A 72089-nucleotide genomic window follows, 5' to 3' on the forward strand; every position below is an offset into this window, starting at 1 on the left:
CTCGCCGGGTATTACCGAAGATTCATACCAAACTTTTCAAAGATTGCCAAGCCACTTACCACCCTAACCTAGAAAAATGCGACCTTCGACTGGGGAGAAAAACAAGACAGCGCATTTCAGACACTAAAGCGAGCCTTATGTAGTGCGCCCATCCTAACCTTGCTAGAGGGAACGGAGGACTTCGTGGTCTATTGTGATGCATCAAACCAAGGACTTGGGTGTGTCTTAATGCAAAGAGGGAAGGTCATCGCCTACGCCTCAAGGCAACTAAAGACGCACGAAGCGAACTACACAACGCATGATCTTGAGCTAGGAGCAGTCGTCTTCGCTCTGAAGATATGGAGACACTATCTCTACGGCACAAAATCTAACATCTTCACTGATCATAAAAGCCTCCAACATATCCTCAAGCAGAAGGAACTCAACATGAGACAGAGACGATGGGTAGAACTACTAAGTGATTACGAGTGCGAAATTCGATATCACCCTGGAAAAGCTAATGTAGTGGCTGATGCACTCAGTCGGAAGGAGTACTCAGGTCGCCGAGTAAAATCCCTAACTATGACGATCAAATCACACCTGTTCACGCAAATCAAGGAAGCCCAAATAGAAGCCTTGAAATCCGAAAATGTGATAGGAGAAGCCCTAAGGGGAATGGACAAAAACCTTGAGACTAAGAGCAACGGGATTTGTTATTTCATGGATCGAATTTGGATACCGAAGTTTGGTGGATTCAGAGAAATCGTTATGGACGAAGCCCATAAAACACGATACTCCATACATCCCGGCTCCAATAAGATGTATCTCGACCTCAAGAAGTTGTACTGGTGGCAAAACATGAAAGCCGAAATTGCTACCTACGTGAGCAAATGCCTGACATGTGCCAAAGTCAAGGTAGAATACCAGAAGCCCTCGGGTTTATTACAACAACCAGAAATACCCGAATGGAAGTGGGAGCGGATAACCATGGATTTCATAACAAAATTACCCAAGACAACAAGCGGACTCGACACCATTTGGGTAATTGTCGACAGGTTAACTAAGTCAGCGCATTTCCTACCAATCAAAGAGACAGATAAATTGGAGAAGTTAACAAGGACATACCTCAGAGAAATTGTACGACTGCATGGTGTGCCCATATCCATTATCTCGGACCGAGATAGTAGATTCACCTCAAGGTTCTGGCAGTCGCTACAAAAAACTTTGGGGACAAGACTAGACATGAGTACCGCTTATCACCCACAAACCGACGGTCAGAGCGAGAGAACTATACAAACCCTAGAAGACATGCTGAGAGCTTGTGTAATCGATTTTGGCAAAGCATGGGACACACATCTACCATTGGTCGAGTTCTCGTACAACAATAGCTACCACACCAGTATCAAGGCTGCCCCGTTCGAAGCCCTCTATGGCCGCAAATGCAGGTCACCTTTGTGCTGGGCCGAAGTGGGGGACACGCAACTAGCAAAAGGACAAGCAACTGACAACACGCTCACTGGACCAGAAATCATAAGGGAGACTACGGAGAAGATTGTTCAAATCCGAGAACGTCTAAAAGCATCAAGAGATAGACAAAAGAGTTACGCAGATAAGAGACGCAAACCCTTGGAATTCCAAGTTGGAGACCGTGTCCTACTCAAAGTCTCGCCTTGGAAAGGTTTAATACGCTTCGGAAAACGTGGAAAACTGAACCCTAGATACATCGGACCATTCGAGATCCTTGCCAGAATCGGTCCAGTGGCCTACAAACTTAGACTACCTCAGGAACTCCACAACGTACACCCTACCTTTCACGTATCAAATCTAAAGAAGTGCTTATCCGACGAGACCCTTGTCGTCCCTCTAGACGAAATTGCAATAAATGAAAACCTCCAATTTGTGGAGGAACCAGTAGAGATCATGGATCGGGAAATCAAAAGGACTAAACAAAGCCGCATACCCATTGTAAAGGTCCGCTGGAACGCCAAGCGAGGACCTGAATACACCTGGGAACGCGAGGATCAGATGAAACAAAAGTACCCGCATCTTTTTCCTAAAATTGTAAACTCTATCTTAGATTAAATTTCGGGACGAAATTCTCTTAACAGGGGGATGATGTGACAACCCTATTTTTCCCAAAAAGCATTGTAAACACTCGAAAGCTAAAAAGCAACGAAATTAACCTCAAAAATAAAAGTGTTCAAGTATCTAAGTTGGGATACATCAAATATTAGATATCATGCCAAGGTTTCCAAGAACATAAAGAACGCTCAAAACCGGGTTATATTGAAGAAATTATAACCACTCGTATATTTACGACACGACGTTAAAACATTATTTGACATAAAAAGTAGAATCTCAATAAAATACATTTTAGCCTTAAGTATCTAAACCAAAGTCGTAGATCTCGTTGAAAGGTGAGCGTACATAAAAAGATCGCCCAAATTGGACCTCGTATGGAGAAGTTACGAATTTTCAAAATTTCGTAACAGTAGTAGAGGGCTAAAAACTCAGATTGAAGATCGAGTGTTATTTAGCTATCGCCACCTAAACGGAAGTTGAAGATCTCCTCAGTGGTAATAAAACAATAAAAAGACAAACGAAAACCGGCGTCGAATAAAGAACCTAAGAATTTTTAACGAACTTTAGGAGGCCCGGCCTATTAAAAATATATCATTAAAAATAAAGTCAATACTAGCCGACGGAGTCTAAATGAAAGTTGTAGAGCATAATCTCACCTACGCGTGGATATAAAGAACGCGAAAAACGGAGCTCGTACGTGAAAGTTACGGAATTTAGAAGTCGGAAGCAGGGATTACGCCCCGCGTACTCTGGGAGTACGCCCCGCGTACTAGACCCAGAGTCGAGTCTCATCGGCCCGCCCAAGCTACGCTCGGCTAGACCCAGGAGTCCCATCGACCCGCCCAAGCTACGCTAGCTAGACCCGAGTCGTAAGCCAAGACGCCATTTTACGCCCCGCGTACTCCGGAAGTACGCGCCGCGTACGAGGTTTTCCAGCCCTATAAATAGAAGGCATGAGCTCGAGTCTTGGCACACCTTCACCATTTCTCAGCCATTCTCCCAGCTCCAGAGACCATTTTCTCACCTCGGTTTCCGCACTCGAGCCCCCGACGAAAGATTTACGCTGCAGAGACCCCCGAAGAGCCCGACGACGCAACCATCCGCGGTCGAAGTTCTGCTCAACTCTAGCCTCTCTCTTCAAACTTAACGAGTGAGTTCATACCCCTACTTTTCAATTCTTTTCATGTTTTAGGGGGGGAATACAAGTACATTACAAATCAAAGTATCATTTTTATAATATCGTTCTTATAAAGTTTTGATACAAAAATAACCTTATGTTTAAAGTGCTATTATATCACCAAGTGGTTATTACCAAATGGGAAATACTTTTGAGAAACTATAATGAGTGTAGTATTCAAGTGATTCATACGTTTTACATATACATCTCGACAAATGAAATGCTTTCAAAAGAAGTAAAGTCTTTATTATCGTAAATCTGTTTATACCTAGTAATGTGAGACAGCTTCACGTACGTTCGAGTATGCATTATTAAGTCCTGTATTATATACCATAATCCCTTGTAGGGGGAGCGTGATACTTGTGTATAGATCTATACGGGATTGACAATCCCACACCTAAGCTGTTAGCTACAGCTAGGCCGGCAGGCCTGGGGTGACAAATGTCATAACAGTTCCAACGCCTGAAGAACGTTGTTACAGGCCATCAATGTCAATAGCATGGTTATAAAACTCACATAAAAGTATAAAAACAAGTTTGATTTACGAGATTCATATATGCATTTCAGTTTTCCATTTTATCGTTAACACAAATTTTATCACTATTATTCAAGTATGGAATACACAAACGCACTCCAACACGGGAAACTTTTCAAATCATTTATAGAAAATATTGGATTTTCTGAAAACCCTCATTCGTTGAGTTACTATCAAAAAGGACATACTTTTCAATGCAAAACACTTATGAATTCACCAACTTAATTGTTGACACTTTTTCGAAACAACTTGTATTTCTCAGGGAATTAGTAATACAGGTAACCATCAGCTTTTGAAGAAGGGAACACTAAGGATGTTTTATTATTGAACATTTATCATCTTATTATAATATTCTTTTGTTAATATGTATAATGCAACAACATACGTTTTCATTATATATGTGATGGTTGTGTTACTTTCTTTACAATACTCAATGGTTGTGATACTACGTGAAGTCATCCACCCCCGAATGTTTCCGCCATTCTTGTTTGGGGGTGTGACAACTTCTATTGTGGAACTCATAACGATGCTCATCAAAGCATTGCTTAAATTGCATAGACTTCTATTGAGGAACTCAAGAATTAAACAATGTTCATCAAAGCTTTGCTAAATTGCTAAGACTACTATTCTGGAACTCAACAATTAAACAACGCTCGTCAAAGCTTTGCTAAATTACATAGACTTCTAATTTGGAACTCAAGAATGAAACAATGCTCATCAAAGCTTTGCTTAAATTGTATATACTTCTACTGCGGAACTCAAGAATTAAACAATGCTCTTCAAAGCTTTGCTAAATTGCAAAGACGAATTTTATTGAGGTACTCAAGAATTAAACAATGCTTATTGAACTAAATTGCATAGACTTCCATTGTGGGACTCAAGAATTAGACAGTGCTCATCAAAGCTTTGCTAAATTGCGAAGACAACTTCTATTGTGGAACTAAATAAACAATGCGTATCAAAGCTTTGCTAAATTGCATAGACTTCTAATGTGGAACTCAAGAATGAGACAATGCTCATCAAAGCTTTGCATAAATTGCATACACTTCTATTTTGGAACTCAAGACTAAAATAATTGTCATCAAAGCTTTGCTAAATTGCGAAGACTACTTCTATTGTGGAACTTAAGAATTAAACAATGCTCAGCAAAGCTTTGCTAAATTGCATAGACTTCTATTGAGGAACTAAAGAATTAAACAATGCTCATCAAAACTTTGCTAAATTGCGAAGACTACTTCTATTGTGGAACTCAAGAATTAAACAATGCTCATCAAATCTTTGCTAAATTGCAAAGACTTCTAATGTGGAACTCAAGAATGAAACAATGCTCATCAGAGCTTTGCTTAAATTGTATAGACTTCTATTGTGGGACACAAGAATTAAACAATGCTCTTCAAAGCGTTGCTAAATTGCAAAGACTACTTCTATTGTTGAACTCAAGAACTAAACAATGCTCATCAATGCTTTGCTAAATAGCATAGACATCTAATGTGGAACCCAAGAATGATACAATGTTCATGAAAGCTTTGCTAAATTGCATAGAATTCTATTGTGGAACTCAAGAATCAAACAATGTTTATCAAAGCTTTGCTTTAATTGCATAGACTTCTATTGTGGAACTCATAACGATGCTCATCAAAGCATTGCTTAAATTGCATAGACTTCTATTGAGGAACTCAAGAATTAAACAATGCTCATCAAAGCTTTGCTAAATTGCTAAGACTACTATTCTGGAACTCAACAATTAAACAACGCTCGTCAAAGCTTTGCTAAATTACATAGACTTCTAATTTGGAACTCAAGAATGAAACAATGCTCATCAAAGCTTTGCTTAAATTGTATATACTTCTACTGCGGAACTCAAGAATTAAACAATGCTCTTCAAAGCTTTGCTAAATTGCAAATACGAATTTTATTGAGGTACTCAAGAATTAAACAATGCTTATTGAACTAAATTGCATAGACTTCCATTGTGGGACTCAAGAATTAGACAGTGCTCATCAAATCTTTGCTAAATTGCGAAGACAACTTCTATTGTGGAACTAAATAAACAATGCGTATCAAAGCTTTGCTAAATTGCATAGACTTCTAATGTGGAACTCAAGAATGAGACAATGCTCATCAAAGCTTTGCATAAATTGCATACACTTCTATTTTGGAACTCAAGACTAAAATAATTGTCATCAAAGCTTTGCTAAATTGCGAACACTACTTCTATTGTGGAACTTAAGAATTAAACAATGTTCATCAAAGCTTTGCTAAATTCCATAGACTTCTAATGTGGAACTCAAGAATGAAACAATGGTCATCAAAGCTGTCACACCCCAAAAACCAAAGGCGGAAACATTTCCGGGGTGGACTTCACGTTGAGTATCAAATCCAATGCACATAGTAAAACAGTAAACACAAAACATTACATTACATAATATTGTTTACATCTGTTTGAAAGAAAAGCTATACAAGTGTTATATACATATATCATATGAACAAAAGCAAAGACGAGTCTTCGGAACGCTCCGTCTTCTCCAAAAGATGGTGGTGTACCTGTCTAACGCTGACCTGAGAATACAAGCAGTTTGAAAATCAACATAAAGCTGGTGAGTTCATAAGCGGTTTAGTTTTGAAATGAACGAGTTTCCTTTGCTTTCTGAAAAAGTTGTTGTTCAAGAAAATCCCATATTTTCTTATGAAAAACAGTTTAGTTATCTTTTGTTACAAATTCGAAAACGGTTTATTATGTCATTCTAGGAAAATCCCATATTTTCCTAATAGTTTAGTTATTCGTTTGTTACTTTATTCGTATATGAGTGGTTATGCTACCCAAGGAAAAACCCATATTTTCCTATGTGATGTGTTGTCTATTCGTTTCTAATTTCGTTACTAGTTGTTATGTTACTTCAGGAAAATCCCATATTTTCCTATGTGTTGAGTTATCTATTCGTTTCTAATCTCGTTACTAGTTGTTATGTTACTTCAGGAAAATCCCATATTTTCCTATGTGTTGAGGTTGGTTCTTAAGTTTGATTTCGAAGTACTAATGATTACCATACTTGCAGTACTAGTTAAGTATTCTAAACTCTTAGTTATCCTACATTCGAATGTCTATCATCTACTAACTTAGTTCTATTTTCGAATATTTGGATTCACCAGAAACGTACATTACAGTATTTTCGATTATTCTGATGATTTCCAAAAGAGTACATTAGTTGTATTTTCGTATCTCTGGCGACATTCTAAGGCGGATGTATTCGAAACTCAGTAGAGGTCCAGAGGCGTACTTTCGTATTAAATTCGAAACTCTGGTGACATTCAAGGCGTACACTAACTGTATATTCGAAGTCTTGGTGTCATCCAAAGGCGTTATTTCGCATTCGTAGTCCTATTTCTATTCATATTCGTATTTGTACTATCCTATTGGTTATATTCGTATTCGCATTCGTATTCGTATTCGTATTCGTACTATACTATTGGTTATATTCGTATTCGTATTTGTACTATCCTATTGGTTATATTCGTATTCGCATTCCTATTCGTATTCGTACTATACTATTGGTTATATTCGTATTCGTATTCGTACTATACTATTGGTTATATTCGTATTCGAATTCGTATTCGTTTAGTATTAATCTTAGTTATGATTAGTATGATTTCTTTTACAAAAAGTAATATAGTTTAAAACACTTTTTAAAGAAATCTGACTTTAGTCTAACTGTTTACCACAATTCGATTCATTAGTTATCACGATTTTCGATATTAGAAACATACATGAAATAGAACATTTGAACTGAAAATACGTTTAAGTACAAGATTTCCTTGTACCTTTGCTTGTATTCCCCCCTGAATACATTTGAAAAACATTGGAAAACATTTGAAAAAGGGTAGGGATATGAACTCACCGGTTGAGAAATGCGTCAGTTTGGATCCTAAACGTTAGTTCTGGGTTCGCGAACGCACAAGATTCCTATGGATTATGAAATGATACACATTTGTATCTAATTAGGACTTGATTAATTTATTTGTTAAGGACATACACTTCTAGTTGCGGAAACACCCCATTTCAAGTGTTTGGAAGGACCCGAGTGGCATTTGAAGTCACATAAAGCTAGGATATTGAGTTTACTCTTCAAGAGTAAACTCATACATGATTTTTCGGCCCTATATACCTCATCCACATGAGTTCACGGCCGTGAACTCATTGATGATGATTTTGGGTGCAAAATGGCTTCTTAACACAAGGATAATTTAGTTAGGATTTTATCTAGGGCTTTGGGATGAATTTGGACTCACTTATAGACCATTTATTGGGGTTTACGGCAGTAAACAAGGATTTTACGGCCTTAAACTCCCCCTCACACCCAATCCTTAAAGTTGTAGGTCCTTAAACAATCACATGTGATTCCAATGATTTTTCCAAGCCTTGTATGGATTTTTAGGGGACTTTTGGCATGGTTTTTGGAGTTTTCGGCCCATGAACCCCCCTCATGGCCGTGAACTCCTTTGATGGTTGTTTTATTATGTTTTAACGCTTCTAAATTGCTGGTAGACACTTCTAGAATTTATCCTAAGGTTTAAGGTGTGTTTAAGTGGCATCTTAACACATTTAGAGGAGTTTACTCCCCAAAAATATGAGTTTACGGCCCAAGCATGTTCTTGGGCAGTAAACTCAAATTTACTCCTCTAAATTGATGTTCAAGGTGTTTTAAGGCCAAAACCATAATTCTACAAGTCGTATCTAAGCCTTATTGGTGTTTTGGAAAGGTTTAAGGGCTTAAAAACCCCTTTTATATGTGTTTACGGCCCAAGCATGCTCCAGGGCCGTAAACACATGATCAAGGCTCTAAATCATGGTTTAAGGCATTCTAACTCCATTCCATTAAGTCATCTTGCCATATCTAAGGTCTAATTGTGGTTTGGAAGGGTTTTGTTGCTCCAAAAACCCCATTTATATGAGTTTACGGCCTAGGAATGTTCTAGGGCCGTAAACTCATGATAATGGTCCTAATCCATGGTTTAAACTCGAATTTGAAGGTCAAATATGCTATACAAGGAGTTAAGAAGGATACCTTGGTGATTAGAAGCCTTAATTTGATGATTTTGACCCTTAAAATTGAATTGAGGAGAGAGGTTAGAGAGAGAGTAGAGACATGAAGCAAAAGCTTCAAATGAAAGCTTGAACACGTTTAAATAGGTCCCAAAACTTGGACACAATGAAATTCTACCCGATACTGGCATTAAACGGGGCTTTTGGTCGCACCCGATTAAGTTTCCGTAACCCGGCGGGGACGTTTCTAAAATTTCTAAAATAAACATTTTGGGCTAATTTCATGAGTTCCTAAGGGGTTTCGACACTCATTAGTATTAAATAAACATATAAGTTTAAATAATTTAGCCCAAAAACGAGATCAGAACGAATTGATAAACGGCGAATTTTACGGGCGGAACGGGTCTCAAGGATGGAAAACTTTGGGTTGTTACAAAAGCATTGCTTAAATTGCATAGACTTCTATCGAGGAACTCAAGAATTAAACAGTGCTCATCAAAGCTTTGCTAAATTGCGAAGACTACTTCTATTGTGGAACTCAAGAACACTCATTAAATCTTTGCTAAATTGCAAAGACTTCTAATGTGGAACTCAAGAATGAAACAATGCTCATTTGAGCTTTGCTTAAATTGTATAGACTTCTATTGTGGGACTCAAGAATTAAACAATGCTCTTCAAAGCATTGCTAAATTGCAAAGACAACTTTTATTGAGGTACTCAAGAATTAAACAATGGTTATCAAAGCTTTGCTAAATTGCATAGACTTCTAATGTGGTATTAAAGAATGAAATAATTCTAATCAATGCTTTACTTAAATTGCATAGACTTTTATTGTGAAACTTGAATTAAACAATGCTCATCAAAGCTTTGCTAAATTGCAATGACTACTTCTATTGTGGAACTCAATAAACAATGCATATCAAAGCTTTTCTAAATTGCATAGACTTTTAATGTGGAACTCAAGAATGAAACAATGCTCATCAAAGCTTTGCATAAATTGCGTACACTTCTATTGTGGAACTCAAGACTTAAACAATTCTAATCAAAGTTTTGCTAAATTGCAAAGACTACTTCTATTGTGGAACTCAAGAATTAAATAATGCTCATCAATGTTTTGCTTAAATTGCATAGAATTAAATTGTAGAACTCAAAAATCAAACAATGCTCGTCAAAGCTTTGCTTAAATTGCGTAGACTTCTATTGTGCAACTCAAGACTAAAAAAATGCTCATCAAAGCTTTGCTTTAGTGAAGACAATTTCTATTGTGCAACTCAAGAACTAAACAATGCTCATCAAAGCCTTGCTAAATTGCATAGACTTCTAATGTGGAACTCAAGAATGGAACAATGCTCATCAAAGCATTGATTAAATTGCATAGACTACCACTGTGGAACTCAAGAATTAAACAATGCTCATCAAAGCCTTGCTAAATTACGAAGACTAGTTTTGTTATGGAACTCAAGAATTAAACAATGCTCATCAAAACTTTGCTAAATTGCATAGACTTCTAATGTGGAATTCAAGAATGAAACAATGCTCATCAAGCTTTGCTTAAATTGCGTACACTTCTATTGTGGAGCTTAAGAATGAAACAATGCTCATCAAAGCTTTGTTTAAAATGCATAAACATCTATTGTGGAACTCAAGCAAAATGAAATGCTCTTCAAAGCTTTGCTAAATTGTGAGGACTACTTCTATTGTGGAACTCAAGAGGTAAACAATGCTCATCAAAACTTTGCTAAATTGCATAGACTTCTAATGTGGAACTCAAGAAGGAAACAATGTTCTTCAAAGCTTTGTTTAGATTGCAAACACTTTTATTGTGGAACTCAAGAGGTAAACAATGCTCATTAAAGCTTTGCTAAATTGCAAATACTTCTTCTATTGTGGAACTAAATAGCTAAACAATGCTCATCAATGCTTTGCTAAATTGCATAAACTTCTAATGTGGAACCCAAGAATGAAACAATGCTCATGAAAGCTTTGCGAAATTGCATAAACTTCTATAGTGGAACTCAAGAATCAAACAACACTTATCCAAGCTTTGCTTAAATTGCATTGAATCATATTGTGGAACTCAAGAATGAAACGATGCTCATTAAAGCTTTGCTAAATTGCATAGACTTCTTATGTGGAACTCAAGAAGGAAACAATTATCGTCAAAGCTTTGCTTAAGTTGCATAGACTTCTACTGTGAAACTCAAGAATAAAGAAATGCTCACCAAAGTTTTGCTAAATTGCGAAGACTACTTCTATTGTGGAACTCAAGAATTATACAATGCTCATCAAAGCTTTGCTAAATTGCATAGACTTATAATGTGGAAATCAAGAATGAAACAATGCTCATCAAAGCTTTGCTTAAAGTGCATAGACTTCTATTGTGGAACTCAAGCATACAGAAATGCTCATAAAAGCTTTGCTAAATTGCACGGACTACTTCTATTGTGGAACTCAAGAATTAAACAATGTTTATCAAAACTTTGCTAAATTGCATAGACTTCTAATGTGGAACTCAAGAACGAAACAATGCTCATCAAAGCTTTGTTTAAATTACATAGACTTCTATTGTGGAACTCAAGAATTAAACAATGCTCATCAAAGCTTTGCTTAAAGTGCATAGACTTCAATTCTGGAACTCATGCATAAGAAATGCTCATAAAAGCTTTGCTAAACTGCGAGGACTACTTCTATTGTGGAACTCAAGAATTAAACAATGTTTATCAAAACTTTGCTAAATTGCATAGACTTCTAATGTGGAACTCAAGAATGAAACAATGCTCATCAAATCTTTGTTTAAATTACATACACTTCTATTGTGGAACTCTAGAATTAAACAATGATCATCAAAGCTTTGTTTAAATTACATACACTTCTATTGTGGAACTAAAGAATTAAACAATGCTCATCAAAGCTTTGCTAAAATGCCAAGACTGCTTCTATTGTGGAACTCAAGAACTAAACAATGCTCATCAATGCTTTGCTAAATTGCATAGACAACTAATGTGGAACCCAAGAATGAAACAATGCTCTTGAAAGCTTTGCTAAATTGCATAGAATTCTATTGTGAAACTCAAGAATCAAACAATGCTCATCAAAGCTTTGCTTAAATTGCATAGACTTCTATTGTGGAACCCAAGAATGAAACGATGCTCATCAAAGCATTGCTTAAATTGCATAGACTTCTGTTGAGGAACATAAGAATTAAACAATGCTCATCAAAGCTTTGCTAAATTGCAAAGACTACTTCTATTATGGAACTCAAGAATTAAACAACACTCATCAAATCTTTGCTAGATTGCAAAGACTTCTAATGTGGAACTCAATAATGAAACAATGATCATCAGAGCTTTGCTTCAATTGTATAGACTTCTATTGTGGGACTCAAGAAGTAAACAATGCTCTTCAAAGCTTTGCTAAATTGCAAAGACGACTTTTATTGAGGTACTCAAGAATTAAACAATGGTTATCAAAGCTTTGCCAAATTGCATAGACTTATAACGTGGAATTAAAGAATGAAATAATTCTAATCAATGCTTTGCTTAAATTGCATAGACTTCTATTGTGGAACTCAAGAATTAAACGATTCTCATCAAAGCTTTGCTAAATTGCGAAGACTACTTCTATTGTGAAACTCAATAAACAATGCATATCATAGCTTTGCTAAATTGCATAGACTTCTAATGTGGAACTCAAGAATGAAACAATGGTCATCAAAGATTTGCATAAATTACATACACTTCTATTGTGGAACTCAAGACTTAAAGAATTCTCATCAATGCTTTGCTAAATTGAAAAGACTACTTCTATTGTGGAACTCAAGAACTAAATAATGCTCATCAATGTTTTGCTTAAATCGCATAGACTTATATTGTGGAACTCAAAAATCAAATAATGTTTGTCAAAGCTTTCCTTAAATTGCGTACACTTCTATTTTGGAACTCAAGAATAAAGAAATTCTCATCAAAGCTTTGCTAAATTGCGAAGACTACTTCTATTGTGGAACTAGAGAACTAAACAATGCTCATCAAACCTTTGCCAAATTGCATAGATTTCTAATGTGGAACTCAAGAATGGAACAATGCTCATCAAAGCATTGCTTAAATTATGTAGACTACTACTGTTGAACTCAGGAATTAAACAATGCTCATCAAAGCTTTGCTAAATTACAAAGACTAGTTCTGTTATGGAATTCAAGAATTAAACAATGCTCATCAAAACTTTGCTAAATTGCATAGACATCTAATGTGGAATTCAAGAATGAAACAATGCTCATCAAGCTTTGCTTAAATTGCATACTGTCACACCCCGAAAACCAAAGGCGGAAACATTTCCGGGGTTAACTCCACGTTGAGTATCAAATCCAATGTACATAGTAATCACAGTAAACAACCATTACATTACATATATTTGAAAGTTTACATTTGTTTCAAAAGTAAATTGTACAAGTGTTATATATATATATCATATGAACAAAAGTTGAGACGAGTCTTCTGAGCACTCCATCTTCTCCAAAAGATATCGCCGGTTACCTGTCTAACGTGGACCTGAGAATACAAGCGGTTTGAAAATCAGCATAAAGCTGGTGAGTTCATAAGATGTTTGTTTTCTGAAAATGTACCAGTTTCCTTTAGTTTTCCGAAAAGGTTTGTTAACCAAGAAAAACCCATATTTTCTTATGTAAAACAGTTTAGTTATCTTTCATTACCAGTTCAATTATGCGTTATATGTTACCCCAGGAAAATCCCATATTTTCCTAAATGCAAGACTGATTGAATAACACAGAGTATAGTTTAACACACAAAACTATATATTGAGAATCATAGGATTACTATCCCGACTTGGATATAAAATACTTTAATATACACAAACTGTAGATAGAAAGTAGTTTGAAAACCTTGGGACTAACATCCCAAACTAGATACAAGATAGTTTGATATACTTGAAAATATAGACTGAAAACCATGGGGCTACCATCCCGGAATAGATACAAAATAGTTTGTTAAAAACCATGGGATTACTATCCCGAACTAGATATAAGATAGTTTGATAAAATCATGGGATCACTATCCCGGACTAGATATGAACCCTATAGACTAAAACCATGGGATTACCGTCCCGAACTAGATATAAGATCTAAGGATAGAAGATTGATATAAAATCAAATTCAAAACCAAAGTCGTGAATAAACTTATATTAATACATATTGTGAGTCGGGTAACCATGCTGATACGACAACGAGACCTCCTTGACGATTGTCAGACGTCGGACGATATCCAGAATTTGTCACCCCAGGCGTGCCCGCCTAACTGTAGCTAGCAGTTAAGGTGTGGGATTGTCAGTCCCGAATAGATCTATTCACAAATTCCTCACTCTCCCTCCAGGAGACTCTGGTTACACTTCCGGGGAGGATTTACTGATCATCCATAAAGGGTAGTGACTAACTCACAAACTAGTACTAAACTATTCACAGGGTTCTCATACGATATCATACATTCAAATGATACAGAGATAAACTGAATCAGACATAGTTTACCTAATAACTTTATACACATATCAGTAGATGATAAAACGAGAACTAAAAAAAAACCCAAATTATTCCCATAATAATTTGATTAGTTTGGTTATTTTCTTAACTAAAATCCATTTAGTTGTAGTTGATAAATCATCCCTTATGCTCAGCATAATACATAAAGAGTAAAAGTGTTTATAAATTTGCCAGATATTATTTGAAACACATCAATGCTATGTTTTGAAAACAGTTATAGTTTGCTTGTATTCCCCCCCCCCCCCCTGAAAACATTGAAAAACACAGAAAAAACGTAGGGGTATGAACTCACCGGACGAGAAACGTGACGATTTAGGATGCTAAACGTTGGTTTGGGGCTTGCAAACGCACGAGGTTCCTAAGTATAATGCAAAGATACACATTTGTATCTAATTAGGACTTAGATTATTTAATTGTTAGGGAAAAACACTTTTAGTCGCGGAAACACCCCATTGCAAGAGTTTGGAGGGACCCGGGTGGCGTTTAAGGACTTGAATGACCGGGAAATGGAGTTTACTCTTCAAGAGTAAACTCTTACAAGAGTTTTCGGCCTATAACACCCATTCCCCATGAGTTTACAGCCGTAAACTCATGGTGGGGTGGTTTATGGTGCAAATTGGCTTGAAACACTTAGGGGAAAATTTCTAGGGTTTGATTTAAGGCTTGGAATTGATTAAATTCATCAAATAAGACCACTTAAGGGAGTTTACTACCTTAGCATGGAGCTTACATCCGTAAACTCCTATGCACCCTTGAATAAGTGTTTTAATGCTTCCAAATCAATCACATGAATTTTTAAGGGACTTTTGATGTGTTTTTGGAGTTTACGGCCCATGAGACCCCCCTCATGGCCGTGAACTCTCCTAGGGTGAGATTTATTATGATTAAAGGTCTAAAACTTGTTTGTATGCACTTCTAGAATTTACTCTAAGGCTATAGGGGTGTTAAAGTGGCTTTTTAACACTTTACATTGAGTTTGCTCCCCATATTATGGAGTTTACGGCCCAAGCATAAGCCTTGGCCGTAAACTCTCATTTGTCCCTCAAAATATATGTTTAAGGCCCTTAAACCATTTTTAGTTTGTTCTATGATTTATTCCAAGGCTTTTGGTGAAGGTATATGGCTTTCTAACATGTTGAAAATGAGTTTATACTCATGCTTGAGGGGCTTTTGGTCGCACCCGATTAAGTTTCCGTTACTAGACGGGAACGTTTCTAAAATTTTTGAAATAACTATTTTGGGCTAATTTCATGAGTTCCTAAGGGGTTTGGACACTCAATAGCATCAATTAAACATATAAGTTCGATTAACTTAACCCAAAAACGACATCGGAACGTTTCGATATACGGCGAGTTATACGGGTAGAATGGGTTTTCGGCGATGAACAACTTCGGGTTGTTACACGTACACTTATATTGTGGAACTCAAGAATGAAACAATGCTCATCAAAGCTTTGTTTAAAGTGCATAGACATCTATTGTGGAACTCAAACATAATGAAATACTCTTCAAAGCTTTGCTAAATTACGAGGACTACTTCTATTGTGGAACTCAAGAATTAAACAATGCTCATCAAAACTTTGCTAAATTGCATAGACTTCTAATGTGGAACTGAAGAATGAAACAATGCTCATCAAAACTTTGTTTAGATTGTATACACTTTTATTGTGGAACTCAAGAATTAAACAATGCTCATCAAAGCTTTGCTAAATTTCAAAGACTACTTCTATTGTGCAACTAAAGAGCTAAACAATGCTCATCAATGCTTTGCTAAATTGCATAAACTTCTAATGTGGAACCCAAGAATGAAGCAATGCTCATGAAAGCTTTGCTAAATTGCATAGACTTCTATTGTGGAACTCAAGAATCAAACAATGCTCATCAAAGCTTTGCTTAAATTGCATAGACTTATATTGTGGAACTCAAGAATGAAACAATGCTTGACGGTTATCAAGGAATTGACGGACTAATTCACTGGTTTAAGAGCTTGCTCTTGAATCATGTGATTTGTACCTTTGGGATTTTGTATTTGGATATGATCTTAATTGAGAATATTCAAATGGAAAATCCTGGACATGTGATTGATGCCATGTCTAGTCTACAACTGGTTCTGATTTTATGATGGTATTGGTGTTCCCTCTGTTTCTTGTTTTTTGACTGCAGGATGATCATATCGCTGCTGATTGTCAAGCTTGTTGAATTTGGGATTGCGTATAGCAGGAGGTTCATTTTGAGGAGTTATATTGTGATGATAAAGGATATAAGATGGATCAACAAAGGGTGGATACAAGAGCTGATAGAAAGAAGAAGATGCTGGATTGACCTCGTGAATGTTCTGCAGTGGAATTTGTTTAATGTTTCTTATGTTTTTTGGTTCATTATTTTTGGTTTTAGTATGTTTGGGATTGGACCTTTATGGATTTGGTTTTTAAGTCTTCACTTTTGGATTGTGGGTTTTTTAAGGGCCTTACCCCTTGCTTTGGTCATAATGTTGATAGGTGGCATAAATATTACAAGGGGATGAAGTTACCTTTTTTCCCACATTCAATAAGTCCTTGGTGTAGTCTTATGAATTTTAAGGTTTTTTGGGGTATTTGGAGGATTATTGAGGGGGTTAAAAAATGGTTAGGAAGTTGGTTATGGATAGGTTGGATTGTGTAGAGTTTTTGGGTTGTTCTTTATTTTATTTGTATTTGTATTCTTTTATTCTTTTTAATAAAGTTTGCCGAGCTTTGGCTCTTTTCAAAAAAAAAAAAAAAAGAATGAAACAATGCTCATTAAAGCTTTGCTAAATTGCATAGACTTCTTCTGTGGAACTCAAGAATGAAACAATTATCGTCAAAGCTTTGCTTAAATTGCATAGACTTCTATTGTGGAACTAAAGAATAAAGAAATGCTCACCAAAGCTTTGCTAAATTACGAAGACTACTTCTATTGTGGAACTCAAGAATTAAACAATGCTCATCAAAGCTTTGCTAAATTGCATAGTGTCACACCCCAAAACCAGAACGGCGGAAACGTTCTGGGGTGGATGATGTCATGTCAAGTATCACGACATATGCAGTATAGTAATCAAAGTACAACCATTGCATTAATAGTAATAATTTTACATCGGTTACATGTTATAGTAATATCAAAGTAATTACAAAACATAGCATAGATGCAGCTCGGTACAAGGCTGTCTTAACAAAAGCTCCTGGGATGTACCTGTCTATCGCTGACCTGAGAATACAAGTTATTTTGAAAGCGAGTATCAGCATTTTATAATGCTGGTGAGTCCATAAGTATTTAGTGTCATTTGTATAAATACGCATTTTTATTCAAAATAACTTTATGAGAAATAGTAGTTTAGAATCTACGGTGTATTAGCGTCCTTTCCAGAAAATCCTATATTTTCTAAATAAAAACAGTCTTCTACCAAGACCCGACTGATTTATGTTTTAAGGAGTAGTTTTCCCCAAATTACTATCATTACCAAATACATAATTGACTTTAAAAGAGTAATGAGAAAATCAAAAGTGAAGATACTAAGGGAAAAATAACATATGCCTCAGCAGTTATACTGCTGACTAAGGCAAAAGAAATCATAGACTCCAGGAGAGTATCGAATGAATGATACGCCTAGCTCAGTCTAACAAAAGGAAACACAAACCCCAGACGGTATCAAATGAACGATACGGCTAGCAAGGTCTAAAACAAAGAAACACAAACCCTAGACAGTATCAAATGAACGATACAGCTAGCAAGGTCTAAAACAAAGAAACACAAACCCCATACAGTATATAATGAACGATACAGCTAGCAAGGTCTAAAACAAAGGGTGAATGTGAACTCGTATGTAACCATGCTGATCGACGATAGAGTATCCGATGACCCTCCAGGTCACGTGTAGATGTAGTGACAGTAGAGGTAGTGGCATTATGTCACCCATGGGCCTTACCGGGGCGGACTGTAGCTAGTAGTCAGGGTATAGGAGTGTCAGTCCCGTATAGATCTATACACATGATGTTCGCTCTCCTTCTCGGAGACTCTGGTTACACGGCGTTGGCGCAATGAAGTGTCGTAGAGGGAAATAGTGTGTCACATTCTAAAGTAAAAGAGAAAGGTAGAGATAGAGATAGAGATAGAGACAGAGACACAGACAGAGATAGAGATAGAGATAGAGTCTCCTAACTAATCCTATAATAGTTACTAGGGTTCCAGAAACATGAATAATAGAGGGAGGCCTTTACTACCCAAGGCGATGCACTGGCTGAGAGAAAGAGAGAGAGAGAGAGAGAGAGAGAGAGAGAGAGAGAGAGAGCTTTTATGTCCATATATGTATACATGATATATAACTAATGTTTAAATGACCTTCGGGTGGATAACCGATACCCACTAGAACACATCCCAACGAGGAAAAGGAAATAGGGCGAACTAGCCTTCCTAAGTCTTTTAAACATTATTTATATAACTATACAAATACAGGCATGCATTTAATGAAAGATCTATGAATGATGAATGGAAGGACGCCCTTGCTACCCAAGGGAAATGAAATGGTCGATGGAAACCTTTATGTCTATATATGTATACATGATATATAACTAATGTTTAAACGACCTTCGGACGGATAACCGATACCCACCAGGCCACATCCCAACGAGGAAAAGGAAATAGGGTGAACTAGCCTTCCTAAGTCCTTTAAACATTATTTATATAACTATACAAATACAGGCATGCATTTAACAAAGTAAAAGCATAGGAGAAAACTTTGATGAAAACTTTGGAAAACCTTTACACATAAGAAATTTATGACTTGATGTCAGTTTGTAAAACAAGTTTGAAAATCTTTGGAATCCTTTGAAAACCCTCTCATAACTGATGCGTGTATGGGCTTGATTTAGTGAGTGGGGTAGTGTTTAGGTAAATTAAGAGAGAATAGCAACCACAAATGATATGTGAATGGAAAGAAATAGATAGATTAGTAACAACTCAAGACCTATTAAGTTGTATACCGATGAAAACAATCCAAGACCTATTGGATTGAGTTCGTATCAAGTCAAGAACACGTCCCAACAAGATAATTTGAGAATTATAACAATAATTCAAAGTGAAAATAATGGTTCTTTGATTAAAATTCGTGTAACACTTTTTCCATGCATAATTTGGCTTTATATGAAGCCTTTATTACAAATTTGGTGGTTACAAGCCAACCAACCAATTATTCATTAAAACTAGTAAATAGAAATTAAGGTAACTCTTGGAAGAACACAAAAAAAAAACGTCCATGAGACTTGTGAATGAAAAAAAAACGGCTATGCTTCATTAAGGAGCCATAAGAAGCATTAAGGAGTCATCATAAGCATTAAAGTGTAACCCTAATCGACCAAAGAGTGTCAAAAATGGCTAGGAGGCTTTATGAAGCAAATAGTAATGTTTTTAGCACTTATGAAGCTTTAAAAATGTTGCCCTAGTAGTCTTCATGCAACCCTAATTCAATTTGTGGGTTACCATGCACAACCCAACCATTGAGCCCAAACCACCTTCTAGCCCACTAGTAATCACTAATCCATCACATTTTGGGCTTTCATGATCCATGCATGGATCATCCCCTCCCCCTTTGAAAGGAATTGACCTCAATTCATCAAGTCCATCATCATCAACATAAGGTGAAAGATCTCCCACATTAAAGGTAGCATGCACTCCATGGTCTCCTCCCAAATCTACCTTATAAGCATTATCATTGACACGTGACACCACTCTGTAAGGACCTTCAGCTCTTGGCATCAACTTGTTTTTCCTTTTGTTAGGAAAACGTTCTTTCCTCATATACACCCACACCAAGTCACCATCTTGAAAGACACGTGGTTTCCTATGCTTGTTGGACTTCTTTTTGTACAACTCATTCACGGCTTCAATCTTCTCACGAACTTGTTGGTGTAGTTTCATCATAGCCTTCAACTTGTCATTAGCATCCTTGTGAACCAATTCATCCTTTGGCAATGGAATCAAATCCAAAGGCATGTAAGGATTCACACCATACACCAGCTCAAAAGGAGAGTGACCTGTAGCATAAGTAGGAGAACGATTATAGTCAAATTCAGCATGTGCAAGTTTGATGTCCCAATCTTTTTGAGTTTTGCTAACCAACCCTCTCAACAAAGTACCCAAAGTTCTATTATTCACCTCTGTTTGCCCATCCGTTTGTGGATGATGGGATTTACTAAAAAGTAACTTAGTACCGACTTTCCTCCACAAAGTGTTCCAAAAGTAACTTAGAAACTTGGAATCCCTATCAGAAACAATTGTTTTAGGAATACCATGCAAACGAACCACCTCTTTAAAGTACAAATCAGCCACGTTAGATGCATCATTTGTTTTATGACATGGCACAAAGTGAGCCATTTTTGAAAACCTATCCACCACCACCATAATGGAATCCTTCCCCCTTTGAGTTCTAGGCAAAGCCATAATGAAATCCATGGACACATCTTCCCAAGGACGAATAGGAACCGGCAAAGGAGTGTAAACACCATGCTTGAAAGTTGTTTTCGCCATATGACATGTAACACACTTTCCCACTATGTTGGTTACATCCCCCAACATCTTCGGCCAAAAGAAATGTTCTTTAAGCACCTGCAAAGTTTTGGTAATGCCAAAATGACCAGCCAAACCACCGCCATGAGCTTCACGAATCAACAACTCCCGTATTGCATGTTTTAGGACACAAAGGCGATTGCCTTTGAATAGAAAGCCATCTTGAATCACAAATTCACCATTAGGACCACCTGCACATTTCAAAAACATATCTCCAAAGTCCATATCAGATTGATAATGGTCCTTTAGAGTTTCAAATCCCAAGAAACGAACATCCAAAGTCACCAACAATGAGTAACGCCTCGAGAGTGCATCAGCCACCACATTGCTTTTTCCATCCTTGTATTTGCATGAGAAATGAAAGGATTGCAAGAACTCCACCCACTTTGCATGTCTTGTGCTCAACTTTTGTTGCCCATTGATGTACTTTAAGGATTCATGATCAGAATGCAAAATAAAATGATTTGCACGCAAATAATGACTCCAATGATCTAAAGCACGGACAATAGCATAAAACTCCTTATCATAAGTGCAATAATTCAAACGAGCACCACCCAACTTTTCAGAAAAATAAGCAATAGGACGTTTGGATTGGATCAAAGCAGCCCCAATACCAACTCCACTTGCATCACACTCCACTTCAAATGGTTGAGAAAAATCAAGAAGAGCCAAAATAGGAGCATCACACAACAATGCCTTGAGTTTCTCAAACGCCTTTTGAGCTTCTTCTCCCCATGCAAAGACTCCTTTCTTCAAACAACCTGTTATGGGACTTGCAATGGTGCTAAAATCACGAACAAATCTTCTATAGAAAGAAGCAAGACCATGAAATGATCTAACTTCAAAAATATTAGTAGGAATAGGCCATGACTTGATTGCTTCAGTTTTGGATGGGTCCACAGACACGCCATTTCTTGACACCACAAAACCCAAAAATGCCACTTCTTCCACCAAAAACGAACATTTTTCTTGCTTCCCATAGAGTTTTTGAGCTCTAAGCGTCTCGAAAACCTATTTTAAGTGCACCAAATGATTATCCAAGCTCTTGCTATATACCAAGATATCATCAAGGTACACAACCACAAACCTGCCCAAAAAAGATTTTAGCACTTCATTCATTAGTCGCATGAAAGTGCTAGGTGCGTTAGTTAGACCGAAAGGCATCACGGTCCATTCATACAAGCCATGTTTAGTTTTAAAGGCTGTTTTCCATTCATCCCCTTCACGCATACGGATTTGATGGTAACCACTTCTCAAATCAATTTTTGAGAACACAATAGAACCATGCAACTCATCCAACAAATCATCAACTCTAGGAATAGGAAATCGGTATTTTATGGTGATGTTATTAACAGCCCTACTATCAACACACATCCTCCAAGAACCATCTTTTTTTGGAACCAACAAAACTGGAACAGCACAAGGACTTAGGCTTTCACGAACATAACCCATTTTCATGAGTTCATCAATTTGTTTTTGCAACTCTTTTGTGACCTCCGGATTACATCTATAGGCAGCTTTATTAGGCAAAGGAGCACCCAGAATAAGGTCAATTTGGTGTTCGATACCACGGATTGGAGGCAAACCCGGTGGTAATTCGCTTGGAAACACATCTTGAAACTCCAAAAGCAAATCAGCAATAGCGTTTTCTCCATGCACCATCTTCTCCACCTTTGCATGCTCTTTGGCCACAAGCATAACATCACCTTTGTCAAGAACTTGCTCCACCTCCCTTTCACTAGCAAACATAGAAAGATTAGGCTTTTTTACTTGTTTAGAATTCATGGACCTTATGATCGTTGGGGACATGGGTTTTAACACAATTTTTTTATTATTGTGTTTCAACTCATATTCATTGCTCCTCCCTCTATGTAACATGTCCCTATCAAATTGCCAAGCACGCCCCAACAAAATATGACATGCATCCATAGGAATAACATCACACAACACTTCATCTTCATAAGACCCCATAGTTAGACCAACTCTAACCTGTTTTGTCACCTTTATTTTGCTTCCATCATCCAACCAATGAAGAACATATGGTTTTGGGTGGTTTGTAGTAGACAAACCCAATTTGGTCACCATTTCATTAGAAGCAACATTAGTACAACTTCCACCATCAATAATCAAACTACACCACTTGTCACTAACCAAACATCTGGTGTGAAACAATTGGTCTCGTTGATCCATATCAACCACGGTTTGAACCCCTTGAGTTTTAAGGGTTCTAAGCACCAAAACTGTATCATACACCGGTGCTTCATACTCTACTTCCTCCTCTTCTTCCTCTTCTTGTTGTGTATCATAAAAAATACCCGCCAACCTCTCTTCTTCCTCCAACTCTTCACGACATTCAATGGCCTCCCTTAAAGTCACCACCCTTTTGTTTGGACAAGCATTTTGGTAATGACCAAAACCTTGACACTTGAAACATCTAATTTTCGCCAAACTAGTTTCTTTGGTACCACTAGTAAGTTTGGGAGCAACCGGAACACTACTAGAACCAGAAGGAGTAGAAACAGAATTTTGTCTATTGCTAGACTCGGGCTTGGACCACGACTTTGACTTGGGATTTTCGAGACTTGAACTTGAACTCCCACCATAACGTGCTTTGGGTTGCCCCTCCAACTTCAAACACAAACCACAAAGAGTTCCAAAATCAGCATAAGGATACAACTCCACAACATTGGCAATGTTGTAGTTCAACCCTTTTAGAAAACGAGTCATTTTTTGTTCTTCAATTTCTTCAATATCCCCCATCAAGGACAACTTCTCAAATTCATCAATGTATTCTCCAACACTCATTTTTCCTTGCCTCAAATCAGCAATCTTCTTGTAAGTGGAAATTCTATGAGTAGAAGGAACATATCTCTTTCTTAGCTTTCGTTTTAGAGAAAGCCAAGAACAAATTTTTTCTTTGCCTTCACGGGTTCTCTTGGCCTTAAGCCCTTCAAACAACAATGAAGCACCACCACTTAGCTTGAGAATGGCATACTTGCAGCTTTGTTCATCATCCACTTCTTTGAACTCGAACATTCTTTCAATCTTCCTTTCCCACTCCAAGTAGCGTTCAGGATCAGTTCCACCAACAAATTCAGGCAATTCAGACACCTTGAATTCTTCCACAACCCTATGTTCACCACGTCGGGGTTTCCTTCGATTTCCACCTTCTTGGATGTTTCTTAATGCTTCACGAAGATTTTGTAGGAACTCCGGATCATCAAAATCCATTATGCTCTTTGATACCACTTATGATGCGTGTATGGGCTTGATTTAGTGAGTGGGGGTAGTGTTTAGGTAAATTAAGAGAGAATAGCAACCACAAATGATATGTGAATGGAAAGAAATAGATAGATTAGTAACAACTCAAGACCTATTAAGTTGTATACCGATGAAAACAATCCAATACCTATTGGATTGAGTTCGTATCAAGTTAAGAACACGTCCCAACAAGATAATTTGAGAATTATAACAATAATTCAAAGTGAAAATAATGGTTCTTTGATTAAAATTCGTGTAACACTTTTTCCATGCATAATTTGGCTTTATATGAAGCCTTTATTACAAATTTGGTGGTTACAAGCCAACCAACCAATTATTCATTAAAACTAGTAAATAGAAATTAAGGTAACTCTTGGAAGAACACAAAAAAAACATCCATGAGACTTGTGAATGAAAAAAACGGCTATGCTTCATTAAGGAGCCATAAGAAGCATTAAGGAGTCATCATAAGCATTAAAGTGTAACCCTAATCCACCAAAGAGTGTCAAAAACGGCTAGGAGGCTTTATGAAGCAAATAGTAATGTTTTTAGCACTTATGAAGCCTTAAAAATGTTGCCCTAGTAGTCTTCATGCAACCCTAATTCAATTTGTGGGTTAGCATGTACAACTTAACCATTGAGCCCAAACCACCTTCTAGCCCACTAGTAATCACTAATCCATCACATTTTGGGCTTTCATGATCCATGCATGGATCACATAACAACTTTGAAAAATGACTTGTATAAAACAGATTAAGTGAAGAAAAACCTTTAACAAGAGTTGAAAGCGAGATTGGAAAATCTTAAGCTGGATAAAACAGTATAACATGCGGAAATCCATTTTGCTATACAGTTATCAATCACATGTGATTTATATAATAACTGTATAGATCAACTTGTATTCCCCCCTATAAAAGCAGTTAAAATCATTTAAAAGGTTAATTCAGGGGTATGAAGTCACTTGTTGTAAATGGATCGGATGGAGGTGTCGGTTGGGTGCTCGGTGTCAAGTGAAGACTTGAACACACTTAGTGACCTAGTAACATATGAAGGCATATGTTTACATACAATTGGTGTTTATAATACTAATTAATCATGTATAAGCATCCTAATGTGCGGAAAACACTTTGGTCAAGTGCTAGGAGGCTATTGGGTTGCAATAAGGGAGTGTATGGCCTAGTTAGGGAGTTTACTCTTCAAGAGTAAACTCTTTATAGAGTTTTCGGCCCTAAGACCACATCCCCATGAGTTTACGGCCATAAACTCATGGGTGGTGTGCTCTTGGATGTTTTAAGGTCTTATATCACTCGTAGAATTAGGCTAGGTTCAAATCTAGGGCATAGGAAAGGGTTAAGGCTCCAAATGGACCATTTTAGCGAGTTCACAACTGTAAACCTAGAGTTTACGGCCGCAAACTCTCACTTGGTCATTCCCTTCATTAATTAAGGTCTTAAATGAAAGGGTATAAGGTTCTATGCATTTTTCCAAGTCAAATGGAGAAGTTAGGGCATCACTTGGCCTCATTATGGGAGTTTACGGCCCATGGACCAATCCTTGGGGGGTTTACGGCTGTAAACTCCTAGGTCCTTGGTTTTTGTGATGTTTAAAGCCCCTACTTCATTTGTGGTTGATTCTAGACATTTTCCCAAGCCATAGGAGGTGTTTAAGGGCAAGTTTAACACCTTAAAAGGTGTTCACGACCCATAAAGATGGTTTTATGGTCCAAGAGTGTTCTTGGGCCGTAAACTCATGTTTACTCTCCATATGATAAGGTTTTGGTGTTCTAAGCTCGTATGTGTAAGTCCACAAGTCATATCTAAGCCCTAGGAGTGATTTAGAAGGGTTTTGGGGCTTAAAAAACCCCACTTATGGGTGTTTACGGTCCAAGAGTGTTCTTGGGCCGTAAACACATGATTTGGCCACTTTTGGACGTCTTAAACACGAACTTGCATGTTAAATAAGCTACACAACAAGTTAGGATAAATTACCTACGATTTTGGAGCTCGAAATGGGCATTTTTGGATTGAAAGCAACTTGTAGAGAGAGAGAGAGAGTAGAGAGAGAGAGAAAGAGTGAAAAGGGTGTAAATGAGGTTTACTCACCCTTATATATAGGTTTGAGTTGGTGGCTCGGTGGAAATCTACCCGATACTGACGTTAAACGGGGCTGTTGGTCGCACCCGATTAAATGGTCATAATTTGACTTGGTTGAAACTAAAAGTTTTTCAAGGAAATATTGAGGGTGTTTCTAATTTGTTTCAACCCTTACGAAGTCATTATAAAAGTCCCAAATTAATTAACCTAAACCAAAAGGTTAACTGACAATTTAAATAAAGCGAGTTTATTAACGGAAGAAGAGGTTAAAATGATGGAATAAATTTTGGGTTGTCACATCATCCCCCCGTTAGAGGAAATTTCGTCCCGAAATTAGGGTTTAGACAAAGAAGTAGGCATGAACAACCGGGTAGAGGTATGAGGGTACTTCCTATTCGGTTGGTCCTCTCACTCCCAAGTGAACTCTGGCCTTTACTTTGCATTCTAACAAACCTTCACTTACGGGATGCGGATTCCATTTCGTTCAGTTAGCGTTTCCTACAGGTGCGTCTACGAAGTTGGGGGGGGGGGGGGAATACAAGTAGAAAACAATATGTTATAGAATCAATCACATGTGATTTATAACTGTGTTTGCAACCAACTGATCTCACATACTTCAAAATGTGATACATGAAATGGTTTTCTGTCTTAAAATACTTTGTTATCAAATGAATTGTTATTTATTGTTCAAAACTCTTAAATGTTTTACAAAACCTCTTTCATCTTCTTGATCAAAACAATATCTATACATTTATGTTCATATATATATATATATATATATATATATATATATATATATATATATATATATATATATATATATATATATATATATATATATATATATATATATATATATATATATATATATTGATATGAGAGCATTCATTCTTCGTTCAGTTCCCACACTCTTGGGTAGCAAGGGTGTATAAACCTTCTTGGACATCTATTACATTCCAGTAAACTATTATAGGGATAGTTTAGGGGATACAAAATATTATTCCTATTACAAGGAATTTCACCGAAGTCAGTTCATTCATGAGTCTATGCTAAATGCTATATGAAGAGATACACTTACATGGATCCTCTTACATGGATACAGTTACATGGATACTTGTACCTAGATACTATATGATGAGATACTATTACATATTATACGTGTAGATTAGATCTGTCTATCCTAGTACAAAAGGATACTATACGGGACTAACCATTCCGAAACCCAGCTGTTAGCAACAGAGGTAAATGCACATCTACGGATGCCTACGGTTAATACTTTACAAAGGTACCTTTACGGGACTAACCATTCCTACACCCTGCTGTTAGCTACAGAGGACAATGCACATCTACGGATGCCTACGGTTAATACCATTCAACATTTACTATGTCGTGTTTATCCTAGTACCAAAGGATAATACTTAAATGTTTATATTTCCCCATTACTTTTATTTTGTGACACGTTCACATAAACGATGAGGTAGACTATATATTGTTAATAGTAGTCATACAGGGGAAAAACCATCTTTGTTACAACAAAACATTCAGGTCTTGGTAGTAGACTACTTTCAAAACATTCGGGTCTTGGGAGAAGACTACTTTTATACTAGTAGGAAATATGGGATTTTCTAGGGTTTTCACACTTATATCAAATCTTTCATTTAAAGATTTACATGGAATTCATAGCAGCTTTCCAAAACAGTGACACTTAAATACTTATGAATTCACCAGCTTTATGCTGATCTACACTTTCAAAATAACTTGTATTCTTAGGTCACCAGTAGACAGGTACGATGACCAAGTTTTGAGAAGACGGAGCACAGACAAGACTCGTCTTTTATTTTGATTACATATTTTGGTGTCTTATTACAATGAAAGAACACACATGTATTAAAACTTTACTTTTAATGCAATGGATGATGTTGTTGCTTGTTTACTACTTTGCACTGTTATGATACTTCACATGACGTCCTCCACCCCTGAACTGTAACATCCCGAAATAGCGAGAGTAGAGTTGAAGGGCCAAAAGTGTTAATTGGGAAAGAGTGACTCGGCGAGTCCATGGCTGGACTCGGCGAGTAGAGTCGCGGCTTGACCGCGTGTTAAGTAGCCGACTCGGCGAGTCGATGAGATGGACTCGGCGAGTAGGCGCTGGGTGGAGAAAACCCTAATTCTCGGGGTTGAGCCCTATATAAGGAACATTATGTTCCTTCCCCAGCCTCTTTACTTCCCTCTTGAGTTCTAGAAACCCTAAATCGCAGAGGAGCTCCATTGTTGAGTGGATTGAAGCTTGGAGAAGTAATCATTGAAGGAATTTTGTGGGAATTGAAGGCTTGGGGCAAGGGGCTTTGCTTGGAATCAACTTCATTGCAGTTGGGGGCATCCATTGGAGGTAATATCTCGTTCTTGGTCTGATTGTATGTTGTTTCTTCATTTTGGGGTTTGTGGGATCTTGCCTTTGGATGTAGTTGGAAGTCTAGAGGGTAGATCTGAGGTTGCTACCTCAGATCTGGAGTAGAGGAGAATCAGAGAGCATGAAAGTCCCTGTGTTGGAATGTTTAGTGAAGCTTGCAAGTCCCAAACCCTAGTTATGAGTGAATATGGCCTAAATCTCTATGGATTCACGTAAAGTCTGCCACTTTACGTGATGGATGAGTTGTAGGAGGTTGGATCTATGTTTTGGATCAATTGCATGGTCTGGGATGCTTCTGTATGGATTCAGATCGGTGGTACTTGGCGAGTCACATGGGTGAACTCGACGAGTTGCTTGAAGATGAGCTGGGACTCGACGAGTTGGAAGAACAACTCGACGAGTCGGATGAAGATGACTAGGAACTCGGCGAGTTGTATGAACAACTCGGCGAGTAGCTTGAAGATGGCCATAGACTCGACGAGTCTGTTCTTAGACTCGGCGAGTCTTGTCGAAGAGTCCCGATATTCTCTGGTTGAGTCGAGAATCGGTGAGTCAAGGGATGACTCGGTGATTTGAGGGCGAGTGGACTCAGGGTTGTTGAACTCGGCGAGTCTCGGGGTGACTCGGTGAGTTAGATCGCGGATCGAGTGAAGTTCTGAGTATGGGGACTCGGCGAGTCATCGGGTTGACTCGGTGAGTAGGGTCAGTCAGGGGTTGACTTTGACCTTGACTTTGACCAAGGGTTGACCAGTGGTTCCAGGGGTATTTTGGTAATTGTTGATTATTGTTGAGTTCAGTGCATTGGTGGCTGTCCAGAGGTGGAGATCGTATCAGTGATCGGAGCAGCTTGAGCTATCTGTTCAGTCGGCAGTTTCGAGGTGAGTTATCCTCACTATATCGCTAGGGTTTATGGCACCAAGGCCAACCTTTTTATCGGATGGAAATCCGGGTAGTTGTCAGTTATTATGTTATGGGCCGGAAGGCGTTATATGTTGTGGGCCGGAAGGCATTGCTATGTGGACCGGAAGGTCATGGTCTGGAAAGGCGTATGTGTGCATTTAGTATGTTGACTGATTCGTAGGGTGATGTTATGCTAGTGACCGGATAGGCCGGTATCTTGAATAGAGTAATGCTATGTTATGTGGTCTGTTGATCGATTGCTGACTGTGAACTGTTATATGATTATGTGTTATGCGTATGATTGCTAGACCTGGGGTGTGACCCGGTATGCAGGGTCGTTCTATGTTCTGTTATGATATGTATGCTTTTATGCTGTGGGCCGGAAGGCAATATGTTATGGGCCGGAAGGCAATATGTATGGGCCGGTAGGCAATATGATATGGGCCGGAAGGCATTGCGTTATGGGCCGGAAGGCGATATGTTTTAGACCAGAAGGTCGTGGCCTGGAAGGGCGTATATGTGGTTGGTATATTGGGGGTATCTCACTAAGCTTTCGGGCTTACAGTTGTGGTTATATGTTTTCAGGTTCTCAGGAATCTGTGGCAAGGCAAAGGCGTGATCGTACCGTTCCTCGCGTTGGTGTTTTATGATATGAACCTGGGAAAATCCTCTGTTAAATAATGTATTGAAAACCTTTTTGTAACAACGTTATTAAAATGGGTGATTTTGAAAAGTTTTAATTGTTTTGAAATTTTGGACGTTACAAGTTGGTATCAGAGCCTTGGTTTGAGTGAATTAGGGGAACATTCGTGTGACTCCAGTCTCAAATCGAGGAGGATTTTAAAAAGAGAAAATTAAAATGGTTTTCAAATTAAGTAAAGGGAGGACGTGGAGGTACGATCAGCCGGAGCCAGTAAGTAACCCCAAGATACCATACATGATATTTGTTTTATTGAGCTTGATAGAACAGCATGCTAGAGCTAGGCTAGGGATCTTCAGGAATTCATGATAATGTTGCCTGATTTGTGATGCCTGTAGCCTAGGGTCCCTTATGAGAGATTCTCAGTGTTCCTCTAGTGTTGAGGGTTGATAGTTGTTATGCATGTTCTCTAGGGTATTGTGGTAGTACTTTATACAAATATGGGTAGGTGTGGAAGGTAGTATGAGCCCGTACTACTGAAAGCACAGGACCCATACGCGTATCAGGGAAACCATGATCTCTAGGGTTGGGTTGCGAGAGTTGGATCCCAGGATTTTGGGAAGTGTCTGAGTTTTGGTATGGTGTCTTCGGTATGGAGATTTCGAGGCATGATGATAGTGGATCCGGACCAGGATCGGGAGCTGGAGAGCGAGTTCTGGGTGGATCGGTGCCGTCTAAGGTTATTGATCAGACGAGCACGAGCGAGTTGGATGCAAGGATTTGCGAGATCCTGCGTGATGAGGTTACTGCATTGTTCCGGGCTGAGTTGCCGGAATTGTTTGGGTCGATCAAGACCGCCATGAGTGAGTTTTTTGATGAGCGTTATGCGGCTCTAGCAGAGACGGCTGCCGCGGCGGCTACAGCGGCTGTAAGGGGAGGAGTTAGTCGGGGTTTTCAGTATCGGGATTTCTATTATACGAAGCCTCCCACATTCGATGGAGTTCAGGACCCGATTGTTGCTATGAGATGGTTATCAGACGTGGAGGGGTGTTTCTCCACGCGTTTATGCCCTGCTGATCAGAGGGTGAGGTGTGCTCTGAACCTGTTGAGGCTCGGGGCGAAGGGTTGGTGGAGATTGACCACGGGGTCATTTTCCGATGCGCAGAGGGCTGCGGTTTCATGGGATCAGTTCATAGAGATGTTCAGCACTCGCTATGTTCCGCGGGATGAGAGGGAGAGATTGGCTCGGGAGTTCCTTGAGCTGAAGCAGGATTCGGAGTCGGTGACTGAGATCACCAGGATGTTCACTGAGAGGGCGGTGTTTTGTCCTGAGTTCATTTCGGAGCAGGCTCAGATGTCCCGATATCTGAGTATGCTCAAGGGGAATATCAGACAGTCCGTGTCTGCGCAGAGGTGCGAGACCTTTTTAGAGTTGCAGGAGGCCGCCAGGCGACGTGAGTTAGAGGTTGAGTTGCAGTTGCGTGAGTTGAGGCAGGCTCCGATGCAGTCGCAGCCGGCACCGAAACGGTGCAGGACCGTTGATGTTAGAGTGGGGGATCGGAGCGGCCACACTTGTGGGAAGTGTAGAAGGGGTCACGCTGGAGTTTGCGGGTCCGGTGGTGTATGCCGCAAGTGCGGAAAGGAGGGGTACTATGCGCGGGATTGTCGGCAGTCAGTGTCGATGCGGGATTTGAGGATTTGTTGTCATTGTCGTCAGATTGGACATTTGAGGGTCAACTGTCCACAGTTTTCTGCAGGGCCGGTGCAGGCTCCAGCATTGGCCACTCTGAGGATTTCAGGTAGAGGTCAGGAGGGAATGGAGCCCCAAGGGCTCAGGGTCGTGCTTATCAGCTTGCGGCAGAGGAGGTCGGAGCAGTGCCGGAGGCAGCTGCGGGTATGTTACTTTCTTGATGTCTTGTTATCTTGCGAATATTGTGGGTATCGTTGTGTCGGTATCCTTGTGCGGTTTTCGATGCGGTATTCATCCTTTTGCAGGTTGTGGGTTTGGTTATGGGTTATTGTTTGGGAATTCCGTTGGTTATCATTCGTGAGGGTTGATAGTGGAGATGCGGCACTGGGTTGAATTTCGGGTAGCATCTGCAGTCGTGGAGTGGATAATTGAAAGACCGGATTCTTTTGAGCGGATTGATCAGGGAGGAGATGTGTTTTGCTGAGGGTTGCTTATGCTTGTGGGAAGCAGTCAGTGTGTAAGTGTTCTCTTTGTGCGGGGTTGTTCTGGAAGGTCGTTAATGGCGATCGGTGGCTGTTAGTCAGTGCTTTAAGTGGGGGAGAATTGGAGAATTCTCCGGGAGATCGATGAGTATGTGAGGGTGCTTAGCTGTTGGGATTCAGCAGTGTTCTGTCAGCTCAGAGTATAGGCTGACAAGAGCGAGTGTCGGGTATGCGGGGCGGGATACAGACCTAGGGCATTTGATTGTGGAGGCCTGGGAGTAGGCCGGGATCAAGTTTGAGTAGGTAACCGGGGTTATGCGATCAGAGTAATTGGATGCTTGATGTACGTGATGGGTTGTACTGCATTAATTCCACGGGATTTATGTTGTGCATGTTTCTAGAGTTGGAACCGGAAGGTTCCCAGAGTTAGAACCTGAGGGTTCGCAGAGTTTGGGTGTACGGACCCACAGAGATATAGCCTCGAGTGGCTAGTGTGTGTTATGAGAGTCGGTCCAGTCATGCTGGAGACTCTGTTGGTATTGCTGGATCAGTTTGAGCTTGCGGATTGTGTATGTTGCAGTGTGATTGCATTGGAAGGTCTGGCCCCAGGTTAGTGATCTTGTTTAGCTGAGGTTGTGATTTTGATGAGTGGAGAGAGTGCATGGGCTTGAGAGCCCCTGCAATGAGAGCCAGAGTATGTGAATAGCAGTTACGCAAAAAGGGTGGTGTCGCTTGGGGCGAGCACCGTGGCACAGGTTGGGGTGGCATCATGGCCAAGTGAGTTCCTTGGAAAAAGGAAAAAGGAAAGGTGTGTAACTCCGAAGGGGAGTGCAAGTTCACGAAAGTGAAAGCTGCAGAGCAGAATTATGGTTAGAGTATTTCGAGTATGGTTTTAAGCATCGTGTTCGCGGCAGTGAAGTAGGAACTCATCCGGTTTGGGATGTCTGTTGAGGTCGCGAAGGGATATCCGCAAGTGTAGAGCCAAGAGGCTCAGAAGGGATGCAGGGAGAGAGAGAATCTTGAATTCTCAGCGTGATTCTGATCAGGGTATGGGGTGGATATTAGTGGTTCATCCTGGGAGATGTTTGAGGATAGTATCAGTGTATCAGGTTTCCCAACCTGAAGGTGTTAAAGCTGGTTCAGCTTGTGTGGCCGGTTGCGAGAAGAGAACTCATGAGAGTTGCTCTGATATAGAGAATGAGTTTTTCCGTCATCACGGAATGGGTAGAGTGGGATTCGGATCGGGGATCCGATGGTTCATGGTCTTCTAGCCTTTATGAGTCGAGTGATGGTTGTAATTTGGAGCAGTGTTGCATTATGGGTAATTCTCAGGGGTTAAGCGAAGATATTAGAGGGTGAATTCGGTGCCCTTTTTGAGACGGTAGTCAGGACACCGTGAGGGAAGGAAAGTGTATTCGAGTTCGTTTGGGTATGCCATGTGGGACCTGGTCTGGTTGAGGCCAGGTGGAGCATTGTGGGAGTATCCTTGGAGTTGAGCTGCTATAGGCTTCGAGGGCGAAGCCTAATATAAGTGGGGGAGAATTGTAACATCCCGAAATAGCGAGAGTAGAGTTGAAGGGCCAAAAGTGTTAATTGGGAAAGAGTGACTCGGCGAGTCCATGGCTGGACTCGGCGAGTAGAGTCGCGGCTTGACCGCGTGTTAAGTAGCCGACTCGGCGAGTTTGATGGAAGAGGCTCATCGGTCGAAGTTTTCGATCCATCCGGGGGCTACGAAGATGTATTTGGATTTGAGGAAAGAGTATTGGTGTCCCTGTATGAAGAGGGACGTCGCATGGTTCGTTGAGAGGTGCTTGACCTGCCACAGGGTTAAGGCCGAGCACCAGAGTCCGCATGGCAAGTTGCAGCCATTGGAGGTTCCCGAATGGAAGTGGGAACATATCACTATGGATTTCATCACCAAATTGCCGAGGACTGCCAGAGGAGTTGATGCAATTTGGGTGATTGTGGATAGGTTGACGAAGAGCGCTCACTTCCTTGCCATCAGTGAGAGTTCTTCAGCGGAGAAGTTGGCGGAGATATATGTGAGAGAAGTGGTATCTCAGCATGGGGTGCCGATCTCGATTGTTTCAGACCGTGATGTGCGCTTCACTTCCAGATTCTGGAAGAAATTCCATGAGGAGCTGGGTACTAAATTGCCTTTTAGTACCGCATATCATCCCCAGACAGACGGCCAGAGCGAGCGGACGATTCAGACGCTGGAGGACATGCTTCGAGCGTGTGTGTTTGATTTCGGGGGTAGCTGGGATGCGTATTTACCCTTGGCAGAGTTTTCCTACAACAACAGCCATCATTCGAGCATTGGTATGCCACCCTTTGAGCTGTTGTATGGTAGGAGGTGTCGGACCCCCATTTGCTGGGGAGAGGTTGGGCAGAGAGTGATGGGCAGTACAGAGATCGTGCTTCAGACGACAGAGAAGATTCAGCAGGTCAGACAGAGGTTATTGACCGCCCAGAGCCGACAGAAGAGTTATGCAGACAGACGCCGGTCCGAGCTTGAGTTTCAGATCGGCGACTTCATTCTCCTGAAAGTTTCTCCTTGGAAAGGAGTGATTCGATTCAGGAAGAGGGGCAAGTTGGGGCCCCGGTATATTGGGCCATTTCGTGTGATTGCAAGGATAGGCCGGGTAGCCTATCGTTTGGAGTTGCCAGCCGAGTTGGGGCAGATGCATGACACTTTTCACGTGTCGCAGTTGAGGAAGTGTATAGCCGATGAGTCGGCAGTGGTTCCATTAGAGGATATTCATGTGGATGCGAGTCTGAATTATGCTGAGAGGCCTGTGGCCATCAGGGATCGGAAGATCAAGGTTCTGAGGAACAAGGAGGTACCTCTGGTGTTGGTTCAGTGGCAACACCGGAAGGGATCGGAGATGACCTGGGAGTCGGAGCGCGAGATGCAGGAGCAGCATCCGGAGCTATTTTCAGAGCGAGACTTCGAGGGCGAAGTCTAGTTCTAGTATGGGAGAATTGTAACAGCCCGGAATTCCAGGTATCTTTATTGATTTGATTATTTTGTGTTTTGAGAGGGGACTCGGCGAGTTGGAGCTCAGACTCGCTGAGTAGGGTCGCGATTCTGGACGCGGGATTCGGTTGGACTCGGCGAGTCCAGGATATGGACTCGGCGAGTCTGCGCTGTTTAATGAAACCCTAATTTCTCGGGTTTGGGACCTATTTAAAGGGCCTTATGGCCATCATTTGTGCTCACCAGTCCCTTGAGTGAAACCCTAATCGAGTGTGAGCGTTTGGAGCATAGAAGGAGGCTATTATTGATCTTGGAGGTGTCATTTTGCAAGGAAAGAGGAAATCAGCCAAGGGGAAAGCAAGAGGAGCCATCTTCTGAGGATTTGGAGTCCAGAGCATCTCTATTGGGGTAATATTTCGAGCTATTCTCTTCTATGTTGGTGTTTTCATTGATTTAGGGTTTATTGAACCCTTTTGTGGCTAGATCTTGTGCTCCCTTGGACCCCTAAGAGATTTAGACTATAGATCTGGACCCCTAAAGGTCCAGAGTGTCCCTTTGCCCAAGCTTTTTGGGAATCAATGGAAGTTTTGGGTTGGAACCCTTATGCTTTAGATCAAAATGTTCATTATAAGCCATGGGGTGTGTTATGGACACCAAGATAGGGACTTTACGTGGTGAATCAGTCTTGAAAGGCTAGATCTATGAATTGATGGAATAGATCTGACCTTAGAAGCGAGTTTGAGTAATTGCATGGCATGGACTCGCCGAGTCCGATGAGCAGACTCGGCGAGTAGCATGAAGATTGCCTTGGATCGGCCAGTGAGTGATCCAGTCGAGTCACGGGTTGACTCAGTGAGTCAGGACGAGTTAGAGAGGGTCGACAGGTGGTCTGAGTCGAGTTGGGACTCGCCGAGTTGTTCTTGAGACTCGGCGAGTTGAGTCGGGGTGGCCCCGCGACTCTCCCAGGTGGAACTCGTCGAGTCAGGGGAAGTACTTGACGAGTAAGAAGGGAATCCTATGGAGTTGGCGGATACGTCTAGACTCGCCGAGTTGCCCTTGTGCACTCGCCGAGTCCGGTCAAGTTGATCGTTGACCGTTAACCAGAGTTGACCTATGTTTGACTTCTTAGGGATAGTCAAACTTAGAAGATAAAAGTGTTAATAAGAGATGTATGATGTTATAGGGAGATTGTAGCTCGGCGGATCGAGCACGAGTGACTTCGGGATTTGCTAGCTTTCGATATTCACGAGGTGAGTCTTCTCACTATACTGTACCCGGAAGGGTTTGACTGTGTGACCGGAAGGTCGGATATGATATGTGATATATGTGCTATATGTGATAAGTTAATTGTTATACGTGCTATGTATGTTATGTGGGCCGGAAGGCATTATGTTATGGGCCGGAAGGCGTGTAATGTGGACCGTAAGGTTGGCGTGGGTAGGACCGAAAGGTTTACCCAGCAGGGACGGAAGTCCCCTGAGACACATGGACCGGAAAGTCAGGGCCTGGAAAGGCATATGTGCGTAAGTTGTATTTTGGGGAACTCACTAAGCATTTATGCTTACAGTTGTTGTGTATGTGTTTTAGGTACTAGCGAGGACCGTGGGAAGGCGCCGGCGTGATCTGTACGTTTGCGCCGTTCTTGGTTTTGGGGTGTGACATGTCACTTATGGGTGATATTGATGAAGTCGATGAGCAGAAAATGTCTCGGTTTTTACGACGGTTGAACTTGAATATTGCTAACATTGTTGATTTGTATCCATATTCTGATTTTGACACTCTTTGTGGCTTGTGCTTAAAGTTGGAAAAACAAGAAAAATACAGGAAAACCGGCGTCCCTCAATCTGCGTTCGGGAAATCTAAGTCTTTGGGTAAACCCGAGAATGCAACCGTCAATCCTTTTTCCGCGGGTACTTCTTCTGGAGTTCCCAAAACCACGACTCCTTCTAAACATTACAAGGAAACTAGTTTGTCCAAGGTGCGATGCTACAAGTGCCAAGGTTTCGGGCATTTCCAAAGTTCGTGCCCAAATAAACGAGTCATGACGTTACGGGAAGCGATGGAATTCCGGGACGAGTTGCTAGAAGAAGAAAAAAGACAAAGTTCCATCTTTGAGGAAGAGGCCGAACATGAAGAAGAAGAGGAGAATGAAAGCAACGAAGCTCACGTCTATGACACGTTGTTGGTCCTTCGGGCATTACAAGCAAAGGTGACACACGAAGAGGCTGACCAAAGAACTCAATTGTTTCATACTAAATGTATGGTAAATGATAAATGGTGCAGTGTAATAGTGGATGGTGGTAGTTGTACTAATGTAGCATCAAGCGAAATGGTGGCAAAACTAGGATTGGTCACAATGAACCATCCTAAACCTTATGCGCTCCATTGGCTAGATGACAACAAAAATATAAAAGTAACAAAACAGGTAATGGTAGGTTTGACGATGGGCTCGTACAAAGATGATATCCTTTGTGACGTGGTTCCCATGGATGCTTGCCACATACTTTTAGGTTGTCCTTGGCAATATGATCGAGACGTGACTCATAGAGGGCGGAGAAATGAATATGAAACGAAACATAACAACAAAAAAATCATACTAAAACCCATGTCGTCGCACGACATCCGCTCGGTAAAGACCAGAGAAATGAAGCCGAATCTTGCGATTTTCGCCACTGAACGGGAGGTTGAAAAGACAATTGGCGATGGTGGCATGGTGTACCTAATGGTAGCCAAAGATGGTGAGGCGGGATATCCTTTCTATGATGACGTGGCATAATTCTTACAAGGGTTTAAAGACGTTTTCCCTGACAATTTACCACTGGGCTTGCCGCCTATTCGTGGCATCGAACACCAGATCGATCTCATCCCAGAAGCTTCTTTACCAAACAAGGCGGCCTATCGGTGCAATCCCAAGGAGACCAAGGAGTTGCAAAGGCAAGTTGATGAGCTCGTAGCCCGGGGATATGTTCGAGAAAGCCGTAGTCCGTGTGCCGTACCAGTATTGCTCGTACCCAAGAAAGATGGAATATGGAGGATGTGTATCGATAGCAGGGCGGTCAACAACATCACCATCAAGTATCCTCCATTATTCTTATTACCCATATTCTGTTTACCCCCTATATCCAAATTCGATCTCCCATTATTATTCATCTTTTTCCCATTTTTCTTAGACACCGTAGTAAATCCCTCATCAATTACAATGTTATTCACTATACCATCAGAAAAATGACTTATCAGCTTTTAAAGCATCTTCCAAACTAGCCTTCAATTTAGTAGCAGCAATCACCTTAGCATAATTATTAGTTGAGTGACCATAGATTTTACAATCTGAGCACATATCTGGCCTCCATGCATATTTAATTTCAAATTTTTGCAGCATAGCAGAATTAGTAAGGAAATCCCAAGTGTTAACCTCCACACTTTCCTTCCAATTTTTCTCAACCGACATCTCCACAAGCATCCTAGCATAAGCATTTCTCCCCTTATTGATGCACATGTCTACAGTGTATGAATCAAACGATAAAGGGACTCCATTTTTGCTGAAAATTCTGCATAGATTATCCCCACTCCAAGCTTCCAATGGTAAATCAAAACTTTCACCCAAACTGGCACTTTATTATGATTTGGCTTGGATAAAGCAAGACCAGGTCTCCATCTTTGAAGAAATAAAGGTACATCATTAACCATCCATGGACCACTATCAATAACCATTCTCATATTATACTCCCCATCAAATTTGAAAAAGAAAAATCCACTCTTATTCATAGAAATGTCTTCAACACCAAAAAATTTCCACATACGAGACAAAGCATAATTCACAGTAGGATATGCCATTTTAGCACCAACAAAGTAACCATATAAAGTATGAACAAATGGCAGACCCACATCCCTAATGTTTTCAATTGGGAGATCCACAGGAGAATCCTCAAGATCCTCAGCATAATGGAATACCTTCACTGGAATCCTCATCCTAGTACCCTCACCCCTTACAGCCTTCGCATAAGACACCTTTCCCTTAGTTCTATTCCCTGTATCATCTTTACCCACTCCATTCCCAGAATTCACCTCAATATTCACATCTTCTTCCTTATTACCCCCATTATCCACCAGCTTATCAACACCACCTTTACCCAATACTCCTGCTATCTTCTCCATTTGATTTTCCCCATTATTATTACCAATTTGCCCCTCCTTATCAACATTACCATTCAAACTTACTCCTCCATCATTAACTCCATACATATTCCCATCAATTCCCACTCTACTAGTAGAATCGCCACCATTATCCTTCAAACCCTTAGTCGAATCAGCTTTTCCCATCTTATCCTTTAAGTCAGCAAGGAATTTAAACCCAATCCCATCAACAAATTCCTCCTCTGCCAAAACTACCAGATTATTATCCATAATCTTATTATTTTCTATCACAGTCTCCTTAACAACCCTAATATTAGCATTGGCATTAATCATCTCCTCTTCCACATTCTCTATGTTCAAACTCGCTTTAGTCTTAGCTTCCTCAATTTCACTATACTCCCAAAATTTTGATAGGAAAGCTGTATTCCCATCCGGAACAACATCATACAATCCTTCCGAACCACTCGAATTATCACTAAGTCTGAACTCAGAAGAAGAGATATAATTCTTACCTTCATTACAATCACCAGAGCTCATATCACATTCCATTGTTTCAGACACTTCTCGTATCCCCGCTTTTGGAACTATTTTCACTCCCCTTCTCGCGCCCACCTTCCAATTTGGTTTCCCAATTCCAGGTAAATTCGGATTAACATTTCCATTACTAGCTGCCTTTGCCTTATTCCTCGCTGCAATCAATACCGACTCCTCAACAACAAGCGGAAATGGATTCACAGCATCTTCCTTCTTCGATTTCACTTCAATCGCCACCAAATCAGGAGGTTTAGGTATGATTTCAACTGAATAGATCAATTTAGGAACATGATTCACTGAATTAAAGAGCAAAAACAGTAAGATCAAGCAACGACAATCAAATCCAATACCGAGAATCGTCCAGATCTAGAGGGAAGAGAGAGAAAGGAAATCGGATTAATTAGTTGCAGGTTTTGGGTTTTGAGTTTCTTAAGTTCTAATCCCACTAAAATATTGATGTCTTGAACTTTATCATTAAGATCATATTGGAAAATTAAAATAATTTTTTTCAATGTTTCTTGTAAGCTAGCTATAATGTCCTAGTCTGCTAGTTAAGTTTGAAAATTAAAGGACAATAGAATGAGTTATTTTATGCCACACTGGTCTTTTTAAACACGTAGGTTGTGTTGTGCAGGGTCCCATATTATATGGCATAAGGTTTAAGGATAAAAATTTAAGTCGTTTTTTGAGGTTAATGTTGTATTACTAAAAATTTAAGATAATTTATATTTTATTGTAGGTTGAAGCTGCTTTTTCATCAAAGGACTACTTTAGAGCAGCATCATATTTTGCTAAAGTGAGTGATTGTGTGGCTAGGGGAACAGGTAAACTCAACTTTTTTCTAAAACAAAAATGATTAAAATTTAGCTTTGTTTGTTCTTGTATTTGGGTCTAGAAAATATATCATTAAGGTTGAATTTCATATATATCCTTACAAAGCTTAAATATAAAGTTTATTTCCTTATAAATTTTAAAATTACATACATGTCCATTTAAAATAATAAAATTTACATTTATATCTAGATTCCAGACTCATGTATTTTGAATTTTTATTATTTGTAAAAATAGTAAGAGACAGAGTATAAAGAACATATGAGGGTCATGCAGTATTAAGTAGTTGTATAGACCTACTAACGGTAGTGCAACTAATTGATGCAATGGTGCTTCCATGTTAACATATGGCTTATATTTATTGGACCAACTGAGAATATAACATGATATATCCTTTGTATGACAGCTAGCCTAACACTTACGTTGATAGCTTGGTGACTAAATATCGAATACTTAAGTTGTACCTATTAATCTACAAATTGAAAAGAAGAGTTATATATTGATGCCAAATAAGAACAATAGTGAGAGTTATATACCAACATGAAGGCAAGAAACGTCGTGACTTCCACTAGTGACTTCCAAGTCTTCCACCAGTGAGTTTCAAATTATCCATGGCAATAAGTTGCCTTGTTCTTTAGATTATTGCATAAATGAAATAGGTTAATAATATATTGTGGTTAAACAGGTTTTGTTGGTGGTTCGTAATTTGGATGAACAAAAGGAGCATTATACAAAGTTAGAGGTCGATCAAGTTTTATTTAGTTTGATAGTTTTATGTTTTGAGTACTACCACAACATTTACACATTTTTTTAAGACATGTGTTTTAAGTAATGTATAATATTGTTGTGAGACACGTTAAATGTAAGTTAAAGTAATGATATCATGTTTTTCATTTATTATATTAATTGTCTTTTTATTATATTATATTCTATTTAAATTTTAAAAAAAAAAAGTTGGACCAAATCTTTGAATATGATGCTTCTATAGTAAAAGATGACACTAAAAGCATGAAAAATATTTATTTTAGCACTTCTATAGTGGCATAAAAATAGTGCCACTAAAACTCAAAAGTTCTTTAGTGGCATAATAAAAAAATGCCACTAAAACTCAATAAGCCTGCAGCGGCACAACAAAAAAGTGTCACTAAAGACCTTTAGTAGCACTTTTTTTTTGTGCCACTGATTCCCTAGGGGGCCTTTAGTGGCACATTTTCGGTTTTTTAGTGACACTTTTTCTATGCCACTAAATGTCATTTAGTTTGTAGTGTATGCTAATCACTTCTGGGATAAACATAGTTGATCATGCTATGTCATTCCCAGACTTGACTATACATCCCCAAGCCTACTTGTGCCTGTTCAACAATCACCACTTTTGTTCTGTCCCACCATGATTCTGTCCCTAGTGTGTATGCAGGTACTCATACTTTTTAACGAGAAACTATTTGTTTCAAAAAAGAAAGTATAGTTATTTGGAAATGTTAAATCAGAGACTTTAAGTCCCAATGTATTTATAGTTTGTATATCTTATATTGTTCGATATACTTAGTTCACTATAAACAATGCTCCGATACCAATTTGTCACACCCCCAAACCAGAACGACGGAAACGTTCGAGGGTGGATGACTTCATAACAACGAATGTAATAGTGAATTAAGAAAACACAACCATCATCAATATAATTGAAAGAGTTACATTATAGAGTAAGTTTACATGTTTCAAAATCAATTACATCATGATGACAAAATAAGTTTTGAACTTAACGCCTTAGCGTCCCGTCCTCGAAGTAGTTGATTACCTATTCACTAATTTCCTAAGAATACAAGTTGTTTTGAAAAAGTGTCAACACGAAGGTTGATGAGTTCATAAGAGTTTTTATTTGAGACATAAACTGTTTTCCTTGTAAAAGCAATAAAGTGATTACAGAAAAACCAATATTTTCCTTTAAGTGTGAAATGTAAGTTCCCATGTTATGAAATAGTGTCTCCTAGAATTTCCAATAGTTCCCTTCCATAACCTCCAAGTGTCTAAAAGTTATATAAAATTAAAGTCAAATAAACCGTTGAATGTAATGGGTCTGCCCTAGGCCCACAACCAAACAAGGAACAGGAAATAAAGCGGACCCACCAATTCTAAGTCGATCACGACTAAGTTCTATATAACTCTAGCATATATACTTAGGAATTATGGCTGAAAACTAACAATTCTAGATAGAATGTAGTCTTAAAACCAAAGACCTAAACCAATCCTAGTGTAGTATATCAAATAGCAGTAGTAGTAGTGAACATAAACTATACATATCATAGCTCATCAAATAGTGATAGTGGTAGTGCACATGAACTATGCATATTATAGTTTATCAAATATGGTGGTGACGGTGAACATAAGCTATACATATCATAGTTCATCAAATAGTGATAGTGATAGTGAACATGAACTATGCATATTATAGTTTATCAAAAGTGGTGGTGAGGGTGAAATCCTTTTTTGTAATAAGTTTGTAGTGTAGATGAAACATAAACTATACCTATTCGTTTATCACATTGTTGGTAATATATATACGCCCTAACTGTACCGATTATAATTAGCGTATTCGTTTGTGAGGGTATAATAGACTTAACTATACTTATTATAGTTTATCATAATTATTCGTAGTGGTAGTAACCCTTTTGTATATGTAATACCTTTAGTAATCTGTTTGTTATGTAAATGAATCATAAACTATACATATTATAGTTTATCAAAATAATTGTTGGGGTAGTGAGCATAAACTATAGTTGTCATAGTTTACCAATGTTTGTATTTCAATGGATATAACCTTGTAATACCATTTATATATTTACCATACTTATGAAGGTAAGAATCCATTTGTTTTCTGATGTATGTCTATATACCAAGACAAATTGACATATATTGTAATAACATATATTTACATAATGATACACACCTTGCTCAACAAGCTACAAGGTGTAAATGAAATAGATCATATTTATCTAGTGTTAAGCATGTCTTTTCTGTTCTTGGAAAATTTATAGAAAAATAAACAAAGGTCCAAATCAGAATCCGTAAATTCAGAGAGTTTGGAAAATGTGTTTAGTTCGTTCATAAATTTTATTATGATTTTTAGTGATCTCTAACTTGTGTGAAAATATCCATATTCACATACTGGTCCGGATTTGTTCTTGAAATGATAGGCTGTTTTGTAAAAATCACCATAAATCGTAGAAAAATCATATGGAGATGTGCAAGTAGCCATTTTAAAGCTAAGAACTTGAACTACTTGCACCTAATACAGTTTTGAAAACTAAAATGTTTAAGTTGTCCAAAATAGTCCGTGATTGGAGTCCAACTTTTCTGATGAATGCTGCTGGAAAAGTTTATGTGTTCTTGGTGTTTTAACTTGTATTCCCCCCCTCCCCCCCCCCCCCCCTTAAACCTTAAGAAAACATGAAAAGATAGGGGTATGAACTCACCTTTTGTGTTCTTAGTGGATGGATGTTTGAAGAAAGGAAGTGTTCAACTCAAGAACACTAAGAAGATGCCCGGATGAATCGAGAACCTAACATGAAGGTGAAGATGTTTGTGTGATATTTCTATGATTTTGAGTAGAAGGAAGTGCAATAAACATAATAAGGGTGATGATACTTACCAAATGTAGAAGGAAAGCTTGAAAAATGTCTTGGAAATCTCGAAATTGAGAAAGAAAAGGTTGAGAGAAAAGTGTTTGATCTTTTGGTGGAAATGAGGGAAATGAGTGAAGTGAGGAGAGGGGGTGGGTTGTCCAGCTCTTAGGATGTGAGAATGGCAGGAGATTGATGGAAAAGTACAAGGAAGTATCTAGGTATGGTGGGGAGGGGTGTGGGCTGGTCATGGAGTGGATGTGGGTGGTTGCTTGTGTCATAAATTAAAGAAAAGTCAACACTCCACCTCTAGTACTTCACCCACTCTTCTTGGATAAGATTTATCCTCAAAAACGTGATTAATTAATAAATATGGGGCCTTATATGTTAAAATAAAGTTTTGGGTGAAAATCCCGCGTTAAAATGATGAAAAACGGGGCTAAAACGAAGTCATAGTCGAAAACCATGTGATTTTGGGCTTCCTGCGAGACCTCTCGGTGCCTGGGCCGAGGTTCGATCCTTGTTACTGCTGGCCCGACGGCGAAATGGACCGAAAGTAGTTGGAGCGAAATGGACCGAAGGCTTCGAGTTCGATCGTGCGAGGTTCGGGTCCGAGAGGACCTTCGGGTTCGGTCCTTGCGAGGCTCGGTCCGAAAGGCAGGTTCAGTTCTTGGGGCTTCGGCTCAGCAGTTCAGTGCCTTCATGGATCTTTGGCCCTAAGAGGGTTCGACCCTTTAAGAGGGGTTTCGGGTCCTTAAGTCAATTTTACCCGTTTTAAGCGGTTTTTGACCCGGTTAAGGGTCGGGATGACCCGTATGATTACCAAAAGTTAAAGGAACTTTTGAGAGAGATTTGGGAGAGATTTCAAATAGAGAGAGATAGAGTGAAAGAGATTTAGAGAGGTTCCGTTTATGACCTTTTTGAGTGTCTGGCTTTGCAACGCAAGGTCCGTAAACCCCGTTAAGCCATGTTTTAGTGTCCTACACACTCCCGATGAGTGTGAAATAGTGTTTTATCGCTTTGTTTCATTGTTTAGCACAATTAAGGCTAAGGAAATTCAAATATACGGATTTTCCAAATGATGTTTTCTCATTAGAATAGTGAATTCTACAGTGACTACGTAATATAAACCCTAATGTACCCGGGTTAATTGAGTTGACCAATTTGACTTGTTGACTTTATTTGACTTTGACTTGACTGGAATTTGACGATTGTCACATTCTTGGACTTTAAACACCCTTACAAGCTTCTATATTGTAAGTACTTTTACCTTAGCTTGTTATAGGCTTGATACACTTGTTAATCAACTAGAAAACATCAAGAAACACAAGATCATAAGTGTTTACGGCCAAGGCAATCTCGTTGGGCCATAAACTTTAATGAAAGGGCCATTATGAGCCCTAAGGCCTAAGCCTTGGATACAAGTCTAGATCACTTCCTTGAGGAGTATAGGACCTTAAACAAACAAAAGAATCAAGCACACATGAGTTTACGACCCTAAAATCATGGGGAATTGACCATGGGCCGTAAACTCTAAAAGGTGGTGCAATGGTGCCACTATTACTTCCTAAGGCTTGGACTTGATCATAGGATACTTAACCTTGACTTATAAGACCTTAAAACACAAAATGGTACTAATTACCTGTAAACTCATGGGGGAAATGACCATTGGCCGTAAACTCACCTGGTATTACCATTTGGGTAGTAAACTCCAATGTGAGGCCATACAACCTTTAGATACAACCCTTTGGTACTTATAGCACTTGAATCAAAGTTTTTTCCATGTCCTAGGGTGTCTTAACTTGGTTAATTAGTTATTAAATGACTAATGGGATACATATATGTGTCATTATGTGTTAAATAGGATCTCTGTGTGTGTTCAAGTCAACTCTTGACACTTAGCATCATATACCATCCGTTCATCCAAACCATTCACTATAGGTGAGTTCGTACCCCTTAATCAACATTTTAAATGATTTTAAATGCTTTTATAGGGGGGATACAAGTTGAACTATTATAGTTATTATATCAATCACATGTGATTAATAACTATCAAACATATGGATTTGCTTACTTTCAAACTGTGTTATCAAACAAACTACTTCAAACTGTTTTGCAAACTCTTTTACATGTTAAAAACTCTTATTAAACTCTTTTAAACTTATACCTTGGCAAATATGTATCTATATAGATATAGTTATATAAGTAAGATTGAAAGGACTTAGGACTAATAGCTCGCCTTGCTTCCTGTTCCTTGCTTGGTTGTGGACTTAGGGTATCGGTTATTTGTCCAAAAGGACACAAACATGTATTATGTATTATGTATATGTATATAGATATAAAAGTTACTTCTTTCATTTCAATACCTTTGGGTAGCAAACATACACAAACATGTTCTTTCATACAAACAACATTACTAGTAAACTATAATAGGTATAGTTTAGGAAGTTACAAATACTGTTACTAGAACAATGAAATATACAATGAGTCAGTTCATACATGAGTCAATACATACTATAACAAAAAACAGATAGAGAATACTATGATGAGAAACAAACATTAACATACAGAGAGAACATACATACATACTATACATTATACAAGAGAACATACTATTATGAGAAACAGAGAGAACATACATACATACTAGACAGAGGGAGAACATACAATACATATACAAGAACATTACAAAAGTTATGTGAGCCACGTAACGGGGCATGACATCACCTGTCATGGCTTGTTTTGTATCCAAAGTCTCCTTAATTGGAGAGCGTTGAATTTGTGTATAGATCTATACACAAATGTCATTTCTTCGTCGCTACAGTGGGACTTGCAAGTCTACGGGTGCCAAATGTCATTTCTTCCGACGTCTTTCATCGTCGTGTTTTTAGTCGGCAGTATGGTATAGGCATATCACATGTTACTGTAAATAACAACTGGTTTAAGGTAGTTAGTACAACAGTAGTTACCTAATACAACATTACAATACTTTATTATTTTTCCATTGCATTCACTTTGTGATCTTCACACAATGAACGGTAGTGTAAAAGCTATATTTTTGGTTAATGATAGTCATATTTGGGAAAATACACACTTTTAAAAGAAACAAACATACATTGCATTTGATGCCTTGGTAGAAGGCTACGTTTAGTAGAAAATATAGGATTTTCTAAGAGATACAAACATTTACAAACATATACAAACATTTACAAACATATACAAACATTTACAAACTTATACATCAAGTACATACAAACACTTTCATACAAACATTGACACTATAATACTTATGAACTCACCAGCTTTAAAGCTGATCAACTCTTTCAAAATAACTTCTTTTCTCCGGTCACCAGTAGACACCACCGATGCCAGGTAATGAGAAGATGGAGCTCGTTCAAGACTCATCTTTTATTTTAATTTACATTTTTGGTGTCTTATGAACTTCACAGCACACACTTCTATTCCCGTTACAAATTCCATTTTTACTAACGGAATGCGTCACTATACGTTATTTTATGTAATATTTGGAATCGTCAATAACCGAATATCTAGTTATATGCATGTCTTGATATTATCATATGTAAATATAGTTGGTATGTGTTAACCCCGTTTAACCTAATAGAGTTATATTACTTTTTCAACCACTTCACCCGGGTAAAAAGTTTTAACCCTGTTAACTTTAAGCATCGGGTAGCTGTGTATCGGGTGCGATACCCGAGACATATGAAATGAGTGTGCACAACATTTGAACACTCTTTTACCACACATTCACTCTCTCTCACTACTTTCTCTCTCTAGACCCGAAATCGACCCTAATTCCGCTAATTTCCGACTTCCAAACGTAAGTACTCATTCCCTATCTTAATCTAGACATACTTCACTGTATTTAGAGGCCAAAATCATAGAAATCAAGGTCCAAAAAGGAGTTTACGGCCTAAGAAGCCCCTTAGGCCGTAAACCCCTAGAAACATGCCAAAAACCTCATTTTTCTTTCCTTTAAGTTTATGGACTAATTAAGGCATATACCTAGGAGAGTTTGGACACTAAAACACAAGGAATTGAAGCTTAAAAAGGAGTTTACAGCCCAAGCTTGTGCTTAGGCCGTAAACACCTCAATCACCCCACAAATCCTTGTTTAAAGCCCCAAAAACTCATCTAGGGTGTTTGGTAATTTAGACTTGACAACAAGGAAGGCTTAAATGCATCAAACAACATCATTTGAACACAAAAAGAGGAGTTTACGTCCAAGGCTAAGCTTGGGCCGTAAACACCCAAGTTTTTGTGTCAAACAAGTCCCAAAACTTCTCTAATGCATGTAGGAATTTAGCTAAGGCCCTTGGATGTGTGTTGTACCATTAAACTTCACATTTTGAGGCCAAATGAAGAGTTTACGGCCAAGGATATTCTTGGGCCGTAAACTCCCCAATTTTCATGCCAAAATTGTTCCAAAACTCATTTTAAGGCCTTCTAGGATTTATCTAAGGTGAATGAGAACATGTTGTACCATTTAAACAACCATTTTGATGGATTAAATGGAGTTTACAGCCTAAGAACAAGCCTTGGCCATAAACTTCCCAAAAATGTCACAAATTAAGAGTTTAATCCCTCCATTTTGGTCCAAGACACATACCATTAAAGTAAGGAAGTGAAATAAGGCCTTAAACATACGATTTGGAGGACCACATGAGTTTACGGCCAAGCCTAGGGGGCTTACGGCCGTAAACTCCCAAGGAGTGGCCTTTAGGCCGTAAACTCCAAGGGAGTGAGCTCATGGACCCTCCCGTAAATCATTCTTGGCCTTGTACCACTCCCGGGAACCCTTTCTAGGCCCTAAAACCCCGAAAACGATGCTAGAATGTCCAAATACTATAATGAAAAGCATAAGATGATTAACTTCTTGTAAAATACATATTTCATATGACATTAGGGTTCTAAAAGGTGCTCAAGTGGTTATTTGGTACCAAACGCTCAACCGACACTTTTACCCGATTTACCCGATTCACCCGAATTACGCGATTTCAGGTGAGATCATACCCCTTTAATGAACCTTTCAAATGTTTTAAATGTTTTAGGGGGGGAGATACAAGTTGCTTATAAATGTTTATGGAAAGTTTTACAGAACAATTTCCGCGTTACAAGGATTAATCACATGTGATTCACTATCCTTAGTTCAAATCACATGTGATTTATCACTATGCCTTATAAACAGTTTTTTTACATTTTTAAAACTATTTTTGGACAGCAAGCCAGATTTTAAATGTTCTTTTGGAAAATACTTTTATTAAATCAATTTACTTATAAATCGTAACCATTCTGATATAGTTATATAAGTAAGACTTGGAGGACTTAGGACCGATATCTCGCCTTATTTCATGTTCTTGTTTGATTGTGGGCTTAGGGTAGTAGTTATCTGTCCGACTGTCGTTGATTTCTTAATTATATAACTTGTATATTAGTATGGGATACGAATAATTCTTCTTTCACTAAAATACTAAAGTCACTAACATGTCAAGAACCATCCCCACTAAGATAACTATAATAGGTATAGTTACGGTTGCTACTGCTACTACTCGCTAAAGTCACTACTCTCTACACTATAATTCTCACTAATACCAGGCAATACACTAGTAGGAGAATACACGATGCTCAATACTATAGGATTTCTACACTATAACAAAAGAGAAAACACTAAACAAACAATAATACACTAACCCACTACGAGATACTCTATTCGCTATCCACTACGCCCAGAGTTTTCCAGCAGGGAGACGACTCTACATGTATAGATCTATACGGGGCAGACGCTATTATATCCCGACTGTTAATTTCAGTCCGCGCCGTACAGGCCCAGGGATGCCACTACTTTACTATACTGTGCAAGACTGGGAAGGTCATGGGATCCTCTATTATCCTCACTATTAGTAATATACAAGGGATACACTACAACTACTCTAAAATACTACACTAAATGCTAAACTACATCCCGAAGTAAGTAAGTATCTATCACTAAAGGAAGCTTGCACCTCTACACTATAACAAAAGAGAAAACACTAAACAAACAATAATACACTAACCCACTACGAGATACTCTATTCGCTATCCACTACGCCCGGAGTTTTCCAGCAGGGAGACGACTCTACATGTATAGATCTATACGGGGCAGACGCTATTATATCCCGACTGTTAATTTCAGTCCGCGCCGTACAGGCCCAGGGATGCCACTACTTTACTATATTGTGCATGACTGGGAAGGTCATGGGATCCTCTATTATCCTCACTATTAGTAATATACAAGGAATACACTACAACTACTCTAAAATACTACATTAAATGCTAAACTACATCCCGAAGTAAGTAAGTATCTATCACTAAAGGAAGCTTGCACCTCTATCACTGATTACAGGCTTAACCTATTCTATCACATTTACTATTTGGAGATTTGCTAATATACTTTTACAATAAACTGTTTCAAGAAAATGAAGAATGCATACTTTTCACAGATTTTCACTTACAATGTATTTTCTGGAAAATATGGGATTTTCTAAGTTTCTACTACTTATAGAATATAAATGACACATTTTTCGCACTAATGCTTTGTATACAAAATCTCACACTAAACTCTTATGAACTCACCAGCTTTATGCTGATATTCGTTTTCAAAATAACTTGTATCTTCAGGTCAAAGATAGACAGGTACAGACGCAACATTTTTGGAGAAGGTGGAGCACACAAGACCCATCTCTTATTTTTGATTTACTTTTGGGTGATTGTTAAACATTACAAAACACACTTGTAATTAAATTCACTATGTAAATGCAATGGTTGTATGTTTCTTGTTTTTACTATTATGCAATTGTGATGATACCGTACACTACGTCATCCACCCCGAAACGTATTCCGCCGTTATCGGTTTTGGGGTGTGACACTATGCGTTGTTGTGATATTGTACATGACGTCCTCCACCCCTGAACGTTTCCGCAATTCTGGTTTTGGGGTGTGACAAAATTTCATAGACTTTTAAATTGGAACTAAAGAATGAAATAATTCTTATCTTGCATAGACTTCTATTATGGAACTCAAGAACTAAACAATGCTCATTAAAGCTTTGCTAAATTGCGAAGACTACTTCTATTGTGGAACTTAATAAACAATGCATATCAAAGCTTTGCTAAATTGCATAGACTTCTAATGTGGAACTCAAGAATGAAACAATGCTCATCAAATCTTTGCATAAAATACATACACTTCTATTGTGGAACTCAAGAATTAAACTATTGTCATCAAAGCTTTGCTAAATTGCAAAGACTACTTCTATTGTGGAACTCAAGAATTAAACAATGCTCATCAAAGCTTTGCTAAATTGCATAGACTTCTAATGTGGAACTCAAGAATGAAACAATGCTCACCAAAGCATTGCTTAAATTGCGTAGACTTCGATTGACGAACTCAAGAATTAAACAATGCTCATCAAAGCTTTGCTAAATTGCGAAGACTACTTCTATTGTAGAACTCAAGAATTTAACAACGCTCATCAAATCTTTGCTAAATTGCATAGACGTCTAATGTGGAACTCAAGAATGAAACAATGCTCATCAAAGCATTGCTTAAATTGTTTAGACTTCTATTGTAGAAATCAAGAATTAAATAATGCTCTTCAAAGCTTTGCTAAAGTGCGAAGACGACTTTTACAGAGGTACTCAAGAATTAAACAATGGTTATCAAAACTTTGCTAAATTGCATAAACTTCTAATGTGGAACGAAAGAATGAAATAATTCTTATCAACGCTTGGCTTAAATTGCATAGACTTTTACTGTGGAACTCAAGAGTTAAACAATGCTCATCAAAGCTTTGCTAAATTGAGAAGACTACTTCTATTGTGGAACTCAATAAACTATGTTGATCAAAGCTTTGCTAAATTGCAAAGACTTCTAATGTGGAACTCAAGAATGAAACAATGCTCATCAAAGCTTTGCATAAATTGCATACACTTTTATTGTGGAACTCAAGAATTAAACAATTCTCATCAAAGCCTTGCTAAATTGCAAAGACTACTTCTATTGTTGAACTCAATAATTAAATAATGCTCATCAATGCTTTGGTAAATTGCATAGACTTCTAATTTGGAACCCAAGAATGAAAAAATGCTCATCAAAGCTTTGCTAAATTGCATAGACTTATATTGTGGAACTCAAAAATAAAACAATCCTCGTCAAAGCTTTGCTTAAATTTTGTAGACTTCTATTGTGGAACTAAGGAATAAAGAAATGCTCATCAAAGCTTTGCTAAATTACTACTTCTATTGTGGAATTCAAGAACTAAACAATGCTCATCAAAGCTTTGCTAAATTGCATAGACTTCTAATGTGGAACTCAAGAATGAAACAATGTTCATCAAAGCATTGCTTAAATTGCATAGACTTCTATTGTGGAAATCAAGAATTAAAGAATCCTCATAAAATCTTTGCTAAATTGCGAAGACTACATCTATTATGGAACTCAAGAATTAAACAATGCTCATCAAAACTATGCTAAATTGCATAGAATTCTAATGTGGAACTCAAGAATGAAACAATGCTCATCAAAGCTTTGCTTAAATTGCATACACTTCTATTATGGAACTCAAGATTTAAAAAATGCTCATCAAAGCTTTGCTAAATTGCAAAGACTACTTCTATTGTGGAACTCAAAAATTAAACAATGCTTATCAATGCTTTACTAAATTGCATAGACTTCCAATATGGAACCCAAGAATGATACAATCCACATCAAATCTTTGCTAACTTGCATAGACTTTTATTGTGGAACTCAAGAATCAAACAATGCTCATCAAAGCTTTGCTTAAATTACATAGAGTTCTATTGTGGAACTCAAGAATTAAACGATCCTCATCAAAGCTTTGCTAAATTGAATAGACTTCTATTGTGGAACTGAAGTATTAAACAATTCTCATCAAAGCTTTGCTAAATTGCATAGACTTCTAATGTGGAACTCTCGAATGAAATAATTTTCATCAAAGCTTTTCTAAAATGCATGGGCTTCTATTGTGGAACTCAAGTATCAAACCATTCATCATAGCTTTGCTTAGATTCTATAGACTTCTATTTTGGAACTCAAGAATTAAACAATGCTCTTTAAAGCTTTGCGAAATTGCAAAGACGACTTTTATTGTGGAACTCAAGAATTTAACAATGTCTATCAAAGTTTGCTAAGTTGCATAGACTTCTAATGTGGAACTAATGAATAAAATTATGCTCATCAAAACATTGTTTAAATTTCATAGACTTTTATTGTTGAATTCAAGGATTAAACAATGCTCATCAAAGCTTTGCGAAATTGCGAAGACTATTTCTATTGTGGAACTTAAGAATTTAACAATGCTCATCAAATCTTTGCTAAATTGCATAGACTTCTAATGTGGAACTAAAGAATGAAACAATTCTCATCAAAGTTTTGCCAAAATTTCATACACTTTTATTGTGGAACTCAAGAATTAATGAGTGCTCATCAAAGCTTTGCGAAATTGAAAAGACTACTTCTATTGTGGAACTCAAGAATTTAACAATGCTCATCAAAGATTTGCTTAATTGCATAGACTTCTAATGTGGAACTAAAGAATGAAACAATGCTCATCAAAGCTTTGCTTAAATTGCATACACTTCTATTATGGAACTCAAGATTTAAAAAATGCTCATCAAAGCTTTGCTAAATTGCAAAGACTACTTCTATTGTGGAACTCAAAAATTAAACAATGCTTATCAATGCTTTACTAAATTGCATAGACTTCCAATATGGAACCCAAGAATGATACAATCCACATCAAATCTTTGCTAACTTGCATAGACTTTTATTGTGGAACTCAAGAATCAAACAATGCTCATCAAAGCTTTGCTTAAATTACATAGAGTTCTATTGTGGAACTCAAGAATTAAACGATCCTCATCAAAGCTTTGCTAAATTGAATAGACTTCTATTGTGGAACTGAAGTATTAAACAATTCTCATCAAAGCTTTGCTAAATTGCATAGACTTCTAATGTGGAACTCTCGAATGAAATAATTTTCATCAAAGCTTTTCTAAAATGCATGGGCTTCTATTGTGGAACTCAAGTATCAAACCATTCACATCATAGCTTTGCTTAGATTCTATAGACTTCTATTTTGGAACTCAAGAATTAAACAATGCTCTTTAAAGCTTTGCGAAATTGCAAAGACGACTTTTATTGTGGAACTCAAGAATTTAACAATGTCTATCAAAGTTTGCTAAGTTGCATAGACTTCTAATGTGGAACTAATGAATAAAATTATGCTCATCAAAACATTGTTTAAATTTCATAGACTTTTATTGTTGAATTCAAGGATTAAACAATGCTCATCAAAGCTTTGCGAAATTGCAAAGACTATTTCTATTGTGGAACTTAAGAATTTAACAATGCTCATCAAATCTTTGCTAAATTGCATAGACTTCTAATGTGGAACTAAAGAATGAAACAATTCTCATCAAAGTTTTGCCAAAATTTCATACACTTTTATTGTGGAACTCAAGAATTAATGAGTGCTCATCAAAGCTTTGCGAAATTGAAAAGACTACTTCTATTGTGGAACTCAAGAATTTAACAATGCTCATCAAAGATTTGCTTAATTGCATAGACTTCTAATGTGGAACTAAAGAATGAAACAATGCTCATCAAAGCTTTGCTTAAATTGCATACACTTCTATTATGGAACTCAAGATTTAAAAAATGCTCATCAAAGCTTTGCTAAATTGCAAAGACTACTTCTATTGTGGAACTCAAAAATTAAACAATGCTTATCAATGCTTTACTAAATTGCATAGACTTCCAATATGGAACCCAAGAATGATACAATCCACATCAAATCTTTGCTAACTTGCATAGACTTTTATTGTGGAACTCAAGAATCAAACAATGCTCATCAAAGCTTTGCTTAAATTACATAGAGTTCTATTGTGGAACTCAAGAATTAAACGATCCTCATCAAAGCTTTGCTAAATTGAATAGACTTCTATTGTGGAACTGAAGTATTAAACAATTCTCATCAAAGCTTTGCTAAATTGCATAGACTTCTAATGTGGAACTCTCGAATGAAATAATTTTCATCAAAGCTTTTCTAAAATGCATGGGCTTCTATTGTGGAACTCAAGTATCAAACCATTCACATCATAGCTTTGCTTAGATTCTATAGACTTCTATTTTGGAACTCAAGAATTAAACAATGCTCTTTAAAGCTTTGCGAAATTGCAAAGACGACTTTTATTGTGGAACTCAAGAATTTAACAATGTCTATCAAAGTTTGCTAAGTTGCATAGACTTCTAATGTGGAACTAATGAATAAAATTATGCTCATCAAAACATTGTTTAAATTTCATAGACTTTTATTGTTGAATTCAAGGATTAAACAATGCTCATCAAAGCTTTGCGAAATTGCGAAGACTATTTCTATTGTGGAACTTAAGAATTTAACAATGCTCATCAAATCTTTGCTAAATTGCATAGACTTCTAATGTGGAACTAAAGAATGAAACAATTCTCATCAAAGTTTTGCCAAAATTTCATACACTTTTATTGTGGAACTCAAGAATTAATGAGTGCTCATCAAAGCTTTGCGAAATTGAAAAGACTACTTCTATTGTGGAACTCAAGAATTTAACAATGCTCATCAAAGATTTGCTTAATTGCATAGACTTCTAATGTGGAACTAAAGAATGAAACAATGCTCATCAAAGCTTTGCTTAAATTGCATACACTTCTATTATGGAACTCAAGATTTAAAAAATGCTCATCAAAGCTTTGCTAAATTGCAAAGACTACTTCTATTGTGGAACTCAAAAATTAAACAATGCTTATCAATGCTTTACTAAATTGCATAGACTTCCAATATGGAACCCAAGAATGATACAATCCACATCAAATCTTTGCTAACTTGCATAGACTTTTATTGTGGAACTCAAGAATCAAACAATGCTCATCAAAGCTTTGCTTAAATTACATAGAGTTCTATTGTGGAACTCAAGAATTAAACGATCCTCATCAAAGCTTTGCTAAATTGAATAGACTTCTATTGTGGAACTGAAGTATTAAACAATTCTCATCAAAGCTTTGCTAAATTGCATAGACTTCTAATGTGGAACTCTCGAATGAAATAATTTTCATCAAAGCTTTTCTAAAATGCATGGGCTTCTATTGTGGAACTCAAGTATCAAACCATTCACATCATAGCTTTGCTTAGATTCTATAGACTTCTATTTTGGAACTCAAGAATTAAACAATGCTCTTTAAAGCTTTGCGAAATTGCAAAGACGACTTTTATTGTGGAACTCAAGAATTTAACAATGTCTATCAAAGTTTGCTAAGTTGCATAGACTTCTAATGTGGAACTAATGAATAAAATTATGCTCATCAAAACATTGTTTAAATTTCATAGACTTTTATTGTTGAATTCAAGGATTAAACAATGCTCATCAAAGCTTTGCGAAATTGCGAAGACTATTTCTATTGTGGAACTTAAGAATTTAACAATGCTCATCAAATCTTTGCTAAATTGCATAGACTTCTAATGTGGAACTAAAGAATGAAACAATTCTCATCAAAGTTTTGCCAAAATTTCATACACTTTTATTGTGGAACTCAAGAATTAATGAGTGCTCATCAAAGCTTTGCGAAATTGAAAAGACTACTTCTATTGTGGAACTCAAGAATTTAACAATGCTCATCAAAGATTTGCTTAATTGCATAGACTTCTAATGTGGAACTAAAGAATGAAACAATGCTCATCAAAGCTTTGCTTAAATTGCATACACTTCTATTATGGAACTCAAGATTTAAAAAATGCTCATCAAAGCTTTGCTAAATTGCAAAGACTACTTCTATTGTGGAACTCAAAAATTAAACAATGCTTATCAATGCTTTACTAAATTGCATAGACTTCCAATATGGAACCCAAGAATGATACAATCCACATCAAATCTTTGCTAACTTGCATAGACTTTTATTGTGGAACTCAAGAATCAAACAATGCTCATCAAAGCTTTGCTTAAATTACATAGAGTTCTATTGTGGAACTCAAGAATTAAACGATCCTCATCAAAGCTTTGCTAAATTGAATAGACTTCTATTGTGGAACTGAAGTATTAAACAATTCTCATCAAAGCTTTGCTAAATTGCATAGACTTCTAATGTGGAACTCTCGAATGAAATAATTTTCATCAAAGCTTTTCTAAAATGCATGGGCTTCTATTGTGGAACTCAAGTATCAAACCATTCACATCATAGCTTTGCTTAGATTCTATAGACTTCTATTTTGGAACTCAAGAATTAAACAATGCTCTTTAAAGCTTTGCGAAATTGCAAAGACGACTTTTATTGTGGAACTCAAGAATTTAACAATGTCTATCAAAGTTTGCTAAGTTGCATAGACTTCTAATGTGGAACTAATGAATAAAATTATGCTCATCAAAACATTGTTTAAATTTCATAGACTTTTATTGTTGAATTCAAGGATTAAACAATGCTCATCAAAGCTTTGCGAAATTGCGAAGACTATTTCTATTGTGGAACTTAAGAATTTAACAATGCTCATCAAATCTTTGCTAAATTGCATAGACTTCTAATGTGGAACTAAAGAATGAAACAATTCTCATCAAAGTTTTGCCAAAATTTCATACACTTTTATTGTGGAACTCAAGAATTAATGAGTGCTCATCAAAGCTTTGCGAAATTGAAAAGACTACTTCTATTGTGGAACTCAAGAATTTAACAATGCTCATCAAAGATTTGCTTAATTGCATAGACTTCTAATGTGGAACTAAAGAATGAAACAATGCTCATCAAAGCTTTGCTTAAATTGCATACACTTCTATTATGGAACTCAAGATTTAAAAAATGCTCATCAAAGCTTTGCTAAATTGCAAAGACTACTTCTATTGTGGAACTCAAAAATTAAACAATGCTTATCAATGCTTTACTAAATTGCATAGACTTCCAATATGGAACCCAAGAATGATACAATCCACATCAAATCTTTGCTAACTTGCATAGACTTTTATTGTGGAACTCAAGAATCAAACAATGCTCATCAAAGCTTTGCTTAAATTACATAGAGTTCTATTGTGGAACTCAAGAATTAAACGATCCTCATCAAAGCTTTGCTAAATTGAATAGACTTCTATTGTGGAACTGAAGTATTAAACAATTCTCATCAAAGCTTTGCTAAATTGCATAGACTTCTAATGTGGAACTCTCGAATGAAATAATTTTCATCAAAGCTTTTCTAAAATGCATGGGCTTCTATTGTGGAACTCAAGTATCAAACCATTCACATCATAGCTTTGCTTAGATTCTATAGACTTCTATTTTGGAACTCAAGAATTAAACAATGCTCTTTAAAGCTTTGCGAAATTGCAAAGACGACTTTTATTGTGGAACTCAAGAATTTAACAATGTCTATCAAAGTTTGCTAAGTTGCATAGACTTCTAATGTGGAACTAATGAATAAAATTATGCTCATCAAAACATTGTTTAAATTTCATAGACTTTTATTGTTGAATTCAAGGATTAAACAATGCTCATCAAAGCTTTGCGAAATTGCGAAGACTATTTCTATTGTGGAACTTAAGAATTTAACAATGCTCATCAAATCTTTGCTAAATTGCATAGACTTCTAATGTGGAACTAAAGAATGAAACAATTCTCATCAAAGTTTTGCCAAAATTTCATACACTTTTATTGTGGAACTCAAGAATTAATGAGTGCTCATCAAAGCTTTGCGAAATTGAAAAGACTACTTCTATTGTGGAACTCAAGAATTTAACAATGCTCATCAAAGATTTGCTTAATTGCATAGACTTCTAATGTGGAACTAAAGAATGAAACAATGCTCATCAAAGCTTTGCTTAAATTGCATACACTTCTATTATGGAACTCAAGATTTAAAAAATGCTCATCAAAGCTTTGCTAAATTGCAAAGACTACTTCTATTGTGGAACTCAAAAATTAAACAATGCTTATCAATGCTTTACTAAATTGCATAGACTTCCAATATGGAACCCAAGAATGATACAATCCACATCAAATCTTTGCTAACTTGCATAGACTTTTATTGTGGAACTCAAGAATCAAACAATGCTCATCAAAGCTTTGCTTAAATTACATAGAGTTCTATTGTGGAACTCAAGAATTAAACGATCCTCATCAAAGCTTTGCTAAATTGAATAGACTTCTATTGTGGAACTGAAGTATTAAACAATTCTCATCAAAGCTTTGCTAAATTGCATAGACTTCTAATGTGGAACTCTCGAATGAAATAATTTTCATCAAAGCTTTTCTAAAATGCATGGGCTTCTATTGTGGAACTCAAGTATCAAACCATTCACATCATAGCTTTGCTTAGATTCTATAGACTTCTATTTTGGAACTCAAGAATTAAACAATGCTCTTTAAAGCTTTGCGAAATTGCAAAGACGACTTTTATTGTGGAACTCAAGAATTTAACAATGTCTATCAAAGTTTGCTAAGTTGCATAGACTTCTAATGTGGAACTAATGAATAAAATTATGCTCATCAAAACATTGTTTAAATTTCATAGACTTTTATTGTTGAATTCAAGGATTAAACAATGCTCATCAAAGCTTTGCGAAATTGCGAAGACTATTTCTATTGTGGAACTTAAGAATTTAACAATGCTCATCAAATCTTTGCTAAATTGCATAGACTTCTAATGTGGAACTAAAGAATGAAACAATTCTCATCAAAGTTTTGCCAAAATTTCATACACTTTTATTGTGGAACTCAAGAATTAATGAGTGCTCATCAAAGCTTTGCGAAATTGAAAAGACTACTTCTATTGTGGAACTCAAGAATTTAACAATGCTCATCAAAGATTTGCTTAATTGCATAGACTTCTAATGTGGAACTAAAGAATGAAACAATGCTCATCAAAGCTTTGCTTAAATTGCATACACTTCTATTATGGAACTCAAGATTTAAAAAATGCTCATCAAAGCTTTGCTAAATTGCAAAGACTACTTCTATTGTGGAACTCAAAAATTAAACAATGCTTATCAATGCTTTACTAAATTGCATAGACTTCCAATATGGAACCCAAGAATGATACAATCCACATCAAATCTTTGCTAACTTGCATAGACTTTTATTGTGGAACTCAAGAATCAAACAATGCTCATCAAAGCTTTGCTTAAATTACATAGAGTTCTATTGTGGAACTCAAGAATTAAACGATCCTCATCAAAGCTTTGCTAAATTGAATAGACTTCTATTGTGGAACTGAAGTATTAAACAATTCTCATCAAAGCTTTGCTAAATTGCATAGACTTCTAATGTGGAACTCTCGAATGAAATAATTTTCATCAAAGCTTTTCTAAAATGCATGGGCTTCTATTGTGGAACTCAAGTATCAAACCATTCACATCATAGCTTTGCTTAGATTCTATAGACTTCTATTTTGGAACTCAAGAATTAAACAATGCTCTTTAAAGCTTTGCGAAATTGCAAAGACGACTTTTATTGTGGAACTCAAGAATTTAACAATGTCTATCAAAGTTTGCTAAGTTGCATAGACTTCTAATGTGGAACTAATGAATAAAATTATGCTCATCAAAACATTGTTTAAATTTCATAGACTTTTATTGTTGAATTCAAGGATTAAACAATGCTCATCAAAGCTTTGCGAAATTGCGAAGACTATTTCTATTGTGGAACTTAAGAATTTAACAATGCTCATCAAATCTTTGCTAAATTGCATAGACTTCTAATGTGGAACTAAAGAATGAAACAATTCTCATCAAAGTTTTGCCAAAATTTCATACACTTTTATTGTGGAACTCAAGAATTAATGAGTGCTCATCAAAGCTTTGCGAAATTGAAAAGACTACTTCTATTGTGGAACTCAAGAATTTAACAATGCTCATCAAAGATTTGCTTAATTGCATAGACTTCTAATGTGGAACTAAAGAATGAAACAATGCTCATCAAAGCTTTGCTTAAATTGCATACACTTCTATTATGGAACTCAAGATTTAAAAAATGCTCATCAAAGCTTTGCTAAATTGCAAAGACTACTTCTATTGTGGAACTCAAAAATTAAACAATGCTTATCAATGCTTTACTAAATTGCATAGACTTCCAATATGGAACCCAAGAATGATACAATCCACATCAAATCTTTGCTAACTTGCATAGACTTTTATTGTGGAACTCAAGAATCAAACAATGCTCATCAAAGCTTTGCTTAAATTACATAGAGTTCTATTGTGGAACTCAAGAATTAAACGATCCTCATCAAAGCTTTGCTAAATTGAATAGACTTCTATTGTGGAACTGAAGTATTAAACAATTCTCATCAAAGCTTTGCTAAATTGCATAGACTTCTAATGTGGAACTCTCGAATGAAATAATTTTCATCAAAGCTTTTCTAAAATGCATGGGCTTCTATTGTGGAACTCAAGTATCAAACCATTCACATCATAGCTTTGCTTAGATTCTATAGACTTCTATTTTGGAACTCAAGAATTAAACAATGCTCTTTAAAGCTTTGCGAAATTGCAAAGACGACTTTTATTGTGGAACTCAAGAATTTAACAATGTCTATCAAAGTTTGCTAAGTTGCTTAGACTTCTAATGTGGAACTAATGAATAAAATTATGCTCATCAAAACATTGTTTAAATTTCATAGACTTTTATTGTTGAATTCAAGGATTAAACAATGCTCATCAAAGCTTTGCGAAATTGCGAAGACTATTTCTATTGTGGAACTTAAGAATTTAACAATGCTCATCAAATCTTTGCTAAATTGCATAGACTTCTAATGTGGAACTAAAGAATGAAACAATTCTCATCAAAGTTTTGCCAAAATTTCATACACTTTTATTGTGGAACTCAAGAATTAATGAGTGCTCATCAAAGCTTTGCGAAATTGAAAAGACTACTTCTATTGTGGAACTCAAGAATTTAACAATGCTCATCAAAGATTTGCTTAATTGCATAGACTTCTAATGTGGAACTAAAGAATGAAACAATGCTCATCAAAGCTTTGCTTAAATTGCATACACTTCTATTATGGAACTCAAGATTTAAAAAATGCTCATCAAAGCTTTGCTAAATTGCAAAGACTACTTCTATTGTGGAACTCAAAAATTAAACAATGCTTATCAATGCTTTACTAAATTGCATAGACTTCCAATATGGAACCCAAGAATGATACAATCCACATCAAATCTTTGCTAACTTGCATAGACTTTTATTGTGGAACTCAAGAATCAAACAATGCTCATCAAAGCTTTGCTTAAATTACATAGAGTTCTATTGTGGAACTCAAGAATTAAACGATCCTCATCAAAGCTTTGCTAAATTGAATAGACTTCTATTGTGGAACTGAAGTATTAAACAATTCTCATCAAAGCTTTGCTAAATTGCATAGACTTCTAATGTGGAACTCTCGAATGAAATAATTTTCATCAAAGCTTTTCTAAAATGCATGGGCTTCTATTGTGGAACTCAAGTATCAAACCATTTACATCATAGCTTTGCTTAGATTCTATAGACTTCTATTTTGGAACTCAAGAATTAAACAATGCTCTTTAAAGCTTTGCTAAATTGCAAAGACGACTTTTACTGTGGAACTCAAGAATTTAACAATGTCTATCAAAGTTTGCTAAGTTGCATAGACTTCTAATGTGGAACTAATAAATAAAATTATGCTCATCAAAACATTGCTTAAATTTCATAGACTTTTATTGTTGAATTCAAGGATTAAACAATGCTCATCAAAGCTTTACGAAATTGCGAAGACTATTTCTATTGTGGAACTTAAGAATTTAACAATGCTCATCAAATCTTTGCTAAATTACATAGACTTCTAATGTGGAACTAAAGAATGAAACAATTCTCATCAAAGTTTTGCCAAAATTTCATACACTTTTATTGTGGAACTCAAGAATTAATGAGTGCTCATCAAAGCTTTGCGAAATTGAAAAGACTACTTCTATTGTGGAACTCAAGAATTTAACAATGCTCATCAAAGATTTGCTTAATTGCATAGACTTCTAATGTGGAACTAAAGAATGAAACAATGCTCATCAAAGCTTTTCCAAAATTGCATACACTTTTATTGTGGAACTCAAGAATTAAACAATGCTTATCAAAGCTTTGCTAAATTGGAAAGACTACTTCCATCGTGGAACTCAAGATTTAAACAATGCTCATCAATGCTTTTCTAAATTGCATAGACTTCTAATGTGGAACCCAATAATGAAACAGTGATTATCAAAGCTTTGCTAAATTGCATAGACTTACGTTGTGGAACTCACGAATCAAACAATGCTCATCAAAGCTTTGCTTAAATTGCATAGACTTCTATTGTGGAACTCAAGAATTTAAAGATGTTCATCAAAGCTTTGCTAAATTGCATAGACTTCTATTGTGGAACTCTAGTATTATACAATGCTCAATAAAGCATTGCTAAATTTCATACACTTCTAATGTGAAACTCAAGAATGAAACAGTGCTCATCAAAGCTTTTCTAAATTGCATGGACTTCTATTGTGGAACTCAAGAATCAAACAATGCTCATCAAAGCCTTGCTTAAATTGCATAGACTTCTATTGTGGAATTCAAGAAATAAACGAGGGTCATCAAATCTATGCTAAATTGTGTAGACTTCTAATGTGGAACTTAAGAATGAAACATTGCTCATCAAAGCTTTGCTTAAAGTACATAGACTTTTATCGTGGAACTCAAGAATTAAACAATGCTCATCAAAGCTTTGCCAAACATGAAAATTGATATGATGATCAAGTTAGACCTATTGAATTGAACTCAAAAATCACGAATGAGATCACGTCCCAAACAATGATACACCCTTCTTGCCACTAAATCATGGAACTTTAGAAAACGTAAGGGTTGGGTCATCCTTATTAAAGCACGCATCATTCTCCCCTTCTTAAAAAAGATTTGTCCTCAAGTCTTCGTCTTTATTCTCAAGTCTTCGTCTTTAATTCCTCTTACCCATGGTTTCCAAAGGGCAAACGATTTCCAAAGTTTAAAACGAACAAAAACGTACCAAACGGGAAAATAGTCTTGATCATGTATGTTTTTGGTAGACTCGTTTGTTTCCTTGATTCTGATTTCTTGAGTAGCCATTGAAAGTAGATCATGGTTGTAAAGAATATAAAAACCTTCATCTTCAGTGTCATAGACATGTTCCATGTCGTAAAAGGAATCGTTGTCACAAAAACGACCATTGTTTTCCTTATCCACCACGTCCCAAAAGAGTAAGGCAGATTCAAAAAAACTAGAGATATATGCTTTTAGTCCCATGCATGGATCACTAAATTGCGAAGACTACTTCTATTGTGGATCTCAAGAATTAAACAATGCTCATCAAAGCTTTGCTAAATTGCATAGACTTCTAATGTGGAACTCAAGAATGAAACAATGGTCATCAAAGCTTTGCTTAAATTGCATACACTTCTACTGTGGAACTTAAGAATTAAACAATGCTGATCAAAGCTTTGCTAAATTGAAAAGACTACTTCTATTGTGGATCTCAAGAATTCAACAATGCTCATCAATGTTTTGCTAAATTGCATAGACTTCTAATGTAGAACCCAAGAATGAAACAACGCTCATCAAAGTTTTGCTAAATTGCATAGACTTCTATTGTGGAATTCAAGAATCAAACAATGCTTACTAAAACTTTACTTAAATTGCATAGACTTCTATTGTGGCACTCAAGAATTTAAACGATGCTCATCAAAGCTTTGCTAAATTACATAGACTTCTATTGTGGAACTCAATTATTAAACAATGCTCATCAAAGCTTTGCTAAGATTCATAAACTTCTATTGTGGAACTCAAGAATTAAACAATGCTCATCAAAGCTTTGCTTAAATTGCATATAATTCTATTGTGGAATTCAAGAATTAAAAAATGCTCATCAAAGCTTTGCTTAAATTGCATAGACTTTTATTGTGGAACTGAAGTATTAAATAATGCTCATTTAGCAACTATGAACTCTATTTAGCAAAGCTCTGATACCACTTATGATGCGTGTATCGGTTGTTTTGTATTGAGATGGAATAGTGTTTGAGACAAAAACAATAAAAGGATAGATTTAATAAACAAACTAGACCTATAGCTTGTAAATCTGAAGACAAACTAAGACCTATTAGTTTGAATTCGATCAACTTAGGCTTTATATGAAGCCTTTATTACAAATTTGGTGGTTACAAGCTAACCAACCAATTATTCATTAAAACTAGTAAATGAAAATTAAGGAAACTCATGAAATAATACAAAAAACGTCCAAGACACTTGAGAATAAAAAAAACATCTATGCTTCATTAAGGAGCCATAAGAAGCATTAAAGAGCCATAAGAAACATTAAAGTGCAACCTTAATCCACCAAAGAGTGCTAAAAACGGCTAGGAGGCTTTATGAAGTAAAAAGTAACATTTTTAGCACTTATGAAGCCTTAAAAATGTTGCCCTAGCCTTCATGCAACCTTAATTCAATTTGTGGGTTACCATGCACAACCCAACCATTAAGCCCAAACCACCTTCTACCCCACTAGTAATCACTAATCCATCACCTTTTGGGCTTTCATGATCCATGAATGGATCACTAAATTGCGAAGATTACTTCTATTGTGGAACTTAAGAATTAAACAATGCTCATCAAAGCTTTGCTAAATTGCATAGACTTCTAATCTGGAACTCAAGAATGAAACAGTGGTCATCAAAGCTTTGCTTAAACTGCATACACTTCTACTGTGGAACTTAAGAATTAAACAATGCTCATCAAAGCTTTGCTAAATTGCAAAGACTACTTCTATTGTGGAACTCAAGAATTGAACAATGCTCATCAATGTTTTGCTAAATTGCATAGACTTCTAATGTGGAACCCAAGAATGAAACAACGCTCATCAAAGCTTTGCTTAAATGCATAGACTTCTATTGTGGAATTCAAGAATCAAACAATGCTCATCAAAACTTTACTTAAATTGCATAGACTTCTATTGTGGTACTCAAGAAAACGATGCTCATCAAAGCTTTGCTAAATTGCACATACTTCTATTGTGGAACTCAAGTATTAAACAATGCTCATCAAAGCTTTGCTAAGATTCATAAACTCCTATTGTGGAACTCAAGAATTAAACAATGCTCATCAAAGCTTTGGTTAAATTGCATAGAATTCTATTGTGGAATTCAAGAATAAAACAATGCTCATCAAAGCTTTGCTTAAATTGCATACACTTCTATTGTGGAACTGAGGTATTAAACAATGCTCATCAAAGCTTTTCTAAATTTCATAGACTTCTAATATGGAAGTCTAGAATGAAACAATGCTCATCAAAGCTTTTCTAAATTGCATAGGCTTTCTATGTGGAACTCAAGTATCAAACCTTGCTCATCGTAGCTTTACTTAAATTGTATAGACTTTTATTGTGGAACTTAAGAATTAAACAATGTCTATCAAGGCTTTGCTAAATTGCATAGACTTCTAATGTGGAACTAAAGAATAAAATAATGCTCATCATAGCATTGCTTAAATTTCATAGACTTCTATTGTGGAACTCAAGAATTAAACAATGCTCATCAAAGCTTTGCTAAATTGTGAAGACTACTTTTATTGTGGAACTCAAGAATTAAACAATGCTCATCAAAGCTTTGTTAAATTGTGAAGACTACTTTTATTGTGGAACTCAAGAATTAAACAATGCTCATCAAAGCTTTGCTAAATTGCATAAACTTCTAATGTGGAGCTAATGAATGAAACAATGTTCATCAAAGCTTTGCATAAATTGCATACACTTCTATTATGGAACTCAAGAATTAAACAATGCTCATTAAATTGACCGTACAGTTCTTGCATCTCTGCAGGTGCTAGACGATAGGGCAATTTGGCTATTGGGGTAGCCCCTAGAACTAAGTTGATTCTGAAATCGACTTGACGTTGCGGAGTTAATCGTGGTAATTCTTCTGGAAATGTGTTGGGAAAATCGCATACTACTGGAACGTTCTTAATGTCCTTTATCTCTTGGCTCACATCGACAACATGAGCAAGGAATGTGTGGCATTCCTTTCGCAAGTATTGCTGGGCTTGAATACTCGAGATGATACGAAGGTTCGTGTCGGGTTTGTCACCATAGACTACTATAGTTTCGCTAGACGACATATTTAGGCGAACAAGCTTTTCATAACACATGATGTCGGCACGATGTAGACTCAAATCTATGTTGATAATGACGTCGAAACTTTTAATTGAGACCGACATGAGGTCGATTGAGAATGAATGGATATCTAGAGTTAGAGTACATTCTATGTATATACTGCTAATACTCCAAGTCTTCCCATTAGCCATTTCTATAGTGAACGGTTCTTTAAGTGTTCGTGATTTTTGTTTAAGTAAGTGAGCAAACTTCTGGTTCACGAAGCTCCTCTCCGCTCCACTATCAAACATAATGCATGCATAAGAGATACCGAGGAGAAACATATCAGTGACCACTGTGGGGTCGGCAACTGCTTCCTCGTGGCCTATAGCCAAAACTCTTCCTACTCCACCAACATTCCCTGCCTTCGGGCAGTTCCTCTTGTGGTGGCCCACCTTGCCACAACCATAGCAAGCCTATACCACACCAGCGACGGGACTTGGATGATTGGCCTCACCAGAGCTTTGTAGAAACGGGCAGTATGCCCCTTCCTGTTGCAATTAGAACGCTGCATTTCCCTGCAGGCTCCTGTGTGGTGGAAGTTGCATGTGTTGCACTTGGGAAAACTTTTTATTTTTGAAAGAGCCAAATCTCAGCAAACTTCCAGCATACTGCTTTACCGGAGCAACAGCGGCAGGTGCTATCGCATCATGAACTACCACGACCTGCTGCTTTTTGGTAGCTTTCTGCTACTTCTTGTCGTCCTAGAATTTCCGCTTGTTGGCAGCAGCTTTGGAGGGTTCTAAAATGGCTAGGGTTGTTGTTGACAACGGGGTACGGACCCCATGGTCAATGAGCCGTTGTGCCAATCGCTTGGCACTATCGAAGGTAGCGGGGTTTGAAGCTAATACATTCCCCATGAATGGAGGCACCAGCCCCCAGATATACCTCTCCACCTTCTTGGCTTCAGAAGGGACCATTCCCGAACATAGTGCTACCAGATCGCTGAATCTGGCAGTGTAAGAGACTATGTCGGAGCCCTTCATGGTTAGGCTCCAGAGCTCTTGCTCTAGCTTTTAACCTTCGCCCCTCGGGTAGTATTCTTCGATCATGAGCTCCTTTCAGAGATAGTGACTAGACATGGCTATTCCACCACGTCAAAGCTCGATCCGCGAAGGTGCTGGCGGCAAACTTGACCTTGCTCCCTTTCGGACAGGAACATATCTTGAAGATTGATTCCGTCTTCTCAAACCATTGCAAGAGGGAAATGATTCCGCCAGTTTCATTGAAGGATCGGGTTTACAGTTGGTGTAATCCTTGTACAAGCATTCCCTAACGCGTACTGGAGCTTCGACAACAGTAGGAGGCACATAAGTCCTACTCCTACTAGTATCGGTATTGGTGAATTGTGCTAAGGCTGCAGTAACAGCCGCATTCATAGCAGCTGGAATAGCTGGGGTTGTATTGAGGAGGAGGAGTTGGGTTTTGATTCAGAGTTATCGGAGTAGTGCGTCTTGCTGATCGCCGCGGAGGCATCTTGTAGCTATAAGATCACAAAGATGAAGACGTTGATATGAATTTAATTGAGAGAGTGATGAGAGTGACTCATGGACTAACTCTCCATAGCCCAACAACACAATTGAATAGTATGATTGAATGTAGATCTAGCACTAGAAAGATGGAAGCATTTGGATAACAATTTCCAAGGGATTAGATACCTGTCAATAATACTGGTATTACAGATGTAACAAGTTCGGGAAAATGACCTAGAAGTACGTCTTACATCCAACCAAGATGGGAAAATTTTGACAGAGTTATGACCTAGCAAGACTTAACAGATTCAAAGCCTTACCTATCATAGTTTATTAGTATGTTTAGTCGAACTGATATTGACTTGAATGAAAGACTCATTTATCTATTTAGTTATGATTGTAATTTACAAACAGTGTTTTATAAACAATAGAGTAACATAGCTTCAAAAAGTGTTTTTGAAATGTTTTGATCACTTATAAAAGACATAAGTAATCATTTGAAGGATGTTTATAACAAACATTTACACAATTGTCATTGTGTTCAACATGTATTCCCCCCTTAAAAGCATTTAAAACAGTTTAAAAGATTGATTATAAGGGTATGAACTCACCTTGTGTAATGATGAGAAGTTCCACGAATGAATTCCTGGGACACAAACGAGTCCTAATGACATATAATGGCATATATTTGCATGAATTTAGTGTTTAAAGCAACTAATATGCTAGGAAACTATGACAACCCAAAATTTCTATCTTGTATAACTATTCAACTCAATCAAAGTCAGACTCATTTTAGCTAACTTTTAGCACTATTTAGAGTCTGTTTGAGCATTCTAAGCCTAGTACATCAAAGGATTAAGTGTTAGGATGTGTCAACTAAAGTTCAAAACCAACAAACAAGCCAGAAACCCCTTTATGAGGAGTTTATGGCTAGGACACATGAGTTTACGGCTGTAAACTCATGGTGGCCGTAAACTCTTGGCTATATATATAAAACTTGGCCATTTTCCAACACTTTTACAATTTCCAAGCCAAGAAATCGGGTTTTGCTCTCAACTATCATCAAGGATCTTCTTTTTCTTCAAAAATAGTAAGTAATGTATCCCTTGATTAGTTACTACATCTTCTTAACTAGCATCACCTATTGATTCCATCCATTAACATCATCTTTTGGGTTAGATCTTCAAGAACACCAAGAACACACACTAGTGTTTTGGTCCAAAATCAACGTTTTTAGCTTCTATATCGTAAATATTACTTCCCTATACTTGATATCTAGTAAGAACACTTGATTAGCACCTTGAAAACATCCATTTCCCAAGAACAATAGGTGTTTACAGTCAAGAGCATCTCCCTTGGCCGTAAACCCTTGTTAAGGGTGCTTTTGTTTGTCATAACTCTTCCTAAGGCTTGGAGTTTAGTCTAGAGCACTTCCTTGTGGTTTGTAAGACCTTAAAACACCATTTGGCACAAATCATCATGAGTTTACGGCCGTAAACTCATGTGGCCGTGAACACAATGGCCGTAAACACTTGGCCGCAAACACCAAGTGTGGCTATAAACTCATACATAATCATTTGTGATTTTTACCTTTCCATTCAAGTGTACTCTATTCCCTGAGGTGTTTCCCTTACATGATTAGTTGTATAAACATTAATTATATACATATATGTGTCATTATATGCTTATTAGGATCCGTTATGCTCAAGTCTTCACTTGATACTTAGTATCCTACGAAACGATCTTTCATTCGTGTCACTCACAGCAGGTGAGTTCATACCCCTTAACTTAAATTTTAAATGATTTTAAATGCTTTTATTGGGGGGGGGTATAAGTAGAAACATTATAGTTATTATATCAATCACATGTGATTAATAACTATCAAACAAACATATTTACTATACTTCAAACTGTGTTATCAAACAAACTGCTTCAAAATCGTTTTACAAACTCTTTTATATGCAAACCTCCTTATTAAACTCTTTCAAACTTATATATTGTCAAAATCATATCTATATAAATATAGTTATATAAGTAGGATTAAAAGGACTTAGGACTGATAACTCGCCTTACTTCCTGTTCTGTCACACCCCCAAACCAGAACGGCGGAAACGTTCGAGGGCGGAGGACGTCATATTCAGTATCATAACAGTTCATAGAAAGAAAAGTACACACCACCATAATATAAATATATTTGAAAAGTTTACATGATTGTAGATGTTACATGTTTGCAAAAGAAATCAAATACAAAATGTTGATCCAAAATATGTTACTAACGCCAGCGCGTTAGTCTTCAGAAGTAGTTGCTACCTGGTCTAGCGGTTTCCTGAGAATACAAGTTATTTCAAAGAAAAAGTGTCAACATTTAAGTTGGTGAGTTCATAAGTGGTGTTTTGAGAAGATGTATGCCATTCGAAAGTGTTTGTATGTTTTCCAGAAAATGTAGTATTTCAATTGAAAACGAGTTATGATTCGTGTGTTGAAAATGAATGTATTAGATCCAGAAAATCCCATATTTTCCCTAATAGTTGAGATATGATTTGTTGTGTTTTCCAAGAAAAACCCTTATTTTCCTGACATAACTGGCAGTCTCTAAGACCGAAAATCGCAAGCAAACGACGTGCTTGTAAGTTGTGTCATAGTTTTACATAGTAAAGCTATACGAAGATCGCACTTGTTAGATGAAGAATAGTTTTAATAGCTACTCGTTCATAAAAGCATAATACCATAATAATTGTATATCCGATGAGTTTTATAACCATACTAAACATAATATGCCTGTAGCGACGTTCTTCAGGCGTCGTAGCGTTATGACAACTGTCACCCCAAAAGACGGACTGTAGCTAACAGTCAGGGCGCAGGATCATGACTT

At 37.3% G+C, this 72089-nt stretch overlaps 1 protein-coding gene across 1 annotated transcript; it reads right to left on the reverse strand.

Moving 5' to 3' along the window:
• Positions 1-16474: 16474 nt before the first annotated feature.
• On the reverse strand, positions 16475-24165 carry LOC128127315 (uncharacterized). The gene is made up of 4 exons (XM_052765775.1): positions 22115-24165; positions 21991-22021; positions 20974-21945; positions 16475-16693 (listed from the first exon to the last, which is right to left on the reverse strand). The coding sequence occupies exons 1-4, from the start codon at positions 24163-24165 to the stop codon at positions 16475-16477; spliced, it is 3273 nt and encodes a 1090-aa protein (XP_052621735.1).
• Between the last annotated feature and the right edge of the window lie 47924 nt (positions 24166-72089).

The sequence above is a fragment of the Lactuca sativa genome, chromosome 7 (assembly GCF_002870075.4).
Source record: "Lactuca sativa cultivar Salinas chromosome 7, Lsat_Salinas_v11, whole genome shotgun sequence".
NCBI lineage: Eukaryota > Viridiplantae > Streptophyta > Magnoliopsida > Asterales > Asteraceae > Lactuca > Lactuca sativa.

Excerpts from the sequence above, each read along its gene's own strand:
- LOC128127315 (XM_052765775.1), bottom strand. The coding sequence starts at position 24,165 with ATGGATTTTGATGATCCGGAGTTCCTACAAAATCTTCGTGAAGCATTA. Across the intron at positions 22,022-22,114 it reads TTTAAAACTAAACATGGCTT|GTTTGTGGTTGTGTACCTTG; the intron begins GTATGAATGGAC and ends TTTTTTGGGCAG. Across the intron at positions 16,694-20,973 it reads GCATTACCAAAACTTTGCAG|AACATTCACGAGGTCAATCC; the intron begins GTGCTTAAAGAA and ends ATTCCACTGCAG.